General features: G+C 35.2%; 2 protein-coding genes across 2 annotated transcripts; both read right to left on the reverse strand.

Moving 5' to 3' along the window:
* Positions 1-17201: 17201 nt before the first annotated feature.
* On the reverse strand, positions 17202-18857 carry LOC111504414 (uncharacterized). Its single transcript, XM_023158961.2, is given in 3 exon segments — positions 17202-17443; positions 17446-17740; positions 18729-18857. Coding segments are annotated over 3 exon segments (486 nt in total). The 5' UTR covers positions 18741-18857; the 3' UTR covers positions 17202-17264.
* Positions 18858-25552: 6695 nt separating this feature from the next.
* LOC111504411 (uncharacterized) lies at positions 25553-56474 on the reverse strand. Its single transcript, XM_023158956.2, has 5 exons — positions 56342-56474; positions 55002-55729; positions 47509-47542; positions 38962-39474; positions 25553-26061 (listed from the first exon to the last, which is right to left on the reverse strand). Exons 1-5 carry the CDS (start codon positions 56351-56353, stop codon positions 25579-25581), a joined length of 1770 nt encoding a protein of 589 aa, XP_023014724.2. The 5' UTR covers positions 56354-56474; the 3' UTR covers positions 25553-25578.
* Positions 56475-72089: the final 15615 nt, after the last annotated feature.

The raw sequence follows: 72089 nt of genomic DNA on the forward strand, positions 1-72089 counted from the left end.
ATCTCCTTCAAACTCAGGGACGATCGAAAATATTTCCGACAATTTATATGGTTCAATTTCGGGAATAGGTTCAGGGATTGATTCAGGGGCATTTTCGTTGTCAGGCATATCGCTCAATTAATCGATTCACTGGACTATAATGAATCAATAATAGCAATACTCAATATCTCTGAGATAATCGAACAGTACGATTATTTTGATGATAATTGATCTGTGCAGTTATCAACAATTGGTTTTACATTAAGCCAATAATCAATCTGTATGATTATTGCAATGAAATAAAATTCAATACAATAAACGAGATGAATCTTTGTTGACTTACAGTATTTGTTTCATGGGTGATTCTTCTTGTTCTTGAAGTTTTCCACCAGGGGCTTCACTAGGTGTTCCTTCCGTGGTTTTCTTCAAGTGATGACTCCTCGGGTTCTCTTGGTTCTCGCTTTCTCGAAGGGCTCGGTCCTTTGTTTCCTTGAAGGGCTTGGTTCTTTGATTCCTTGAAGGATTGGAATCCACCGCTGCCAGTTAGAATTTTCTTGTTCTAGCAACGTTCAGGAATCCGCACGACTGCGCCAATTTGTTATATCTTGTTTTTCACAATTCACTTTTTTAAAAATTGGTTTATTTCTTTATAAACACTTTATTACAATTTGAATATAACGTGAAAAACTTGGAACATTAACTGAATGAGTAATTGATATGAATCGTATATGAACTGTACAAGAGAATGATTTCTTGGTTAATGAACATCTTTCTGACCTCGCAGGGTCTATTTATACGTTTGGTATGAAAAACAATATTTGAACAGTGTCAGCAATTGCTTTGTCTGGAGCACAAGCGTTCATCTTGCTGATACTGCACAATAAGCACTTTTAGCAGGAAGCTGTTATCGCTTTGTAATTTAATACGTGTGAGACGATAATTCGCATATAACATGGATGTGTAGATCATGCAAGGAAGCATGTGAAACATACTTTGTACAAATTTTTTGATGATTTCGAAAGTCAATACGGAATCCATCTTGATTTGAATTGATTATTAGTATAGTTCAAGTAAACGATATAGTGCAACCTACCTTCCAACAGCTCCCTTTCAATAATATAGTTAGGGATCTAACTAATTTCTTTATTCAATAATCATTTCTGATTATATAAGAACCACAATAACTATATGATAATTATGATAAATATACTATATATTCAATCGATCGCTTCAAAAACACTTCAACTGTCTTCGAAGGCTTCAGATAATTTATCTTCCATATTCTCTGTTTCACTATCACTGTCGTCATTTAAACCAATAATGGAATCTTTTTCACCATTATTATGGAAGTGTTCAATTTCCATATAGTCTTTTTCAACTAAAATTACTTTTTCAATCCTTTTCTGTCAGTCTCCTTCGGTAATATTAGGTACTTCTTCTTCAATTAGCTCTATCACCTTCTAATCAAATTTTGGAAAATTATTTTTACGCTTGATGCTTTGTTTCACTTTTTCCCAAATCAACTCGATGGGATTGAAAACACAAAAATAGGGGGGAAGTCTGAGTATGGTGTGTCCATACTTTTCAGCAATACTCTCCAGGGCATATACTTTTTCAAATGTTTTTTACTGTAAAACTTCAAGTAGTTGATTTTTGGCATAGTTATCTTCAAAATACAAATTGTTATCCGTTAAAAAACTTTGTATTTTATCTTTCCTCGAATTTTTATTCGATACTTTGATGAGCTGTCGCGAATGATAGGAAGCGTTGTCAAGAACTATTATACTATTCGCAACCAAATTTCGGATCATTGGGTTTTCTAACCATTCCTCGAAAATATTAGTTTCCATGTTCTTATGATAGTTAACATTGCAGTTCCCAAGTTTTTTTCGACATAATTCGATACTATTGTCTTTTACTTACTTTTCTCAAAGACTGAATATGTATCTACTGTTTGAAGATGCAAAAGAAAACTATTCGCTGTACTGCAAATTGGACAGCCTCAAACTATAAATGTACACTGAACATAAGAAAATGATACTTTGATTATAACACCAATGCCAACCGCCATGTTGAAACAATTGTCGATTTCAAAGCAAAGCTGTCAAGCGTTAAGGGGCAGCTGCTTTCACAGAGCTTCGACTGTCGCGCGCTACACTTCAATTGACCAATGAGAAACGTTTACTCCAATACTTCGCTTCCTCATTTCTCTGTTGCCAGGATTTGTCGCTTTGTTATTGAATAATTTCAAATACAAAAAGAAAAATAGGATGAGAATAAACCAATTAATCAATGCAATTGATTCATTCGAATTTTTTTGTCGTTTCCAATAGTTGGAGCAATTCATCAGCATCTTCGCGATGAGTTCAAAAACTGGTTAACACTATAAGGGTTATATACATTAGGTTATGATTTGATTAAAACCTTCAAATGTTTTTTTTAATAATATTGAATTATTTGAATACGTTATCATATGATAATTCAAAATTCCAGTAATACACCGTATTGAATATTTCGAAATATACCTTGGGGATGAATTCTAAAAATATACCATATGGTATTATATTCGATCAACAATAATCTTAGAATATTCACGGGAGAATAATCTATTTATAGACATTCTATGCATATTCTTTTGGGCATAATCCTGCCATATTCATTCAAGCATATTCTATGAATATTCTAAAGGCATGTATATATTCGAGGAATATTCTATGGATATATGGAATATATACGTTCGTTTTATGGTACAGAGGGAATATTCCATGAATATCTGGTGTTGTGTGGGTTATGATGATTCCGGTAGAAATCTCCGGGTGGGTACATGTTAAGTGAATACCCATGAACCAGTGCCAACAGAACGACAGCTACGCAATAATGAATAAGCTTCGACAAGTTCAGTTGAGTCCAGGGTTGATAAGTTGGGAAACCTTTCAGATATAGGTATTGGTAATGAAACAAAATCAGAAAATCGGCGTTTGTCAGTTAGGAATGATTGTATTTCCGAATTTGACTCGGAAATGAAAATTTGTCAGCCGGAAAATGTTGAACAGGATAAAACAGCCAGATGAAACCTTGAATGATTATTTCACTAAAATGGAACTCTTAAGGACATGCCAAATATCCAGGAGACATGTTGATGCTTTCAGTAGAAATCCTATAGGAGATGATAACGCTCTTAATGATGTTAGTGTCATGTTTGTCACCGTCAACGAAGACAACTGGGTACTTTCAGCACAGCTCCAGGATAGCAGAAGTAAAGACCTAATAGAATGCTTATTCAAACCCTCCAACGACTTCACAGCTAAAGAAATTCGTCAAAATTATTGTTCGAAGGAAAAACGTCTCTATCGTTTGAAGGCCCCAGGTAGGTAGTACCCAAAATAGCTCGAAGAAGAATTTTAATGTATTATCACGATGACGCTGGACATTTTGCCGTGGACAAAACCCTAGAAGCTATTAGTGCTCGTAATTGGTTTCCTTCGATGAGAAACTACGTGAGAAATCACATAAATTCTTGTTTGGGCTGTATATACAATAAAGTACCGGGCAAGAAACCAGGTAGGTTGAACTCTATCGCTCGAGAAGAAGTTTCAATGGACACCTCACATGTTGATCACCTCGGACCTTTTGTTACGAGTGTTATGAAAAATGCCATCTTGTAGTTGTAGTTGATGGTTTTACTAAATTCGTTCTTATGAAAGCAATACCTAACATAATGTCGGGACTGACCATGAGTTTCTTGGATCAAATATTCGAGATGTTTGGAGTACCGAAGAGATTAATATGTAATAGAAGCTTGGCCTTTACGGATTTCTGTCGCGACTCTATGATTAAACGGATATTGTGCGCTACGGCAACTCCGCGAGCGAACGGGCAAGTAGAAAGGGTAAACCGCTCCATTATTTCGTCTGTGATGGCATCCACGAAAGAAGACAATCGGTAGGACGGGGCTGTTAGCCAGGTGAAGTGTGAAATTAATTGTACGGTTAATTCCACTACAGGTAAGACGCCTTACGAGGTTTTCTTCAGATACCGTCCACGCGATATCAATGACGCATTACTTGCAGCAGATATATCTAACGAGAAACGTCGTGACCTAACGGATCTGAGGGGTGATGTATCTGAGCAAATTAGATCTCACCAACTCTCTCAGAAAAAAAGTTACGACAAAAAGCATGCAACGTTTACGGTTGGCCAACATGTTGTAGTTCAAGCGAATAAGACTTCTAATGACGGAAAGAGCAGAAAGCTCGAACCACGGTATAAAGGACTCTTTGTAATTACGAAAGTACTTGATAACGATCGGTACCTAATCTAATTTAAGTTTGTTGTTTCAGGTCCACAGGTCTAGGCGCTTCTTCACGAGGGCGTGAAGTATTTCAGGATGGCCGACTGTAGTCGACTATCGCGCCAGAAAAGTTTTCGCATCGTATGACTCGGAGAGACATGATCCATAGTGTTACTTATTGTATAAAAAAGTATGGGTTTTTCAGTCGTTATTATAGTTGGGGAATAGTTAGTCATATGCAGATCGTTCTTGCGAACAGGGATTGTTAGTTTTGCTCAATTAATTTGGTGAACATATTTTGATAGAAACTCGCTGTTTTGTTTTGAAAAGATAGTTTACCGTATAGTGTTCACAGTATACGGCGTTTTTTCCAATCCTAATATGCACGTTTTGGTATGTTCTTGAGCTCTCTCAGCGATTGGGTTTTCATCTCCCCAAATGCCGCAAAACACCGACCTTTCATGGATCTCTTCAATCTTGGGAATGGGAAAAATTCGTAGGGTGGCAAATCTGATGAATACGGTAGCTGAGGCATGATTAAGGTGTTGTTTTCGGCCAAAAAATAACGAACAACCAATGACATCTGATTAGGTGCACGTTTACTTCGTAGTGCTTCTTGCAAGAGGCACATAACTTCAAGATAATACTCCTTATTGGCCGTACGACCATGTGGCTGGAACTCCTGACGCACTACGCCAGGGTAATGGAAGAAATCAATGAGCAAAACCTTGGCATCAAATTGAACTTTAGGTGCCATTTTTGGTCTTGGCTCTCCTGGGCTCTTCCTATGGGACGATTTCATTTTGGTTGAGATTGGTTCGTCACCAGTTATGACGTTTCTGAGCGAATCTGGTTTGCCGTTGATGTCATTCAATAATTTCTAAGCGATGCTCATGCTATGTTTTTTGCTCAAAATTAAGCAGTTTTGTAACGAACCTGCTGCCACACAAAGTTTCCGAAAAAATTGCATGTTATGAGCCAACCAATAAGCCGACATTCTCAGTAATTTCTCTAATACTGAATCGACGATCCTTCCTAACAATTTTTTTTAATTTTTCAACATTTTTATCGGTTGTTGATGTGCTGGGGCGTCTAGAGCGAGCGTCGTCATTCACAACTTCTCGACCTTCTGTGAAATGTTACTTCGGACGTCCAACAGTAGTAAAGTGATGGAAATAGAATATCCTTCGGATCTTATCTGGATATTAGCAAAACATTATTCGAAAAGGGGCTTAAATCAACTAGCTCTGATATAATTCCTTGTGGACATGATGATATTGATGATGTCAGAATTGGAATTCAGTATGAAATATTCGTATGTTCATTATCCTAACGGGAGTCTCAGCTGGTGTTTGGATTTTAGGCATAAATACCTAGACTTATATATGAGAGCTTGAGTTCTTGAAAGGAATTTGGGTTTGTTTTTTCCGTCAACCAGCTGGGACCCCATACAAACAACAACTACCAATTGTGGTGATGTGGATCAACGTGTGCTTCTAACAATAAAATATATGAATAAATAATTTCCATAGCATTTTCTTTGGTCATTTCACTGTAAGATATACAAGTTTCTACTATTACTGGTTTGAAAATTCTGCATCAGATCTTCAAAGGTAGGTACTTTGAGTTTTGAGATTGTTGAAACAAAGTCTCAACTCCATTTGGATATGACCTGAAAAATAGTTGAATTTTGATTATTTCTGAATCTCTATTATTATATTTTTCCGTTCATAAGTCAATTAAGTCATCTCTTGATGATGCTAACTTGGTTAGCGAAACGTATTCCGAGAGACATCATTTTTGTTCGTGTGAGGGAAAATTGTTTTCGATAAATATGTTTTTGAACTTCACAATTTATTTCCTGTACTATTAAAAGTTATGCAGGTCATCACCAATTTTAAATATATTCATTGGTTTCTTTATATTCCACCTAGCATCATCTCTTGATGATGCTAACTTGGTTAGCGAAACGCATGCCGAGAGACATCATTATTGTTCGTGTGAGGGAAAACTGTTTTCAATAGATATGTTGTTAAACTTCACAATGTATTTCCTGTACTATCAAAAGTTCTGCAGGTCATCACTAATTTTAAATATATTGATTGGTTTCTTTATATTCCACCTAGCATCATCTCTTGATGATGCTAACTTGTTTAGCGAATCGCATGCCGGGAGACATCATTTCAGTTCGTTTGAGAAAAAAGTGTTTTCAATAGATATGTTGTTGAACTTCACAATTTATTTCCTGTACTATTAAAAGTTATGCAGGTCACTAATTTTAAATATATATTAATTGGTTTCTTTATATTCCACATTTGTATATAGACTAACCACTACATGGCGTTACAATACGTGATGCTTACAGTCTGCGTACCTACCTCGTTTCTCAATAGTTCGGCCTTTCAACAATAGATGTCATGACAGGTTCCACATTGGACAGTTTCATGATTGAATTTTCAACGAATACATGTTTCCGACAAACGCGAGGTTTTTTGTGTAGTGATTTATAATTTGTCTTCTATTCTATAGATTTTTTGAGTCTTTTCATGAAGGAACTTTAATCTATGAATAAAATGCCCTGAAAAAATCTGATTTTATAAACTCCTGGTACGGTAGCACATGATAGGTAAATGTGAAGTTTTTCAGTTTCATAATTTCTGGCAAATGAGGACTTTGGCATATTCAAATCTGAAATTATATTCGAATACCTACTCAACTTGAAAGTTTCTACTACTGCAAGACTGTTCGCTAAGTGGTTATTTCGAGTCAGCATCGATTTAGCATGAGTCTTCAATAGTACATTTTGATAAAATATTTTTCAATGCATATCAGCATTATCGATATACCAAGCCAATGCACAGTTTTGGGACACCCGCTATCTATCACATGATTCATTTACTAATATCTCCTCCTGTTCTTTTATTCCCAATTTTTTTTTGTTTTTGCGTACCAGAAAAATACTGAAACACAAGAAGAGAAGATATTCATTTTATATTGGAAAAGCGAATTATTAATAAGGATAAACTAGAAAATCTCATTTTGGCATTTAACTTTCTTAAAAATGTATGAAGAATGGACATTTTCGGGACCCTGATCGTCTATTCGCTTCTTCCATGAAGCACCAACTCTTCTCCGCCGACACGTAGGACGCTGTCATTGAAATTCAGCTCAAACCTTCTGGAATTCATTATGTCCATTCCAATGATTGCGTCGTCCTCGATGTCCGCCACCAATGCACGATGTATCAATTTAGTGCTGCCCAACACCAATTCAATTGGTAGTTCTCCAAGTACAGTGGCTGGCCCCCCTGTTGCGGTGCGTAAGCTTCCAGCTTGACGGTTCTATTTTTGCCAGTGTTTTGGCAAAGGTTACCCTAAGAATGGTTCTCGTCGCACCTGTATCTAGCAGTATCGTGCAAGGCTCGTTGTTGATGAGGCCGTCTACGAAAACACCTCTGTCTTGTCGTTGGAGAATGGCAACATGTGCGTTTTTTACGGGGGCTTGCTGGGTACAGGCCAACAATTGCCCCTTCTCATCGACCCCCTCTAGTTTTCCTGATTTGGTGTCGATTCTTTGAAAGCTGGACATTTGCTACGCACTTTGATTTCCTCTACTTCCGTGTTCATTTTCTTCCTGATTTTATCTATCTCTGTCTCGATGGTTCCCATCCTTTCTTCGAGTAGACTCGCCACACAACAAAGTTCTTTCTTCGAGCCTTCTGTATTTTCTAGGAGTTTGTCGTCCAAACTCTACGAATTTTGCAAAAGCTTCTCCTCCAGGCACTTCGAATTTTGTTGAAGTTCATCTTTTAAACCAGCCGAATTTTCGCGAAACTTGTTTTCCAGGCACTTCGAATTTTGTTGAAGTTCCTCCTTCAGCGATTTGGTGTTCTCATCGAGTTTGCTCATTATTGAACTCAAATCACCCCCAGAAACATCGAATAAATATGTTTCGGGATGTTCTCCTGATTCCGTCAATTATCCCACAGTCTCTTCTGGAGTACTGATTTCTTTCCAGAACAATCTAGCTTCCTCTCCTCCAATTCTTACTTCAACTCAGAAACTTTTAAGTCCACTAGGCGCACTTTCCTTGAACACATTTTGTCTCTTACTGTCTATTTTCCATAAAACTGAATATGTCCACTTATTTAATGGAGTCCGAAACACTTATTTATTTTACACAAGTCTATTTTTCGCGAGAAAAGTCTATCAGTTTATGTTTCTGTAGTCCGGTACTGTCCACTTCGCGAAACACAATGAATCACCAGTCTCTGCGCGAAAGTTTTATAGTCAATTTCATCGTAATACAAAGATTGTCCACAAAGCGCTCACAAATTTATTTTAAAAATCCACTTCTGATCACCAATTGTAACGAATTAAAGAATTAACTGTCTCAAACAAATTTATTTTTAACAATATTTCACTTTCACAACTAATTTATATACAACACTTAGTAACTAACGCTTAATTTATCTTCACAGTTTGTTAACCACTCGATTCGCTCTCTAGATACAGACTACCTCTCTAGGGAATGAATGAAAATTGGTGTGTTGGAGTCTGTGTTGTGTTGTTTTTGTGTTCCGCTTATTCATCTAGTTTTTCCGTTGATCCGTATGGTGGTCCGGGTCCATTGCATGGGTCGTGGTTATACTTTTTGGGTACAGTTTTTGGCCGGGGCTGCATGCGGGTGAAGGCTCAGGTCTTTCCAGGACGCTGCTATCCGCTGTCCGCTTATCTGATCCTCCGTGGGAGTTCCTCTAGGATATCCTGGATCGGCTCCGGTGGGTCTTCCATTGCTCCCAGGAGTCTGGCTTGGGGAAAGGGGAGCCTTTTCCTGGGTATCCTCCTGGATCCTCTACGGGGAATCCAAGGCGTAGTGAGCGTGTTGATGACATCGGTGTTGTTGCTGCTCATCGTTCTGGTCGCATATCGTCCTTGAAGTTCCTGAAATCTTTGGTTGATTGGTGTAGTATTGGTGAAGTTGTATAGGTTTAGGGATGGGTATCGATAGGGAAGGTTGTGTATATTTCGAAGGATTCTTCTCTCGGTTGTAAGGATTCGGTGTGATAGTTTCGGAGGAAGTGTACAGTATATCATCGCTTTATAGTCCAGGACTGGTCTTATGTAGGATTTATACGTATGTAGGAGAGTTTTACTGTCACATCTCCCGAGCTTGCCTCTCAGAGCCTTTAGAAGGTTAGCTCTCTTCCGGACTCTGTCCAGTGTCTCTCTCAGGTCAGTCTCCCAGTTGAGGGTCTTCGTGAAGGTGACCCCCAAGTAGGACACCGAGTCCTGGAGTATGAGGTTTCCCCCCAAAAGTTTGAGATCCAAGTTATCGGGGTTTGATTTAGGACGAGTAGAAGTGTTGGGATGTCGGAATAGGATAGTTTGGGTTTTGGTGGGGTTTATTTTGATACGCCATTTGTTGCACCATTGCTCGAAATGGTCGATCATGTTTTGAGCTTGAATTTGCAAGCGGCGGGTGTTGGGGGCGGAAGAGTAAAGGATGGTGTCGTCGGCGTATTGTAGGATTTTATGGGTAGTGGGTACGTCATGAGCGTAGATGAGGAATGAGGAGGGAGCGACGACTGAGCCTTGGAGGACTCCGGCTTTTGAAGTGAAAGGGGAGGAAAATGCTTCACCGACTTTAACGCGGATTTGTCGGTTAGATAAGTAGGAGGCTACTAGTCGGATGAAGTGATGAGGTAGAGGTGTTTGGATAAGCTTCCAGATCAGGCCCGCGTGCCAGACCTTGTCGAAGGCTTTTTGGATATCTAGGGAGATTGCAATGGTGCAAAAAGAGGCGTTGATGTTTTGGGATATGTGAGTGTGTAGTTCGACTAGAGCGTTTTGAGTGGAGTGTTCGGCTCTGAAACCATGCTGGTGGGGAGGAATAATTCTGTGGAGTATGAGGAAGTCGTTCAGACGGTTAGTCATTAGTCGTTCCAGCAGTTTGCCCAGGCAACTAAGCAGGCTGATAGGTCTATATGAATCGGGATTAGTGGGATCCTTATGGGGTTTAGGTATTAAGATAGTGTTAGCCTGTTTCCAGGCAGTGGGGAAGTAGGCGTGTACAAGACAAGCATCGAGGGTGTGTTTGAGGAAGGGAATAGCAGTGTTGGGAAGGTTTTTCAGGACTCGGCGGTTAACCGAGTCTGGACCAGGAGCAGTATTTCTACCGCTGTGGATAGTGTTGAGGATGTCTTCCTCGCTTAATGGGGATCTTAGGGGGCAGTTAGGATCGAGGGGGATTTGACCTGGGTGCCTACCCAGTCTCGCGGGCAACTGCTGGTGAACGAGGTTTAGGAATTGGTTATCGAAGTAATGGTCTTGAGGGAGACGGAAGGTGTTTTCGAAATTTTCACGGAAGGCTTCTGCTTTGTCGAAAGGGTTGGAGATGATGTTACCGTCAATCGATAGGTGACTGTCGGTTTTTCTTTTTTGTCCAGTGAGGACTTTGAATTTGTTCCAGAAGGCCGTTCCATCTCGGTAGTCGAGTTTTTTAGTCTCCTCCATCCACCTTTTCTGGGTGAATTGGTTGATGAGGAGACGAATGTGAGCGTTAAGACAGTTCCACTCGATTTTCAGGATTGGATCTCTGGTTCGGACGAAAGTTCTGTAGAGTTTGCCCTTGCTTTTGATGAGAGTTATGAGATAAGGAGGAAGTTGGGAATGGTCGATTCGTCTGGTAGTTGTAGGGGTGGATAAGTCGTCTGATTCAGAAATAATTTTTGAATTGAGTTAATTTGAGCATCAATTTGTCGGGGATGGTTAAGTGGAGGATTGTTAAGAGAAGAGAGTTTTTGATTAATGAGGGAGTGGAAGCGTTTGACGTCTGTGAATTTATGATTTTCATAAGAGATGGTTTCAGGACTTGAATGAATAGGGAAATTTAGGAACGTTTTGACGATGATGGGGAGATGATCCGATGTAATAATGTCACCGATATAGGCAAGATCATCGACCTCCTCTTACAGACTCTCAGAGCACAAGATGTGGTCGATGATGGATGCCCCACGGTGGCTCAAAAACGTCGGGTCAGGACAGGGAATTCTATAGATATTGTGTTCGAGTATAAGGTTGGCTAGAAGGTGGCCGTTGGCATTGGAGGTAGAATCTCCGAATTGTGTATGTCTGGAGTTGAAATCTCCTATTAGAAATGCTTTTGGGAGAGAGGATGTATATTCGAATAATTCTCTGGAAACGGATTGAGTTGGATGGTTGTGATAGGCTATGATGGTTATGTTGCCGGAAGGTTGTGTTTTTTGTAGGCTAGTCCTCGTTTAGTTAATATAGCGATGCCTCGTGAGTGTAAGTCTTTTGGTCGGTGTGTGGTGTTGAAACCGGTGAAATATGGGGGGTTTTTGGTGAGTGTGTCGGTGATACATAGAATTTGGATTTCTTGTATGTGGAGGAGAGTCTTAGTGTGTTGTCTTTTTCTGCTGAGGCCCTGGGCGTTTATTGTACTGAGGATTAAACGCCCATTATCCCGTATTATTGGAGACTCAGCCATCGAGTTCAGCCATCAAATTAGTGAACGTATAGTCCACTTTATTGCCACTAGCCGTGGCGAAGAGTGAATGTCCCAAAATGGTGTTACATAGCTCATTGGTGAGAGCTAGGATTTCGGTTCTCATGGTGGGCATGAGATTGAGAAGGAGCGTGGCGTGACAGCTTTGATTTGCTGAGAGATGGGAGAAATGGTTTTGGGGGTTTCGACGGTAATAGGGGCGACCTCTTTGGGGTTGTCTGGAGTTTTGACCCTTTTGGGGCATTTTAGAGAGAAGGCTGGATGGTCGCCTTCACAGTTGGGTCATTTAGGGTTTGAGGTTTTAGTGCATTTTGCTGCTGGATGTACCTCACCGCAGTGGGAACACTTGGTTTCATGAGTGGGACATTCCGCTGCTGAATGTCCCGTTTCACTGCAAATGTTGCAGTATTTTGGGATGGGGGGTAAAGGATTGATGTTTGAGGCCTCACACTCATGGGTTCGGCCATAGATATTGATACCATGAGTCAGGCATCTGGTGTATTGTTCTTTATTCGCGGTGATGACGCGAATAAGGGTGGTGGGTTTGGAGGTTTTTTTGGAGGTTATCCTCCAGATTTTTAAAACTTGTAATTTAGCTGTTTCTAGGAAGCCGCTAATTTCTTCAATTGAAAAATCAAGGTGGACACCCTTGATAACGAAAGATATGTGTGGCTCTTTGGGAGCTGACGGTTGCGGATTTTTTGTTTTGAGGTCAATGACTTTGACCTGTACGGTCACGCAGGAGTTTCTGAAGTTATTCAGAGGTTTTAGAATTGTTGTTTGTTTTTAGAAGTGCTGTACGGTTGTAATTGACCTTTAGTTCCGTGATTTGGCCACGGAATTCGTGGGTGTTCAGTAGATCAAACAGTGCCCTTTGACTGGCTAGGTCATCGGGGATTTCTCGGATGTTGAATAGATCATGATAAGATAGCTGAACTAGTGTGGATGTTGGAGGGGGGGTTATAGTGGGTTCGCGCTCGAGAGACGAGCCGGAAAAGGAAGGAGAGGGATTGGTGAAAGGGATTTGAGTACGTTTGAATTGGCGAGTTTGTCTCGCCATAGTTTTTTAGTAAATTGGTAATGATTTGTACAACCTTATGCATGGAGATCCTTTGATAGCAGCACCTCCAGGTACTGTCTCTGGGAGTTTAGCTGCACCTTCGCCTTTTGGATTAGGCTCTGGTGTCTCTATCGGAAGAGTTTGATTATAATAATCAGTGACTCCTCACGCCGGTAGACACTTATGAGGTAATCCTCTGGGTTTAGGTACTCACTTCCCTTCACTTCACTTCACTTCACTTCACTTCACTTCACTTCACTTTACTTCACTTACGCTTTCACTTTCACTAGTTAAGGTTTCAACCTTTGCAGGTCGAGCTCTAACACTGGGAATGACCTCTCTAGGGACGGGAGGCCGGCTTATATAGCGGCAACGATCACTGCATATCTCTTCTCGTCATTTCGGCACTCATCTAGAATTGTCGTTGCGGTTCATCGACCGCATTCTTTTCGCGATGAGTCATATGTTTGGTGTCTGAGATAACGGTCAGGGCCGGCCTCAGATTCATTACAGTATGTACAAAAAAAGTTTTTTTCAACCGGCTGTTCTCTAACGGTGACCCTCAGAAATTCACAGTTGGAAGCAAACACTATATGCCATTTATTTCTCTTGAAGATTGTTGTTTTCGATTCAACTAATCATATCAATGTCCTCCTACAAATTTCACATAAGGCTCATAACGGACTTTATAGAAAGTTATTGATAACATAATATGAGAAGAGTTATTTATGTCACTAAAGTTATACATTAATTTATTAGTTTGAAAATGTCCTTATAGGACGAAACTGCAGTAACGTTAGTTACAAATAAAAGTGTTGAAAAACATAGAAAGTTTCAATTCTCTTTTCCTTATTATTTATATAATTTGATCAATTTAATTGAATAACATGTATTGATCTAAAGGGTAAAACATGTTTCAGACAAGTAAATTGATGGATAGAGCGTGGTAGAAGGTCATCATGGAAAAATTAGATTTTAGACAAGTTCTATTGTGAAATCAAATTATAATAAAAATACGTATTTTAACATATTTTATTTTTCAGTGAAACCGCTCCTGAACTTCCACTAAGAGTTTTTCCTGGTGCATCCTGTAGTATTCTACTCGATTCACGAGACTCTGTCTCAAAACATCTATTGATAAATTCTAGCATCTTGGTTTCACATACTTGATGAAATCCAAATTAAACCAAGATCATTTGGAGATGATAATGTTCACATATCCATAACAATTCCAATCAACTTTGTTGTTATCATTTTCAGCACTTTTTTGGGATGATGAGAGCTGCAGGTGGAAAATTTATATTCTATGTTGAAATAGAAGAAAATGTCTCCGAAATTGAAGAGTACTTCTCAGATAATGATGAAGCTTCTGCTTATTTCTGTGGATATGTCGCAAAAAAAAATTAAAAGCACCACCAAATGTTGAGAATATGTGGATTCGATATTGGGGAAGAGAAATGAAATGTGCTGATTCATGAGTAGAACTGCTAGGTGTGATATACATACACCCATAGTCGCTATGAATAGATGTATATTGGTTGAATATCTATTAGAAAACAGCTGTGTTTCTCCACATTAAATTGTTCTTCATATATAAACCGCTTGTTCCAAATTTTATGCATCAAAGAGAAAACTTTTTTATTATTAATAAAAAAAAATCAGTTAAAAGTTGGTGCTTATCAAAAGGATCTCTTGAGAGGTAATCGAAAAGTTCGACAAAGAATTCACTGGGAACATTTCTTTGTAATCTAGAGGATGATTCAGATTTTGAATATCAGTAAAGTTCTCATTAAATTGTTTTATAATTTTTTTTCCTCACTGGTATGTCATCACTTCAGTATTCAAGATTATAAGAGATAATAATTTTTTCTGTATTTCCAAAAATAGAAAGACTTCTGAATGATTTTTGTGGATAGAATGATGTTTAATGCACAAACTAAGGACTCAACACAACTTTCCCCATCACCCATCATGGAGTTCCTTGCGAAGCACCAACTTATATGACAAATAACTTTTTTGTGACATTTAGAGTAAAATACTTTTCAATTTATTGCATACTTCTTGTGACACACTGCATGTATATATAACATAGTTACACATTCATTATCTCAAGTTTTATTGCTGACATTTTCTTTCTCTCATATCTGTTTCTTTTTGGGAAAAAAAAGAAGTTATCATTATTTCTCACCTTCATAATGATTTGACCTGTAGGTATGTATGTAAATTGTGTGAAAATTAAAGATTAGACATATTTAGCTGATTTTTCAAATGAGTAGGTAATTATTGTTTGTATATTGGTAATAACTAATTTTCAGTATAAATTCCAGTAATAGGTGGAAAATCAGAAATTTTTACTGTTTCTTGCATGCTCTTGATACACAATAAGAATATGATGGGAATAAAATAAAAAATGTAAGGAACCTTCATCTGATTCTTAAAGGAAATATAGTAGTTCCATGAGTTGTGATATAAATAAAATATTGCTATCAAACAAATAAGAAATTTCGTGTTCACAAAGATCATCATTAGCTTCGGTACAATAAAAATGAAATTTTTCTGGAAAAATAGAGTTTGAGACGTTTGTGGCTGGATAAAAAAAGTTTTTCTTTCCCAAAACCATACTGAAAAACATGTATTCAAGTATATAATCTTTATACTTACCACCTGTTTTGCGGAGTTCGTACCGATAAACAACCAGTGTCAAGTACATAATAACATCTGCATCTTGGGTTGAAATATCAAGGAATTACACGAAATTTCATCACAACTGTGTGGGTTGAAAATTCGACAACTAATTCACCAGAACGAGGAGGCCACTTGATAGGGCCATTTGCAGTGATCCATCTGTTTTCAAAACAGTCTCGCAACATTTTTTACGCCACTGAAATTATGCGCTGGCGCTCTATCCTGCTAAAAATAGGTCATTTGACGAGCCTCCAGTTCAAGATTATCGAAAAACTCTTCCAACACTTTTGTTAATTAATAAATGTAATAGGGTCCGATCAGAGAACCCTGATAGAAAAATAGACTGATAAAAATGTTAAAAAATGTACGGAGCTTCTTTTTGGTTACATATCACTGTATTTTACGTTTTTAAGGTTAATGATATGGTTGGTACGACTGATGCAGTCCATATTCCTGAAGTAATTCAAATGTTTTTCACCTTCATTCTTTAGATCGTAAATTGGTTTTTGGTGGTGTATTACGAATTTGAAATAGTAGGCGACGGCAAATACCAACCGCTTTTTTCTGAAATGTCACTAGTAAGTAACCTAAAAATAAGAAAAATGTTGATTATTGAAGTGAAAAGTGTTAAAGAAGGGGGAATAAGGTGTAAAGGTGACCTAGTGAATAAATGCTTGTGCTTTTAAATAGTTCATTTAGTGAAAAAGAAGGCTGAAAAGTTGCTCTTTTCTGAACTTTGAAGGGCCGTAACTTTTTAAATAAGGGAGAGCGCCGCTTTTTTCTTTCGGATTCGTAATCTACGCATCAAAATACGTAAGTACAATCAAAAAATTTTTCAAAATCGTCGGGTGTCCACATAACGAAAATTTACCAAGAAAGGTATTGATTAGGTGATTCACGATCGGGGAACGAATTGCTGTAGTGTTGGAGTACTCTCTCGCTATTTTTCTGGCAAACCAAGTAGGATTCTGACATATTACATTTTTCTTTATGGGAAAACGTCATTTCGAAAAATATTCGAAGAGTAGTTGACAATGATTTATGACAGTGTCATGACATATACCTGAGAATATTTGACAAATAGAATTTCAACAAATTTTCAAGGCAATTTGATTAATCAAAATAATTCTGTTTTATCGAATCAATGGCTTTAAGGTGGAAATTATCGTTTTGTAAATTAATATCAAATAGCTCAGTGGTGTCACGAGTTCAAATCCCAGCGCAATTTTTTCTTCTCTTTATATTCTCATTTATATATTCATACAATGAAGGTATTTATGATGAACCAACGAAAAAATGGTAAACTTTGTTATTTTACAGAAATAATCGATAGATCTGTTGAAAAAGTTGCCTTTATTCCTTCATCTGTTGGCAGTTAAAAAAAAATGTTTTTGTTTAGGGGTGCGTCTTTTCCACCTTCCAAATCCATCTCTGACAAACAATGAATATCCGCATCGTTTTGATATTAGTCAGGGATTCGCTTTGTCGTGTATAGCTGCTTGGACTTTTATAGTACTCCATTCCATAATGGCTGATTGGACCCAGTTTCAGTAGTATTTCATGTGGAAGAACTTTTTTAAGCTGTTTAATATTTTGTGTATTTTTTGATACGGAACTGTATCTAGGGAATTTCAAGACCGATTGAAATTATTCATGGAAGTTGAACAATATAGTGTATTTATACAAAATAAATTACATTTGAGGATAACTCAGCTCATTTCACCATTGGTAAGCGGCGCGGAGTCCAGAATACGAAGCATGAGCAACTACTGGCGCAGCAGAGTAAGAAGACACTACTGGAGCAATAGATTTGGCCAAGAGTGGAGAAGAGTAAGCTGACACGATTGGAGAAGAGTAAGCAGACACAACTGGGGAAGAGTAAGCTGACACAACTGGGAAGAGTAAGCTGAAACTACTGGTGAGGAATATGCAGATACAACTGGTGCTACAGATTTGCTGATGAGAGGAGCAGAGTAGGCTGAGACAACTGGAGCGTGTGCAGCGTAGCTTGAAACAACTGGTGATCCGTGGTTAGTGTAGGAGCTGACGACTGATTTTGATAGGGGCGCAGCATATGCTGATACTACTGGGGAAGAGTAGGCAGATACTACTGGTGCAGCAGAGTATGTGGCAAATGCGGGCGATCCAATTAATCCGGCGTTAGCGCAAGCCACAGCAGCGGCGAAGATGATGAACTGAAAAGAAAAAAAATAGTTCATCATAGTGTAAAAATGTCGAGACATCTGGTAATGAAACAGTCTGAAGATTCAATGAGGCAGAAATAGTTCATAGGATATTCGATCCAATCAGACATTTGATCAACAAAATCTTTTGCCTTGCCAAAATCCACTGGCAAACTCGTATCAATAATTCAAAAGTGTAAGTAGATTGTTGAAATAATTTATTTTTCAACTGAGATCCAAGAAAAATAAAAAAAGATGAGTTAGTGATCATTTTGAAATATTTATGGTGCATTATATTTTCTGTTAGATCTTAGCATTCCACAAATTAAATCGGAAATAGAGATTCGCATTATTCTTATCGAAGAGCTATACCAAAATAATATTTTTTTATTCAGTGTATACTATTGTTGACTGTATTGGTATTGATAATTTGAATTGAGCTGAAAAAACATAAATTTTTCTCACCTTACCCTTAGTTCAAGGAGATAAAATCATGGATATGCACACATTTCAACCGATTAAAATAGGTGCACTCGGTGAATAATCATCGAAGATTTCTGAATTCCATCACATCTGATAGGATTTTTGGTTAAAGTTATTCTCCCTCTTGAATTTTTTCAATCCATGGTATGTAGATACTCAACTCCAATAACACATTCAAAATATGTCATTAGACAAAACAACAGATAGAGACTAAACAAGAATCTTCATGAAATATTATCGGAATGACTTGATGACAAGTGATCTATTTCATCGTACTAATTTCATTTCAATAGTTTCAACTATACTGAATATAATGCAAACAATGTAGACTTTTATTCAAATAATTCACAATTTTCAATGGAACTGAGGAAATTCAGGATTTTTAGCAGATCAAATCTATCAGAGAAAGTTATTGAAATGATTTGAATTATAACTAGTCATATTAATCATAATAACGATATTTTTGTATGATATGATAATTTTAGGTATTGAAATGAAAGATTTTTGGGATACTCACTTTTGATGCCATTGTAGTTTATTGTATTCTGGTTAGTCAAAAACTAATATAATTCAGAACATTTCGACAGTTTTTATAGCCGGTGCTCGACACTTCAACTTGCGCTTTAATCTACTTTCAGTTTTCGTGAAGGTCTAGGTTAGCCTCCTTCATATTACGTCGATATGGCGATTTCTTGTACGTGCTTAATTATATTAATGAGAATATTATACGGAAAGCGTTTTGGAATCAACATAATCTTATATAAGAAGAGTTTTAGAAGTACTGCAATTGTTGAAGATTTTTGGAATACTGAAATTCATGAAGGTTTTTGAATAATCGAAATATTTGACATTAATTGGTATTTGTATGCAGTTGAAGAATCAAACTTTTCTATGTGAAATCATTATTTTTGACTGGATCTTGTTTGAGTTCGTCGGAATACCAATACATATTTCGTAAATGAAAATATTATGGCCAAAAAACTACAAAAAAGCAATGACGAGTGAGCAGGTGCATTATCGTGATGCAAAAGCCATGAATTGTTTTTCTACAATAACAGACTTTTTTTCGCATTGCTTCTCGTAAGCGGTAAATACCTTCAATTGGTCTTGACTCTCCTTGGCTCTTCATTGAACTATCAATGTCATAATCATATACCGATAGAATTCGCCACCAGTAATGACCCTTTTAAGCAAATCTGGAGCGCCTGAGCGATGCTTATATGATGGTTTTTTCGGTAAGAATTCAGTAATTTCGAAACGAAGTTTGCCACCACACGCTCTATGCTAAAAGTTTACAAAAAATTGCAAGGTATGAACCAACCGATATGCCGACATCCTCAGCAACTTCTCTAATAGTAATTCGACGAAACGAGTGTACCAACATAAAACAAAATAATGTAGGAATGTACGCATCTCTCGAAAAAATCATATTGATAAATGATCAAAATGTATTACAGGATATTCCCCAAAAACATATTTTCTAATGAGGCCCGATTCACACACAGTATTCCTACCCGAAAAAAAATTGTAAAAAAAACATGTAACAAAGTAACATTCGAAAGTCGCACACGAAGCGTCCGTTGCAAAACGGTCAGGATATGTTTGAAAATGCTTTTCATTCGTCGGTTTTTATACTTCAACTCTCAGTTATGATATAGGTTAGGTTAGGTCCAAAGTAAGTGGGTTTATTCGACCCTCCACCGCAACCTGCATGGGTTCTTTGTGGCTCACACCTATTCAGCAGGGCAGGCACAAAGTATATGCTCTGCTATTTCATCGTTAATGAGATAGTCGGATAGTCAAGGTACAAGATTGCCACCTTGATACCCGCGACAACCTACCCATATGAGGGTTTTTGCACGTCAGCTGCTCCTGACGATGCCTCAAATTCAACCATGCAGGTCTCTTTCGCCTCTGGTTTTGGTGAATTATCGCAAACGTTTGCTAACCTGCTCATGGGGGGTTTGTTTTTCCACCTGAGACAGATTCTGCGTACGCCGCTCAAGAATTTGGTGCAAGGCGGTTTTATAAGGTACCCCGCTCTTGAGGACACGACTCAATCGTCTTCTGGCTGCACCACCAAACTTTTTTTTTTAAATCAGCTATTGGATCAGGAGTTGGGGAGTTGAGAAGCTCTCGCTTCTGAACTAAATTCAGAGGGAGGTCAGTTGGAGTCGTAAACTCGACATCCATCTCCTCTGTAGACACTCTCCTGAACTAAATTTACAGGAAGGTCAGTTGGAGTCGTAAAGTCGACATCCATCTCCTCTATAGACTCAGCGGCAGAAATAATTTTCAAGTTTACTCTGTCCATAAAAGTCCCACGAGTAGCTAGGGAATGAAGGTCAATCACGGCAGAACCCCGCATTACCTTGACAAGGTGATGCTACGACGAGAGGGCGTCTGGTATCTCGAAGGTTCCGTAGAGACAGCTGATAGGCTCGGTGTCATTCATCCTCTCGGCACGGATACACACACCTTAGGATTAAGCCATCGTTGGGATGCCATTCAGTTAGGGAATAAAAGAACCACAAGTGATTCCCGTATCCAGCGGGGCTACGTGGAAACAGGCATGTTTGCTCAACCCCCATATCCCAAGTCATTGCACTCGCCAAAAACAGCATGCACAATGGGACAGGCAGTGAAAGATGAAGAAGGATAGCCAACCCGCTAGTTATAATATATGTCAACTGTCAATTTTGATGTGTTAATTGTCAGTTCTAGTGCGTGAATTGTTAGTTTAAAGTTTCTCAGAGAGGAACAAAGTGGACAAGAACATAACTTGGTAATCTTAAACGTCTGAAAGGAAATTTTGTTACTTGAGTAACGCTGAGAAAGACACCGTTTTCTATCTTATATATTCAAGACACCCTGTGGTATAAACACAGCTTCTGAATGACACTCTGAAAAATATATGCAAGTTTGGTTCTTTCTTCGAACAATGTTTCTCCATTCCTTCTCATATCACGATTCGTTTCACAATTATGAATCCCTGAATGAAGAATTGAGTTTTCTCTGCGTGTTTTTTATTCTTTACAAGCATTATGGAAAAATCGACGATTGAACTATGATATGAGTAACGAACTGTTGAAGATGAAAACAATATCGGGTGCTGCCTTCTCTAGTATGGACAAAAGCTTTCTATTCTCTGAGGCATTCCACCAATCAGCCTTTGAATATACTCCTGGGACGAGTTATGTTCGATGTAGTCTTTCAGAAATACTCAAAAAGATTCGTATCTGGAGAGATCTGTTCGATATGATTTGATCTGAAATGAATTTCCTCTTATATTTTGGAAAAACTATTAAAATCGAGCAAGAAATAAAAAAATTATTTGAGTCCAAAATTTGCTCTGGAAGGGTGTTTCCGTGATTTCGATCAATCAACAATATTCATTGACATTTAATTGGATTTCAAAAGTCATTGATTTTCATATTGTAGTTTTTCAACGAAGAAATACATCAAATATTCATTCTCCACCTCAGTTATCGATGTCCAGCCAGATTAGATCAATGGTAAATAAAGTGGCAAATTATTAAAAAAATAAAATAAAAATGAAGGGAATTTTCGTTCCTTGGTTAATGAAAAATAATCAATGAAATTTCATAGGATTTCAAAATTCATGGAATTCTTAATAATTGTAGTTCTTCAACGAAGGAATACATCAAATATTGATGTTTATTTTCCATCTCAGACTAGATTGACGGTGAATAAAGTGGTAAATTGAAAAATGAAACAAAAATGTTGATTCAAAAACAAAAACTCAGTACTCAATATGATGAACCTTTTAAATTATTGCATGAGTTATTCATTCATGGATATGTCAGATGTAAGATAACACCTACAGTTTTTTGTTCTCCGTGGAGTTGAATCGAGATTAAAATTGGTTATTGGAGATATTATGTTATTCAATATAAAGATGGAGTCAATTTCCGAAAAAATAAATAACGTATATGAAATATCCACATCCTTGATGCAGGTGACATATTATCTTGAAAGGAGTTCACATAGTCCTCACAACAGAGTTTGTAGAACCTTACCAAATATTTCTATTAGTGCTCATAATAAGAAACTGAATGGAACTTTCGCAGGTCAAATTTAGTAGAATTATCAAACCTACAGAGCATTTCTGTTGGGTGAAAAATGGAAAGTTTTTTATGATTTTCAAATAAAATTAATGTTCATTATTATCTTTCGTATATCTGATCCTACAGTATTCTTTCTTTAACTTTAGCTCCGCTCAATCTTGCAAATTAACTTTTGAACTACAGAAAACTTTTCTTAGTTCTGCCAATGCATTCAACAAAGTTTTTCATGAGGCCGAATTTGAAGTACGACGGTAAAATGACTCATCTAGGAACATTGAAAATTAAATTTCTCACTCGCGATGCTATCTTGATAAAATGTTGAAGTCTAGCTCTACTGTTTCAGTCACTTGTAACACAGCTGTCTTGGGGAACCAAAACGTGAGAAAAATGACAATGAATCTTTTGACACTCAGCAATAGCGAGTTGAAGAAGACACTGGAACTAATATTCTGTTGACTGTAGTAGGCACTGAAGCTATAGTTATTTCATAGTTATTCAGAAACGAATACCCTCACTAATTTTGGGTGGACCTAATTTTGGTGAAAAATTTTTGCAAGAACTGAAAGTCAAATATTTCGTTTCTTCAAAATTTCTCGTCAAAAAATTACTATCAAACCATTTCTTGATATTTTTGAAATCTGGACGTACGAGAAACGTAAATGTTCTTCGGATATAATATAGTCTGGGTCACTAGATTCTTTTTTTGAAATTTCTGTCCAAGGGCACCGAAAATTATGATTCAGGGCTCATTCGATTTGAAATGACCTCTAGCAACTTTGTGGAAAATTTCAAGAGGGCCTTGAAAAAATTGCAAAAGTCATAAACCATTCAGTAAAAAAAGGAGGGGTTTGGTTTTTTGCATATATCTCGGAAAATATTGAAGATATATGAAATTTGGAAAAAGATCCATGAAGAAAAGGAAATTAAAAAAAAAAAATACTGTTTCTCGAAACTTTATCACCAATATTTATAATTTCAATTTAGAGGCAAAAATAGCGCTAAAAGTGAGGATGCGCGTCCCACCTGGGCTGACCTATACGGAATTTTGAAAAATTCCAACCCATTAAATATCATTATGAAGAGAAAAATCCACATACCTTCTAGACATTTGAATAAATGTAGATACACTGTGGTTAATTAACTAATTTTTACAAGTTTTTAATTTACATAAAAACCCTGATAATTTCTAAACTAAAAACCTCAAATTTTGTTCACTTTTAGGAACTTTTCTTGAAAGCCTTCAAAAAAGATTCCTGTTGGATAAATTGAAAAAATTCAGATTTTCCACTTTGTTATTACGAATCAAAGACGTTAAAAGTGAAAGAATCAATTAAAGCAATGAAAAAAAAAAAATAAAATTTATTCGTATTCTTATTTGAATTTGAAGTTACATAAAACGTATTTTTCATAATTTTCAGCTCTATTCGTTTAAAAAATTGTCATAAACAAATGTATTGTTTATGAGATATTCAAAATTCATTTGGGGGGATTTTCATCAGTTGTGAATATTATGATTTTCAAAAACAAAATCGTTTCTTAAAAAAATGTTATTGCTTGAAAACGCATTTGTTGATTAACAATTTTTTTCTGTTACTGAATATAAATATTGGAAAACATTTTTTTTAATCACAATTTCTATTTCTCTTTGATATTTTGAAAAAAAATTTTTTGAATTTTTATTTTTTTTATTTATTCAATAAACAATTTGTTTCAAACAAATAAATTTTCACGATACATTTTTATTATTACTACCAAAAGAAAAAAAGACAATCATATGTAATTTTTAGGTACAATTGTTTCTCTCTTTTTTTACAAATTTTTAATATTTGTGTTTTCTACACAAAAAGTGACACACGGTTGTTTCAGTTTAAGTAGTATGTGATAAAAATATTGTTAAAGTTAATTTGTTCAAAACAAATTGTTTATTGAGTGAATAAAGAAAATATATACAAAAAAAGTTCTTGTTTTCAGAATATCAAAGAGAAATAGAAATGATGATTTTAAAAATCGTTTTTTTATACTCATATTTTGTAGCAAAAAAATTGTTAATCAATAAATGCATTTTTGAGCAATACAAAATTTTTGTGAGGAATATATTTTTAAATATCATAATATTCACTTATGAAAATCTCCCCAAAAAAATTTTAAATATCTCATAAACAATACATTCCTTTAAAACATTTTTTAAACAAATTGAGCTGAAAATGATGAGAAATCATTGTTATGTAATTTCAAATAATATGAATATGAATAAATTTGAATATTAAAAAAATAGTTTTATTGCTTTAATTGAATTTTTCACTTTTTAACGTCTTTGATTATTATTATTACCAAGTGGAAAATTAATTTTTTTATTTTTCCAAGACGAATCGTTCTTGAAAGCTTTCAAGAAAAGCTTCAGAAAGAAAACAAAATTTGGGGTTTTCACTTTGAAAATTATCAGGGTTTTTATGTTAATTTAAAACTTAGTTTATTTAAAAATTTAATTTATTAATTAGTTAATTAACTAAAGTATATCTAATAAAATGATCACGAAATTCTTTTCCCATGGATTTTTGTCTAGGAGGTATGTGAATGTTTTATCCTAATGATGATATTCAGTGGGTTTAAACGATTTTTATTGTTCAAAGGTCCGGTTTGGTCAGCGCGTGCGGGACGCGGATCGCCCGCTTTTAAAGCTATTTGAAATCATAAATATTGGTAATAGAGTTTCGGAAGGTGAAACATTTTTCAGGAACTTCTCTCCAATTTAAGGATCTTTTATAAATTTTCAGATATCTTTGATATTTTCTGAGATATTTGCAAAAATCCATCCCCCTCCTTTTTTTACTAAATTGTTTATAACTTTTGCAATTTTTACGAGCCCCTCCTGAAATTTTTCAAAAAGTTGCTAGAAGTCATTCCAAATTGAATGAGCCCTAAATCATAATTTTCGGTCATCACATTAGGCAGGTGAGTCGCCGCTTTCCGTTGGGCATTGGTCAGATCCCACTGGGTAGGCGTTTTGGAAAGTTGTTTTCAATTTTTATTCAAAATATGTATTTTCTTGGAGTCTATGTCTTTCCTCAGCATAGATTTATCGGACTGATATTATTTCTAATGGAAATTCATGAAAATTATTTGTGAAAATTGAATTTAGACTCTAGAAAATCTAGGTTCATATTTTATATAAATATATTCAAAGGATTGAACTTCTATATTTTGAAAAATACCACGAATGAATTGAAGTTGATTATTATAATAGTTTATTTACATGAAATAAATACTTCACAGTTATTTTCACCATTGGTAAGCAGCATGGAGTCCAGAGTACGATGTATGAGCTACCACTGGAGCAGCGGAGTAAGCAGACACTACTGGTGCGATACTTTTAGTTAGAAGTGGGGAAGAGTAAGCTGATACAACTGGGGAAGAGTAAGCTGAGCTGAAGCCAAGTGGAGCAAAAGATTTGGCTACAACGGGGGCGGAGTAGGCTGAAACGACTGGTGAAGAGTATGCAGACAAAACTGGTGCTACGGATTTGCTGATGAGAGGTGCAGAGTAGGCTGAGACAACAGGAGCGTGTGCAGCGTAGCTTGATACAACTGGTGATCCGTGGTTGGTGTAGGAGCTGACGACTGATTTTGACAGGGGTGCAGCATAGGCTGATAGAACCGGAGAGGAGTAGGCAGATACTACTGGTGCAGCAGAGTATGTGGTAATTGCAGGTGATCCAATTAATCCGGCGTTAGCGCAAGCCAAAGCAGCGGCAAAGATGATGAACTGAAAATTTCACAACAATTGTAAACTTCGTTTATTATGACTTTTCATAAAAGTCAACAATAAAATTAATGAAACTATACTCAATTGATGATTATTCCATATTTTAGATTCAAGTAGTTTTGGGTTAGAAGGGAACAATTTAAAAAATGATTTCTTCTATTACTTCAACTCAGCTAAAAACATGATTTTCAAAAAATAACTTCAATATTAACGAATCCACTTTATGTATTAACTGCCCGCGTAAATATAACCTACTCACTTTCAACTTCTGAACGGGACAAAAAATCAAGATTGGAAATCATTTTCATCAATTGAATATATCTGACCGATACTTGATGAAAATCCATATTAAAATTAACTATTATAGTGAAAATCATGCAATAAACGGTATAAATGAGTTTTTTCATTACATTTATTACTTTTTGATAAGAAAAGTCCATAGTGTTGAATCACTAAGGAGGGTTTTGTGATACCTCTATACACCATTTTCTTATTTATGGAAATTTGTTGGGTCGTTTTTGATTAATTAGCATTTTCATAATCGTTTCAAGAATCTACAAACAGATGATAAATATCAAAGTTTCGAAAACAGTGTAACTGACCCCCATACATTTTAGCGAATCTAATAATTGTTTACGATTCTCTTTCTGGCAAACTCATTTACTTCTTGCATTATGAAATGTTCCTGGAGTAAGTTAATTTCAAGCTATTATTTTTCTATCTACGAATTCTAAAATGAACTATGGCTATTAATTGTACAGTACAAATGCTACGTATTCTTTTTAGATATCTAGTGGCGATATATCATGTAATCTAATAGGCCCTTCTGAGCACGTCTTATATTTGAAAAAATTTTATTAACTTTTTGTTCGATATTACATTTCAGCCTTTTTATTACGAAAAGTTGGTTTGAAACCGGTCGGTATGCAAACTTGGTCTATTAGAAAAGACGACTATGTCACCTGATATAATGGCGCTAGATATTTTGAGGCGGTACATGACAATATGCAACCATAGTTCATTTCAGATTTTGTTGATAAAAAAAAACAACGAAATTACCTCACTAATATTTCATTATGCACGGAATACATTTGTTAACAGTTTTGTCCAGAAAGTGAATGATTAACACTTTGAATATTTACCTACTGAAATGAATTGAAGTGAATTTTGAATACATTTTTAAAATTCTCATATTATCGCTTTTTTGCAGATTCTGCCAATTATTCAGGAATGTCTGAACCAATTTCCAAAAATAAAACAGTGTTGGATGTGTATTTCAATTTCAAATCTAATTAGATATCATGAGACTCTAATTTCCATTAGAATAAACAATATGGTTGCGTCCCCTCGGCCACAAGTGATACAAGGGTATTGTTTTCCTTTTCAAAAAGTAGTAAAAATGATGACTTTTCACGTAAATTTCATGTGAAATTGATAGATTGTCCCGTTTAGAAGTTAAGACGGACGGGGGACTATTTATATCCGCATATAATTGAATACTTTTAGTGTAGGTATTCCTCTATATCAGTTTTGAAATTTATTTTTCTCGAAATAGATATTATTGATCTGACAATTTTCAACAATAATTATTATCAATAAAAAGCCAATTTTGATATTGATGATGATTGATGACAATATTTACAACAATTATATTTACATCATTATACATATTTTCAAATGAAAAAGCATTATCATTTCGAAGAACTTGGTGTAATAATAATGATTAAATATCAAATTCTGTGTCAACAGATTTTTGTCATACTCACTTTTGATGCCATTGTCGTTGCTTCTACTTTAGTTGGTCAGAAACTGATACAATTCAAGATGTTTCTGCAGTTTTTATAGCGGTTGATCGATACTTCCACTTGGCGGCGGTTTTGATCCACTTTCTGTTTTTATGAAGGTCTAGGTTGGCCTCTTTCATTTCGTTATTATTGCGACAAGGGATATGTTCAAATGTGTTATAACAATGTATTACAAAAACTTCATCCTGCGAAAACAGATTACATTTGTGTACAATCTGTTGGGGTTTCGAATAAACAAAAAATTATTAATTCTGTCCATTTGAAATCAGTTGAGCCGAAAAAAAAAATCGCGATTTGAAAAAACATAATAATATCTGATAACACAAGTCTGCGATGAAAAACATGTAGGATATTTAACTAGTGATTTTAACAGTATTTTGTGTGCAGATTACGGAAAAAATAGTAAAAAAATTCTATTACCTACAGATAAGTCATAAGTTTCACCTGAAATTTTCTTATTAGAAGGGTTTTTAGGTTTGGTATGGGTTCGATGTTTCTGTACTATATAGCCTATATAAGCGGTAAATTAAATCTGTATTATGGAGCTTTTATGATGAACAAGTTACTACACAATGTGAGTGTGTATCTAAGATAAAATACGGTTTTAATCTATTCATTTCAATAACAAAACGATTCAGTACGAGATCTGGGCCTCCCAAAGGACTCAGCAGAAGTTTTAGGGTTTAGACTTAAAGAAAGACATATGTTAGCCTCCGTTGTTTCATTTTCATGGTACCGATTTGGGGAAAGGGAATTTGTCCCTTATTTTACACAAGAGGGTGACCAAGTTTTCTACAACAATGTACCCGGCGTCATGAAAATGTTCAACATAACGTATGAACTAGAGAAATGGAGACTTTTCATCGATTCATCAAAAAGAAGTTTGAAAGCTGTACTTCTTCACAATGGAAATCAATATGCTTCTATGCCCGTTGGCCACTCAGTCCATTTGAAGGAATGCTACGAAAATCTTGAATTTGTTCTTGATTAGCTCAGCTACTCTGATCATAAGTAGACCATTTGTGGAGACTTGAAAGTTATTTCCATGTTACTAGGTCAACAAAGTGGTTACACTAAGTTTCCATGTTTTCTATGTGAATGGGATAGCAGTGATAGAAAACAACATGTCAAGCAGGTGTGGCCAATAAGAAAGGGTCTTATTCCTGGAGTTAAAAATGTTGAAAAACAAAGTTTACTTCTCACTAAAAATTTTACTTTCACTACTCCATATCAAATTGGGGCTGATGAAACAGTTTGTGAAAGCATTAGGCAAAGAAGGCATTCGAAAAAATGTTTATTTCGAGGGGGATTTATTCAAAAAGTAAATTCCGAGGGCAGAGTGCGATACGGTATCTGTTCAAAAAATAAGGTGAATGTTGGAATTCTGGGGGCTATGTACAGGCGTACACGTGTACATAGCCCCCACGCGTGTACGCGTACCATTATTTTTATATATTACACGCGTTGTTATCTCTAAACTGAATATCTCCGATAATCATTCTATCTTTCTATGCATCGATTACGTCACACACGTCTCTTTCCCACTCACTAACGTAACTATGTCTCCTATCCCGTATCTGATCTACTAATATACCGTGGCATGAGCATTGGTCACGAATTATTGAATGACGTCAACGATGATCCAGTTTTGCTTGAAAGGGTTATAACAGGGGAGAAATCATGGGTATATGGTTATAATCTCTAAATCAGTCTAATCGTTCCAACGGAAGAGCCCAGGAGAGCCAAGACCAAAAAAGTACGCCAATTTTGATCAAATGTCAAGGTTTTGCTCATTGTTTTCTTCGATTATCATGGTGAAGTGCATCATGAGTTCTTGACACATGGTCGTACGGTCAATAAGTATTATTTTGTGAATATACGAGAAGCAATGCGAAGAAAACGTGCGGTATTGTGGAAAAACAATCCATGGCTTTTGTATCACGATAATGCACCTGTTGACTCGTTATTGCTTGTTCGATATTTTTTGGCCGAACCCAACACTGTAATAATGCATCAGCCACTGTATTCACCTGATTTTCCATCCTGCGACTTTTGCTCCCCTTGCAACTTTTCCCTGTTCCCAAAATTAAGAATCGCTGAGAGAACTTAGGTGCATATCCGAACTGCTTCGAAGATTAGAAGAAACGCTGACAAAAGTGTATTATATCTGGGGGGAATTACTTTGAAAGAGATAAAATAGTAACTCTTCGTAAATGTTAAGATTATTCATTCGCCATTCAGAAATTCCTAGAAAATTCCAGAACTTCGAGAGGATTCAAAATATTCCAGAGTATACAAGAATATTTTGGAATTTGGTGGGATGTTTAGAAGTAATCTGGAACGTTTGAGTACGTTCTAGAACATCCCAAATATTTAGGAAACGATCAAGGGAGTTTTATATACTGTGAATTATGTGTTATATTGAAGATCATTTTCGAAGTTATCCATGAAAATTTCAGCTGGCAAAGGACTCATCAGGTTTCTCATCATTAGCCCTTCATTGCATTAATGAAAATTTTCAATAAATTGGAAATATTTCTGACAGACAAATATTACGTAGACTCAGGAATAACATGGATACTGTCTAAGAGATGCCCAATGAGCTAAATTGTTTTCATTTGATCATTAACAGTGTGTATTTTAATTGATTGAATGAGCATTTCTGAGATTAATACGGATGAAACCGTTCGGATCTTATCGAAAAATTAGTTTTGTGTAAGTAAATGAGATAATAGATTTGGCGTGGTTGTTGGTTCACGATCACGCTCTGAGTTTAACACTTCTTTTCATCCCAAGCTCTACTGAGTTTAGCATCTTTCTGGTACAGAGTTGTAGCATCATTCATCAGAACATCGTAGGTTTCTGAATTGAGAAAATTTCGAGAGTTTTACCAACGTATCATTTTTGCTAATCACAGTAACAGTTCCACCTTCATCTGCTCTCGTGAATATTACGCCATTATCTTCAGATACCTGTTCAATTCTTTCTGCAATTATCACTTACTTATTGAAATTATTACGGTCAACAAGTCCAGACTTGAATATATTTGCAGCCACATCTCATTTGAATTTGAAGTAACTCTCAGAGACAGCTCTATTGTTCCAAAACCTCAATATTCTATGTTTACAAAACTGATTTTTGGTTTGAAATTATGATTCAGGCCATTTTGTTGATCCTGTAGTGGAACAGGATATTCTATATTTAACATATTTCTATCCTACAATCAATTAAAATCATTGAAAAGTTTTATTAATTCAACGAAGGACTAGTTAGAAGATATCCGTTGAATCCTTCACTAGTTGAAATTGTTCATGTTCAACCGTGAAAATCAAATTTACAATAATCAGTTGATTAACAGTTTTTTATACTAGTACAGAGTGGGCCAAATTGAACCCTTTCAAAGGAAAACTCCTGTTTTCAAACTAGATAGGTGAAAACTGATGGCTGTGTATGGGATTCAAATTTTATGACAAACTCAAATGAGAAAAACGCATATCGATATCAATCATCGTTTCTGTGTTACATCATGTTTTTCGAAAAGTTGCTGCAACGTGTTTCCATCAACCATTTTTGTTCCTATGAAAACATTTCCAGAACACTTTTTTACATAGATCTCAATGGTGTGAAAAACTTATTTTCTCAAAGAGATATCAATAGTGACTGATGAAAAACTATTTTCTTCAAGAGACCCCTGTATATTTCTGTATATTTCAATAGAGTTCAAAATTGCCTTTCCAAAAATGTAGCATATTCAATGTTTTGCTATAGTCATCTTTGAAATACACAGCTTTAAGTTTTTTCATGAAGACTTTGAAACGCATACTTTGATTGAGTAGGCTTTGGACGACGCGACGCGACGATAAAACAGAAAGAAATTGTTCAGTAGTAGTTGAGGAAGCTTTTCACAGCAGTAATTAAAAGGCATAGTTTCAATAAAACTGATAACCATTTATACTATATTTACTACTGATAAATGAAACTTCAACAATACTAATAATAATGTTAAAGAACCGACAATGAAATGTATTCCTTCAGAGAAGGTGTTCGAAATGTCTACCAGCTCCTCCTACACACAGGCGACAGCTCTTCTGAACGTCGTTTGCCGAGTTAATTAGTTCAATAGGTGTGAGGGAAGTAAAAAATTTGCATCACTGCTGCTTCCAATTAGTATCTAGAATTGGAAGGCGAAATCCACAATTCCACCACTAACACTAGCCGATGGTTCAAAAGCAAATCTACTAGCTGAACAATTTGCTTCCTACTCTACAGTCGATTTTCTGGGAAAGACATCACCTACTTTTCCCACACTAGAATCCACAATGCCAAAAATTACTTTTCGACAGCATCTAGTCAGGCGAATTTTGGAACAGCTCAATATCAACAAGGCGTTTGGCCCTGATGAAGTGGCCGTTATCGTACCTAAAAAGTGCGCAAATGAACTCGCACAAGTATTTTGCAGACTTTTGAACCTGTCTCATGAGAGAGGAGTTTTTCCTTCCTGTTGGAAAATTGCTCGCGTTCAGTCTATTCCCAAAAATGGCAAGAAAAATCTTTCAAATGAGTATAGACCAGTCGCTTTGCTATCAGTGATATTAAAAATCATGGAGAAAGTCGCAAACCACAATATCCTTGAATATTTGAAAGGCTTCAACATCTTGAGCAATCATCAATATGGCTTGTGGAAACAAAAATCAACAGGCGATTTTCTATCGTATGTCACCCATATTTAGAATAACGCAATTCAGAAACAAAAAGAATAAAGAGCTGTTACGCTTGATATTGCCAAGGCCTTTGACCGTGTGTGGCGTGAGGATTTGCTGGCCAAACTTCGATGCTATGGCTTGTCGGATCATTTTTGTGTATAATCTCTTCAGCTTCCTGAAAGAACGTTCTCTGCAAGTGGCCGATGTATACCTTTCAAATACTTTCTCCATCAACGCTGGTATTCCCCAGAAATCTATAATGTCTCCAACCCCCTTTTCATTGTATATGAACGACTTATTGGAAAAAAGAAGAATCCAATATATTGCTTTGCTGGGGACAGCACACTTGTCTCGTCATTCGATTTGAATTCCATGACATCGGCTACGGAAGCATATCTTCATCGGCAGCAAAAGGTTGCATATCTTAATGAGGACATAGAAGTGATTTTGAATTGGGATGAAAGTAACCAGGTTCAGTTCATTGCCACAAAAACCCAGGCATCGGTTTTCTCCAAGAAGATGAATGCCTTCGAACCGGAAATAATAATGTCAGGTCAGACAATTCCAATTTCTGCTTCGATAAGTTCGTTGGTGGTTTAAAAGGATACCAATAAATCTTGACACAATCATGTTGCTGAAATTGTAGAGGTTTCTTCTCAAAAACTTGTAACACTGTTCCGAAGCAGAAAACTGTACACACCTCAGCAACTTTTGATGCTTCATGAAGCTCGGATCAGACCTTCTTTGGAGTGTTGTTCTCATGTATGGAGCTCTGCCCCCAAACATACCCTGAAGTGACTGGATTTCATTCAAAAAAGAGCCATCCGCCTAATTGGAGACGCGAACACCCCGTGCAACCTTCATAGCTTGGAACATCGAAGAAAGGTTGGAGATTTGTGTTTCTTCTATAGATACTTTCAGGAAAAGTGTTCAATGACTTGGCACATTCGATTCCACCAAGAGTGGTACATATCAGAAATACGCTACGGACTGTGGCTGCTCATCGTTTTGAGGTTCAACTCTGTACACCTTGAACTTCACTGTTTAAGAATTCTTTTATCCTGAGAACTACGTTTATGTGGAATAAACTTCCTGAGAATGTTTTATCATATGGGTTCAATCTCCAGCGATTCAAATGTATTGTGAATCGTTACTTTCGCACAGGCACCGCTCTGAGGGCGCCTTAAGGATTTTCCTGTAGCTTTTGTTACGTCCTTGAAAAAAAATCCATTCGATTTCGGCAAGATTTGGCAACATCATCTTGTCAAACAAGTTTGACATATCCAGTTTGCTGCCAGAGTTGTATACTATACTTTTCAGACGACCTACATGAAAAATATAGGTATGCCGGATTTCAATTTCGCATGACTGTTACACCTACTTACAAATCTCTTTGACTGGAAACCAATGCAATTGCCTGAAGAAGCATATAAGGAATATGTATCACACAAAAAGAACCAATTTTATTGAACACTTTACAAAAATATTTGGGTATATTTTGATCTGTATTTATTAAATATTAGAAAAATAATTATTGATGATAATATTTGAACAATCATGCGGTACTAACGGAATATTATTATTTTCTATCAGACTCTGAATGGCTTTATTATTAATTTCTGTCACATTATTATCAGTTTCCATAACTGTAGTAGAGGTTGATGGTCTTGCAGTAGGAATTGATTGTGATTTCGAGCTAGTCCCGAATAGTTTTGTTGAGAAGGTTGTTCAATAGATTGGGTTATTTGATTGGATATTTCCATTTTTTCATTGATTCATCAATTTTCTGATTGATTCGGCCGTTACTCAATTAATTTCATAAACTACAACTTACGATTTGGTCTCCACAAACTTTGTTTTGGAGTTTGTGTAGTTCAAATCGTAAGATGTAGTTTATGAAATTTATGATTCATCAATATAACCCTCTGCGACTGTGCTACTTTTCCAGCCGCCATGCCTTTTCAGAGTCAATAAATTACTGCCACTATCCACTAATATAGTAGCTGAAGAACGCATAAATGAATGGCCAGTGTAGTTTTCTGAATGTGGTAATTTCAAGAATGTACCGATTTCTTTGGCCATCACACCAAACTTGTTGATTCTCACAAATTGGGAGGTACATTTGCCTTTCTGGAAAAATCTGTTATTTTTAGCGACCAGACGTAGATCAGCATACTTTTTATATATTTCATAAAATGATGTCCCTTTTAATGGAAAAGTTTGTGGTACTCCAATTCTGGTGTTTGGAACCTTTACAATTGATGCAGTTTTTGCATCATTCAGATCTTTCATTTCAAAATTGGCCGTCTCAGGGCTCCGTTTATAGCGAATGCTAAAGCAACTTAGAATAAAATGCACATTTGTTATTCCTTTGGTGAATGAATATTACTGGAGTTTCATATTAACACCAAACCGTTATTTTGACACCTCAGTTGAATCTTCCTCTTGAAGATGATCACTTATTGATCGAAACACGTGGTGGTGTTAAAATAATGGTTTGGTGTTGGGATAAAACTCCAGTATTATTCTGAATATTACTGGAGTTTTATTCCAACACCAAACCGTTGCTTGACACCTCAATTCAATCTACCTATTAAAGATGATCACTTATTGATCTAAACACGTGATGGTGTTAAAATAATGGTTTAGTGTTGGGATAAAACTCCAGTAATATTCATTACTACACCAAAGGTTCCGAACAATACATCACAAGTATTCCTCTAGTAGTGAGCACTGTATAAAAAAAATGATAATTTGGACAATTTGTATGATATTTCTACTATGAAATGAGTTTGTAAGTGACATAATTATCACTCTTCAATTATGAAACATTAAAAAAAAGTACTTCATCAGTATTCGAATATACACCATACATTCTGTTTTGTGACCAGTAACGAATGTTTGTCAATGCATTGGCGCGCTAAGCTATTCAATGACATTGAGATTGTTTGTCAAAAACAAATTTCTTGATACACAATTCGAGTAGTGAATTAGTAAAATTTCAATATTCTCTATAAAAAATCTTCATTCTGAGTAAATCAACTGTAAATGCAAATGAAGACATACCTTAAATACCACATATTTTTCATCCAGATCAGTCTCCATGAATTGTTTGATTTGCTGGGGATTTGAAATATTCAATTTTTTTGGTTTATATCCGTCTGAGCGTCTTTTGAGTATTTATACAGAGAGTTGCTTCGAAGCGGGACAATGCAGATCATTATTTTTTTGAAAGGACCTCCTGTAATTTTTTTCCCGTTGAACTGAGCGAAACGTTTTACATAAGGAGATGCTTCATTTTTTCAAAAATTTTGTTGTCAAGTTATTGCTGAAAGAAAGAAAATTTTTGAAAAAACAAAGAACCGTAACTGTCATCATAAAAATTTTATGAATAGAATTTAAGCATAAATATTTAAGACAGGCAATACCGAGAGTAAAATGATGAACTGAAAATTACATTTTTCGAACATGAGATTTTATACAGGGGCATTAACTGGACAAACTTCAAATATCATAAACTCGATATTTCAAAAGGAACACACAGTATGTTATTCTACTATTTTGAAGAACTACTTCATTTCATAATTTTTGTTAGTATGACTCAACCCTTAAAATTGACGGATTTTGTGAAATCTGCAATTTTATCTTATTTTGATTAAAACTGCGTGTTTATCACTTCAATATTTACAAAATTCCAGAAGTAACAGTTTTCCGTACAAAACACTCAATTATATCTACAGTGCTAACTGGTTGTTTGAAAACAGGTACATGGTGCGCAAATAAAATGCGTCATGAACATGTCAGTAACACAAATGTTGGTTCTCCTATGCGCCATGCGCAATAAAACTGTTATCAAAATGGGCTATGAATTCTACATTCATTTATCGACGTGTTTCAGCACAAAAATTACTATCATACAATTTTGGAACTATGGCTTTATAATAAGATAATAGATTAGATAATGCCGTATCTACACGACGGAGCACCTGTTCACCACACTATTCAAACACTGCTTGGAAGTAACTTGGCTTGGATTCTTTTAATTTTTAATTCTCATTTCTTGTTGATAATTTTTAATTTTCAGCTCGTGGTAATAGTTCCATTTTCGATTGTTGCTTGTATTTTATTTCAATGTAACTTCAGTTTATTTTGCTCAATATGATTGTTAATTTTCAGGTAATATTTTTAATTTTCTTATAGATTTTTTCAGCTATTTGAAATCGATTTATATCACTTCAGACAATGAAATTCTGAACTAATGAAATTCAGGCACTGCACTTCCCAGAAGATGGATCGGTAGAGCAGGCCTTTTCAAATGGTTACCGCGCTCACCAGATTTGACAAAAATGGATTTTTTTTAATGGGGCTACGTTGAAGATCAATTTTATGGAACACCCCTATCTACAAAGGAGCATATGCTGAATAGAATTGACGATATATTACAAAATATTTCATTCAGCATACTGTGTAGAAATCCTGTGAGTGATATCTGATTTTGATTTCAAAACGAATGTCTGGAATACAAACTGTGTAGAGAAAATTGTTTTTGTACAATTCGTTGTTCATATAAAAGTATTCGTTTCAAAATAATTATTCTTTTGTGTAATTCAACGTTTATATGAAAGTAGCTCTTTCAGGAGGCCTTTTTCTTCCAGTTTATATCTGAAAGTTACTTCTTTGTATGATCTACACATTCATGTATGAAGATACTTCTTTTGAAATTAATTAGTTTCTTCCTTTCTTCGAAAGATTCCCCCATTTTTTATATCAAGATGGAGTAGTAGAAAGCCAAAAACTTTCTTCCCAAAAAATTAGTCACTTCTTAAAATATACCCCTTTCAATTGAAAAATTTCAGTTAGCATCTTGAGGCGAGTTGAAAAATTTGAAAACCCAATACATAATTGTTTGGAAGTAGCCGGTGGTCACTTTGAGCAGTTGTTACGAATTTCTAATATTTTTTTTGTGTTCACGTTTCAATCATTCACTCTCATGAATTGAAAAAAAAATTTCTTCCACCATCTGTCGTCTCCTTATAAACGGGCAGCCCTCAGAAGTCGGATTTTGAACGAGCCAAGGTTCAACGTGGTCTTACGTTTCACGTGCGATTCTTAGCGATTTCTCTCTTGAAAATGATCCTGTAGTCGCTAGGCTATGAATAATAAAATGATTGAAAAGCGATGCTTTCAACCACTCGGCTACCTGGTCCTACATAGTCCAATAAAAACATGTTTTTTAGACTTTTCCCAACCGGTATTCAGTTTTAAGTTTGACAAAGTGAACTATATGACTTTTATCTGGAACACTCTATCATATTCCCTATATAAAAATTAGTCTTTCGCATCTTGGCGACGACTGCTTCTCATGAAGCCAGGTGGTATTGCTACATACGGGGGACCGCATGATATATTACATTATTTTAATTTCCTTAGAGATCTTTAATTTTTTGAAAATTCTTGTGAAAATCGGTTGAGTAGTTTTTGAGTTCATCTATTGAAATCAAACAAAGTAGTAAAAATATCCTGGATCTTTGCTATTTCTAGGGATTATGACTTTTGTTGAACATTATATTGTTCCATTGTTCCCATTCCCAATCATCTCTCACTCCAGATTTGGTAAAAAAGCTTTTGATTAACAAATGGCTTTCGAAATGATTTTTTTGTTTGTTCTCCTTCTGGACATATATTGAAATATATACTCAATAAAGTGGATTGGCAAGTTTGAAACATTTGTTGGAATCAACATCGCATTTCCAAAATTTCCATCCCCATTTATCTAATATATAAAAATGGATGTTTGTTGGTTGGTTGGTTGGTAAGTGATAAACTTCTACATCGCTCAATCGATCGTGATGAAACTTAACATGTATAAGTAATTTTTCATAGAGAAGGTTTTTAGGCTATCAGTTGTTCTGTAACTCGCCACTAGATGGCGCTCTAGAAATTTTTTTTTGAAAGCACTGTTCTATAACGCTGCGCACGTCTAAGTTCGTTGATTCTGTCAAAACATTGGAACAGCAGTGATACAGCAACATAGTACTAGTATTCTATAAAAATTTGAAATATCTGTTATTATTATATGACACTGAGTTGACAATGTGTCCCCAAATTTCATTATTATTGAAAAAAAGACACCTTATTTCGTTAACTCCATCAAGATAATATTTATGTATATTCATATTTGTATTCTCAAAATATCCGAATTTCTCACACAATAATACTATAAATTGTCCGGTTTGCTTCGATTTGTTTGCTTCGATTTGTTTCCAGAACAACTTATGTCGCCAGTTTCAGTATCGGAGGTATCAAGTAAATAATGATAACAGAAAGTGATTCATTTATACTGTATTTCCATTCAAATAAATAGATGTTTATTTACAATTCGTAATTTTTCACCATTGGTAAGCAGTGTTGAGTCCAGAGTACGAAGCATGAGCTACTATCGGAGCAGCAGAGTAAGCAGACACTAGTGGACTGGATACTACTGGAGCGATAGATTTGGCCAAGAGTGGAGAAGAGTAAGCTGACACAACTGGAGAAGAGTAAGCTGACACAACTGGGGAAGAGTAAGCAGATACAACTGGAGCCAAAGACTTAGCCACAACTGGGGCGGAGTAAGTTGAAACAACTGGTGATGAGTATGAAGATAAAACTGGAGCTACAGATTTGGTGATGAGAGGTGCCGAGTAGGCGGAGACAACTGGAGCATGTGCAGCGTAGCTTGATACAACTGGTGATCCGTGGTTGGTGTAAGAGCTGACGACTGATTTTGACAGGGGTGCAGCATAGGCTGATACCACTGGGGAAGAGTAGGCTGACACTACTGGTGCAGCAGAGTATGTGGCGATTGCTGGTGATCCAATAAATCCGGCGTTGGCGTAAGCCAAAGCAGCGGCGAAGATGATGAACTGAAAATATAATCAGATTTGTTATTTTCTTACCATACCTTCTATATCTGATTCATCTACTTTATATTCCAAATTATAATGGAGGTTGCGGTGAGAGAGATGTAACGTAAAAAAATAAAAAAATGTACTTGGAATGAGGTGATCATTTATATATCCATAAGAAAAAAATATTTTCAGCGGAAAGAACCCTTCAACTAACTTACTTTATACACTTTTTTTCAGTAATATCAATTCTCATTCATCGAGACAAAGTTGCAATATACGATATGACGAGTCGCATCTACCTTCCATAAATCTTCGAAGTGATGGAGTGAAGTTATCAAAAAATGATCTATATGAAAGATTAAGAAACCTTCTGCCTGAGTTTTCCATGAAATTACATAAAGCTTGTCATATTCTGATTTCATCCTGTGTATGTACGACGTGGTTGGTTACTCATAACTAATGTGTAGTGCCAAAAATATTATAATTGATTTGAAAGTTCTTGGGATTCAAATATCTTCTGCAGGCTCCACATTGATACCAACAATATTGTTTTTGAACGCAAAAAAATTCCAAGAATTTGGTGAATAGTTTCCAAAAGGCCAAAGTTGAAATTGTTCGATAATTTCTAGATTTCCCTCAACCTACGAATGAAAATTCGATGTGTCAAAAACTGTACACAATCATCATTTTTCATTCATTCATCATTTTTTCGACATTTACACCAAATTCATGGTTATTTAAAATGGGCAATATATATTAGTGTTTCGTTAACTTTTCAGTATGTGATAATTGAAAGATTTAGAAAGAAAGTTTAGGTATTTCATTTATTTTCATTTCATTTTATGGAAATATCTTATTGAAGTTGATAGTATGAAATAACTTTTGAATGTATGTTCTAGGATTCGTCCTCAGATAATAGCTTATAAGCATAAATATATAATTTGGTGTTGAAAACAATAATACAATATGGAAAGTTATTTTCCAATACTAATATTGAACAATTGCTCAGGCAGCAAGTTTTTATCTGAAATTCGAAAAGCACTCCACTCTTTGATATTCACATCATTATCGAACGAGACCATCAAAGAATTTGTAGTATCAATAATGAATTATATCAAATGCTATGTCAACAGATTTTTGTCTTACTCACTTTTGATGCCATTGTAGTTGATTTTGCTTTAGTTGGTCAGAAAGTGATACAATTTAGGATGTTTCTGCAGTTTATATAGCGGCTGATCAATACTTCCACTTGGCAGTGGTTTTTAATTCACTTTCAGTTTTTATGAAGGTCTAGGTTGGCCCGCCTCATTAAGTTGATGTTGCTACTACGAATATGTTCAAATGTATTATAGAAACTCAAACTGCGTAACAAATGATATTTATATTCGCATATAAACTATTCAAGATCTGAATATGTTGATGCTGAATGGTGATTTTCGTCGATTTAAAATCAATTGTGCTGACAAAAAGTTTCAAATTTCCATCACATTGAAAATGATGTACGAAAAATTAAAATATTCTAGTCGACTTGACTTTGCTCATTTGATGTGATTCTAATGAAGTGTTAATTATTTCTTATCCAGTTTATATGTGCATCTACCAAAGTGAGAGTCTGGATTGATATTAACAATATTTGAAGTACAATTAAAATAACTCCATAAATGAAATAAGTCAGCGTTAGGCGGAAATTGAAAAATGTTTTCCAGACTGCAAATGTTGAAAAACTTTGGAGCTGGTACTTTCATTATTGGAGCATAAAGAAGTGTCTCCATTTCAAATTACAAATATATGATTTCAAAATGAAACATAATTTTAAATTACTACATGGAAAAACTCGACAGCCATTTCAACGATTACACAGCCCACAAAAAAAAATTGTCTTGCTGCCGAAAAAAAAACAACTGATTTTGGTTAATTCATCTGTGCTGATTTCAAGAATACAAACCTTTTCTTTGTATCAGCTCTAGTTTTCGAGATACATACTCATCAAATACTTAAATATTCTTACATTTCTGTATATCCCACCACTATAATTGCAATATGTTTATTAACAAACTTAACAAATTCTAAGACAAATGCATACTAATGACTTCTAATTAAAGTGTACTTATTGGAAATGCTCATAACATGAAATTAGCGCTAATTGCTTCTTACCTATTGTCCGATAAGTAAATAGTATTTTCTCGGAAACGGCCTTAACGAATTCCTATAAAGTCGACTGCATTCCATTGTAAAATTTTGTGTGATCTTGAGTTTCGTTGCAAGAGTTTGTTTTTTGACAATTGAAATCCATGGCTTCTACAAGCAGGCGTTGTTGTGTGAATAACCCGACCGTTTTTTGCTACATATGTGGCGAGTACATTGTAAAGGAAAGTAGAAAACCAGTTTGTGATTTTATAAAATGGGCATATCAAGCCTATTTTGGTGTTCATTTAGGATATCAAGATAAATCCTGGGCTCCACATGCAGTGTGCAAAACTTGTCTTGAAAACTTTCGACAGTGGACGAAAGGACAACAAAAATGTTTGAAGTTTGGTGTTCCAATGTTATGGAGGGAACCAAAAAATTATTTTGACGATTGCTATTTCTGTCTTGTGAATATAAAGGGCATTAATCGTAAATATCGACATACGTGGACAAATCCTAACCTGGATTTAGCAATAAGACTAATTCCAAATCAGTTTGAGCAGATACCCATTCCAATATTTAGCAGCCTATCTACGTTATCAGAGGATGATATCGAAAAGTTATCTGACGAACTACAGACTAATAGATTTGAGGAAGACGACAGTGATTTTGAAGGGGATTCAACACGTCCTGAACGCTTTTCTCAGGAAGAGCTAAGCGATCTTATTAGAGATTTGAACCTTCCAAAGGATTCTTCGGAATTGTTTGCCTCCAAACTAAAGGAAAAGAACCTTTTTCACCCAGACACCAAAATTACACACAACCATAATAGAGAAAAAGATCTTTTGCCTTTTTTTTCTCAGCAAGATGATATGGTTTTTTGTATGTATGTATATATATATATATGTTTATTAGGAAAATGGGTGTATCGGAGTATAGGTACACCAGATCACTGGCGTCTTTTTATCGACAGTTCCAAACGAAGTTCAAAGTGTGTCCTTCTACATAATGACGACAATTATGAACGTGTATTAATTGGGCATTCTACAAAACTGAAAGAAGAATTTGAAACAATATCGCTGGTGCTAAAAAACATCAAGTATGACCAACATCAGTGGGCGATCTGTGTTGACTTTAAGATGGTGAACTTTCTCCTGACCAGAATCGTCCTTGTTTTGAATACTTGTCCAGCAAATTCCCTGCTTTTAGTAAAGAAAAATTGAAAGCCGGAATATTTGATGGGCCTTAGATACGACAACTTATAAAAGATTCGTATTTTACAGAATCGATGACTGAAATTGAGTGTAATGCATGGTGCTCTTTTGTGAAAGTTGTGAAAAATTTTCTTGGAAACAATAAATTGGAAAATTATTGGGATTTAGTGGAAGAAATGCTCAACAATTTCAACAAACACGTTTGTCATACGAGTATCAAAATTCATTACCTCCACAGCCACTTAGACCGTTTCCCAGAAAATCTTGGTGACCTTAGTGAGAAACAAGGGGAACGCTTCCACCAAGATATCAAAACGATGGAAGAGAGGTATCAAGGGAGATGGGACACTCACATGATGGCGGATTACTGCTGGAGTCTTCAAACGGACCGTTCTCTTGAAGCCTTTGCAAGAAAATCATATAAAAGGAAGATTTTAGGTGACGTATTTTTGGATTCAGCAGGCCTAAATTACCTAGAAACAGTAAAAAAAAATCCGGCAGCAAACTGTGTGTTTACCAGTGTTATAGGACATCGGCATCTTTGAAAACTGTAACTTCCGTATTACCTAAATCTTCCTTGAGAGGGTGAATTATTAGATTTTTGTTGGTTTCAGCGAAAGATTGATTGAATTTAACAGTGTATATGGAAACATTAGACGGTAGCTTCTCTGAGATTGACATCAGAAAGCAAAATTAACAATTTTGAACCTCTCTAAATGCTTATTTCAAATTCTTCTAAAAGTTTTTTGCTTTTGCCTAATTTCCTCAGTCAAAATTCAATATTGTAGGTACTTATGTTTGATTTATATTTTTGCTGAGAGCTTGTCGCGTGAATTACTAACAGAATAAATACAAACACTTGTTTGAATCTGGGTTCCCATTTCTTCGAATTTATACAAAAACTGTGTGAAACTTTCGGAAGGAGAAAAAAAATCAAGTTTGAAATAAACTCTTCATAAGGATGTGTGAACTACACGGTAAAAAAGTTACTTCAAAACGACTAATTTCATTGAATTATATGAACATTACTGAAAAAAAAAAGGTTTTGGCGTTCTACTACTCCATCTTTATAGAAAAAATGTGGGAATATTCTGGAGAAAGAAAGAAAGCAATTGATTCGAAACTTTTTTTTTTGAAAAGATGAGTAGGTCATGCAGAGAAGTAACTTTCAGACACAAACTGGGGGGAGAAGCCCTATAGAAACAACTACTTCCTTATAAACATTGGATTACACGAAAAAAAAACTTTAAACATTGTCACCCTCAAAAAGAGTTTTTTTTTTTCATTTTTGTGTCTGAAATTCACTTCTTTGCATGACCTACACATCTTTGTGAAGAATTTATTTTTAAATCAATTGCTTCCTTTCTTTCTCTGGATTTTTTTTAAGGTTTCTGCATAAAGATGGGAAAATCATGAAAAAAACGCTTCTCTGAATTGAATTGTAGATGAATCGTGTTAACTTTATGTTAACACTTTCTATATACTTGAAATTTGAGAAATTTCATACTTATTCTTGGATTCAAAACTTTACTACTAAGAATAGCTTTTTCTGTTTGAACATCCATTATTACCTGCATGAGAAGTATACTTTCCTATAATCAAGAATAGCTATTGACTCTGAGGTTTGAATATACTTCGTAGAAGAAAAAAACTATTTTTTCAAATATTCGAATATATTCATATCAGGTATAGTTTTCAGTTTATCTTTCTTCTTGATATTTGCAGTTATTTTGCGAATATCTTCGAATTTTTTGTCCATTTCTGGCAGATTTTGGCCTTCGAAATGTTAAGATAATAATTGTATTATTTCTAAGCCATTTTCTTGATAGGTAAAATTGTTGAGTACGACAAGGTAACGATAAATACAACATTTTTCTTTCTGAAAAATACTTTGATTTTACGCAGTAACTTATCAGGGTAAACTTGAAATTTTGCCGTTTCTACACTTGTATAAAGTTCTCCATTATAATTCTCATATTTTTCAGATTGAAGAGGGTGTATTTTTCTTGTAGAAACAGATTATATTTTGTCCTATTACAGTATTTTCCTTCAATCTTTCTTCTTTCCTCTTATTTTTTGAACGAATGTAATTAAGAAATTGAAATTTGGAACGGAGTGTTAGTTTCATAAATGCTACATTTTAATATTGATTATTATTATGAATTAAATATTCTGTTATTTTGTGTTGAGTGAAAATAATAAAAATATACTTTTAAAATAAAATAATGCAATCCCATATGACACTAAAATGTAACAATCATGTAATAGATACTCGATTCTACTTTCAAATTTCCTGATTTGATTCGGTCAAAAAATTGTGATAGAGGAAGAATTCATTGAAAAAGCAGTATTTGTAATCTTCTATTTATACCTACATGAATCAATTTTTTATTTTCTGTATTACATCTTTCAGTTACATTTTAGATGAATTGTTAAATACATTTATTGCTTCTGGGATAGGGTATATAAAATAAAAAAGCAACGAATACTGTTTTTCCTGTTCATTATATAAATGAACAAACAAACAATAATAATATATTTGTATTTACCATAATAAAACAAATTAATGTATTGATAAATTTGATTATTTGCCATATGGATGTTTTCTGAGTCTGAAACTTGCATGTTTTTATCACCATAAGGTTTCAGTATGTTTTTTATTCTTGTACTGCTTCAAATTCCAAATTCCTGTGTATTCCCTACACAGGGTAATATTTTTGTATCATATCTTTGGCCAAGTTTTTGATATTGTTTGAATCAGTTTTACAATCAATATAGTCACACTGTTCAAATTATAATAAGCAAATACAACAGATCAGACGACGCGCTGACGCATTGAACCAATCAGAGGTAAAAAAATTAAAAACAGCACCCGCTTTACGTTTCGAAAAATAGCACCACAAAGTTTATATAGCTCTGAATATTTTTGAAAAATGTGAATGTTTGGAAAGTTTTATTTCAATAGGAAAACTCAATAAAATATTATTTACCTATAAGTTAAAAGTTACTGTTCTGAAGTAATCATATATAACTCCTTTCATTTCTTTCACACCTCCTATGATGAATCATTATAATGGTTTACATAGTATTCTTTGGTATTTTATAGTGAAAAACATAACTACATACATACTTTAATGATTATTTACATTTTGGCTGAGACAAATCGAAGCAATAAATAGACGGTATAACGGCGACGCATGCATTTCAGGACAATAACACGTGGATAAACAGGAGTATTCTAATACGGCCTAAATATACTTCACTTACCCATACATCTTGATAAAAGGGATTCCAAACTCCAATTGCTTAACAATTGCTCCATAATTATTCGATATTTCCCCGAAATACCTACGAACCTGTTCAATCTCTAAAATCTAATGAAAATAAAAAATTTATAAGAATGTAGGAAGCAGGTTCGGATCGTCTTCGACATCGCGTCACTGCTTAGGTGATATGCAAGTTTAATAATGTTAGTTTAAAACAGCTTATTCTTAAAATAAGTAAAAGAATATTGCATCAAGTATAATCTATTTGCTATAAAGGAACAAATAAAATATGAATGAATGTTATGCAAAGATTAATGCAAATCATGCGTATATTTAAATCAAAATAAAAACTAATTTAAAGAAATGTTTTCATATAATTCTCGGGTCGAAACTAGGTCTTGAATTTTTTGAAAAGAAATAACATTGAGTCAAATAAATTTTTTTCTTGTATTTAACCTGTTTATTTCACTTGAATCAAATTTTGAAATAATTGAAGTCAGTATAACTGGAATAGAAATTCAACCATAGGTGAGTTTTGAGGAAAGTATAACATGTTATCAAATTATAAGTATTACACTTAAGCCAAACCTATTTTTTTAAGATGAGAGTCAATCTCAGATGAGGAAGTGTATTTTTTCGTGTAGAAAGTCAAACCTTTCTATCCAAAAATTATTCTCTCCTGACAATATACCTTTTTTAATTCATATGAAAATTACTCTTTTCAATTCTGTTCGTATTCCAAATATTTTTGATTTAATTGAAGCAGATATCATTGACAGAAACGCAACACAATTAGAAAAAGATATGATATAAAATTTTTCTAAAATGGAACATTATCTTGGAAGTTTCGGAGTCCGGCATCTCATAACCTCATCAGCTTTCTTAACATATCATGACATAATGAAGCACTTATTTCATTCATAACATTATGACTTTCTGTTTCCAAAAGAGACGAATCTACTCATATCATACTATCTCAGTACATACGCTCATTTATTCAATCCTAGCAATAGGAATATTTTTATAAATTGAATGGGGTATATTTTCTACAGGAAATTAGTTTTTAAAAGAAGCTTTTTGGCTTTCTACTCTCCACATTTTCTGTATGAAGATTAAGAAATAGAAACTCATAAACTTTTTTCCCAAATACCTACACATTTTGGCAAGTTTAATAAAATCAACCAGGAACGTAAAATAATCTATTTTCGACCTATTGTGTCATTTCTACTACTTCATATACCATGAAATGTTTGAATAATTGAATAGATCTGGCCCGATACTTGATGAAAATCCATATCGAAAAACTAATCAATACAGTTTATTGTATGATTTTCACTATAAAAGGGTTTTACAAAAACCGTGACACGTGTTTCGCTATACAATAGCTTCCTCAAGCATGAACTGAGAGTTACTTCTGGATTACAACCATTTTGTACTCTAACCTGGTACCTACGTCTACCTAAATAATGAATCCACCTGAAAAGATCAGGTATGAATTGATTAACAATGTCAATGTATTTTTTTTCACAAATGAACAGATTCAATAATGGTGAATTATTCAATTCAGTTTGATCGTTCATAAGATGTTGAGAGTTTTTTAAATTGTTTTATTTCCATACTCTCCAAAAGTTTCAAACCTTTCTTCTGGAAATGGAGGGGTTTGTATTCATGGTTGAACTCATGTTCCTCTGAGATTAAATGACTGGCATATGTGGAATTTATTTTTCCGTTCTGAAAACTATGTTTGTGTTCCTTCATGCGGGCTTTGAAAGTTCTTCCAGTTTGACCTACATAAAACATCGGACATGACTCACATGATAATTTATACACTCCTGATTTTTCTGAAACTGAACTTGTATCTTTGTTATTTTTAATGTGCATGCCTAAGTTGTTGTTGGTTTTGGAAGCAGTATTTACACCTTTGGTTCTATAAATTTCATCTTCTTCTCTTCGAATTGGGTAAACTTCTTTCAAAGCTTGACTGTATAACTATTTTGATAATAAAGAATGTATCAGACCGCTATCGTAATCATTGTTGACGGCTATTTACTTTATTATATTCAGTTCTTTATTGAAATTCATCTCTGACAAGGGAACATTTATCAGTCTGTGGATCATACTGTTGAAAGCTGCTACCTTATGATGATATGGGTGAGTGGACGGATTATGAATGATAATATCTGTATGTGCCGGTTTACGATAAATTGAAAAATCATGTTTGTTGTTAACTTTTGTTATTGTCAAGTCCAAAATATTTATATACTCGTCCTGTTCCATCTCCACTGAATTGGAAGTAATTCTGTGACAAACACACCGTAAGTAATTCTAATATTTCATTTTTCACTACCGGATTGATAGAGTTTTCGTCCAATAGATATTTCACTAGAGTAATCGTTTCATTCGAAGGAATACTGGGAAACAGATTCTTTACATCGAATGAAATCAATTTGACATTATCCGGGAGTGTAAAATCTTGAATCTCATTGATCAAATAGTATGCATTCAATTATAAATAAGTAACTTTCCTGGAAATCGATACAATTTCCACTACACTTCAGGCGAACTGTTTTCAAAATGATGGTTCTCATGCAGCGAACACTTTTGTTGTTTGTCTCGATATGTTAGTGGAAATACAACCTGAGGCCACTAAGGATAAATTGATTATACGTGATTAAAAGTTCACTTTGAAACTCAAACACATTCTACTTGAAATCAGTGGAGATTAGATTCATTTCCAAAGTGTATATTCAAGAAAGTTATATCCAATCAAAGTTAATCAAATCACTTCATTCTAGGATCAGTGATTGAATTCAAACTTGATGTATTCAATGAATGATGTATCCACGTAGATGACTTGGTATGCTTGTCTGAAATAAGGCTATAATCCAAATCTAATCAGAGGGAGCAACAATTAATTACTCCAATAATTTCATATTGGTTCAATATTCGATAGCCATGATGAATGCCCATTTGTTTGATCTGACTAATTTCAAGAATGATAGTAGAGAATAGGTTGTATTATACTCTGAAAATTTGGTTTGAATATACCTGAATAATAATATTTTTTCTTTGATAGATTCAAATCAAGTTTCGGTTGATAAAAAAAATGTAAATGCTCAGAAATCATTGAAATAATTACCAAATGTATTTTGTACACATCAAGGTTCAAAATATGATCAAAAACCTTTACTATTCGATATGAAACATTGGCAACTATATTCAAACATTGAAAATACATGACATATTTTGCATTTTCTTCAATTTAGTTTATATATACCAAGGAAGTGATAAAAACTGGAGAAAAATTACATTTACTTCATGTACGGAAAAGTCTGGCGTTAGTCTCATTGCATTTACCGCTTTTTCTGTTAGTACTACTAACCTTCTAAAGGCAGCTGTTGAAATTTCCTGGTATTCTACTTATGAGTTTTTGAGTTATTGTGCTAAGAGTGACACTATTTCTGTTATTTTCAAAAAATGGATCAAAAACAATTTCGTGTTTTGATTTTACACTGCTTCTTGATAAGAAAAAATACCGTCGAAGCGAAGCAATGGCTAGAAAAGTATTATAAGGACTTTGCTCCATCAGAAACAACAATCAAACGTTGTGTTGGTTTGCTGACATCACTGCGTTTTCCATCACCGATGATGCAGAAAGCAGTGGACGTTCAAATGAGGCAGTAACAACAGAAAACATGGAAAATATTCACAAAATTTTGAATTATGGAAAAGTGTAGTTGCGTGAGTTAGCTGACATTATAAAGATATCAAACGAATGTGTTGGCTTTAAATTGCATTAGCATTTGATCATGAGAAACCTCTGTTCGAAGCGTGTGCCACACTAGCTCACTCTTGACCACACAAGAACGTCTTGATGATTCTGAGTAGTGTTTGGCCATGTTTAAACATAACAATCCAAAATTTTTGCGTCTATGTGTGACAAAGTATGAAACATGGATCCATCACCTCTCTCCAGAATCAAAATGATCGTTATTTGAGTGGAGGGCAATTGTTGAGTCTCTTCCAAAGCACCCGAAAGCACAACAATCTTCTGGAAAGGTTATGGCCTTGGTATTTTGGGATGTGCGTTGTGTAATATTCATCGACTATCTTGAGAAGAGAAATACCATCAATAGCGAATATTATATAGCGTGATTGGAGCGTTTGGAGGCCGAAATTGCAAAAAACAACCGCATATGGCGAAGTCACAAGTCAATTGAAACAATGAAGAGGTTATTGCTGAAACTGTAGCTTATTTTGGCGCAAAAGATAAACCGACCTATAAAAGTGGTAGTGAAATGTTATAGCGGCACTGGAATGACTGTGTGGCTCTTGATGGAGGTTACATTAATGAATAAAGCCAGCTTCGAACAAAAAAACACGTTTATAATTAGCTCGCTTTTATTATCTTCACCTGTATGTATGTATGTATGTACAATACATACATACAAGAAATAAAGACAACCTGCTGATTCCACAATATAAATTAGCAAGTACTAGTCGCAATTATCTAAGAATGAGACTGTTTAATGAATCAACTATTGAATTGGAAGATACACACCTGAAAATATTAAAAAAGAAACTAAAGAGTAATCTGTTGAGGAAAGCCTACTACGAAGTAAATGATTTCGAATTGTCCTAAGTTAATTTGAATTAAAATTCCTGTTATTTATTCATTTTCACAAATGACAATTTAATTCTGTAATTGAAACAACGATAAAAATAAAATAAAAACAACAATGAAAATTGATTGGCGCTCCGGGGCGACTTCATTGATTCCAGTGGCGCATTTGCTTTTTCAGCTGCAGGAAAACCCGGAAAAACCTGCAGCACCACATCATCTGAAGATCTTGTTCTTACAATGTCCTCTCTCTTATAAAACAAAATGTAGGGTGTCTCCAGAGGCTCCAATAAATTCAATGCATCGCCAGAACACTTCGTGACACGACTATCATCAAACTTAAACCAGTCCGTTTCGTCTTTGACCAAGGCGTAATAATGACCAAATTCAACGCCAGAACCATAGTGAACAATGACTGCATGAATATTATAATAGTGGTCTGGTAGGCTGAAATGTTCATCTATTTCGAACCTTCCAAAGAGTTTCTTGCTTCCGTTAGAAGTTTGAAAATCGTCAGTGTTATTATTAGATTGACTGGTGCCTCAGCTATACTTGTTTCCTTATAACAGTCAGTTAGTTTGGCGCATGTTTGACAATACCGTCGATCATCACCTGTTGAAAATTCCATTTTCAGATGATTTAACAATAAGCTTTGCACGGACTGGTTATTAGTCATATTAGGAAAAGCTAGATGAAGTTCTAGAAATTCACATAAGTTTTCGGTACTTCTTGAACATATACCACAAAGAAAACAATTGAGGATTTTTCCAGCAAAAGATTTACAAACACAAGACGAGATGGGCTGTATGGAATCATTCAGTCCAGAGCGGTCAGCAGTATTGATTTTGCTATTGTTTTGCTCACGAAGAGTATTCAACAAGAACCCCAAGAATTCGGAACAATCCTCTTGTTGTCCTAACGAGTATCTAGTGGACTTCAAAGACTCCAGGAAATCGGTTGGAGGGAAAGATGATACCTTCTTACGAAACTGCAGCTGCATGAACAGGTGTTTGAGTTTGATGAATAAGTAGGAAACATTCCCGTTCTCGTTCATCATTAAAACTTTGTTGTTGAAATTCTTCGTCATGAATAACACTTGTAAAATGCTATTCATGTAGCAAGTATTTCCTTAATTATCTAACCCAATTTTCTTCTCTAGATTTTCAGGACAACTATCTACTGATTTGTAAGGAAGAACATGTTTAACAGAATCTCCATAAGAACCATTTCTCAAGCTGCGATCGATCCTTCCAAGTGAAGAAGGGTTTCGTAGAGGGATCGATTCGGCTCTTCCTTCATGAAGCTCTTCCACTGAAAGGGAACCAGTTCTACGAGAACTGCAACTCGTATTTGGGGGGCAACAATGACCTGAGCCCACTGACCGCACTGAAAAAGAAGGAGGTGGATCAATCACTTGTGAATTAACCTTGATAGGAGACTGATGAATATCCACATATCTCGGCTTGTTTCGAAGAGGTTTCAGTTCCGTACTGACATTAGGGCAATGCATGATCTCATCAAAATTATGTGAAAGAGGAATAGTTCCAAGCACTGAAGCAGCATTGCCACGTTGAATAGCAATACTAATTCTTTTTATTAAAAAAGAGGTAGAACGGTGATCTTTCGTTACTTGGCCCATTCTCCTTTTAAGTTCATGAACGAATAACAGAGACTCCGGGCCGTAAACACCAAAATTTTCAACCGCTACTGGATAGAATAGATAGTTGTTTCCAAGATTTTGGTATTTTTTTCTTTTCAATTTCTCGCCAGACAATTCTGCAGTTCCAGCAGACTTGGAATTTTCGGCTAGATGGGAAGCCGCGACCGTGTCAACGCAAGTGTTATTTATTCATTCTTTTGGTTAAATTTGTTTCAAATTATAACATAATACTCCTAACTCTTATTTATAAATATGACTTACAGATTTGGTAATAATCTATATGGACCTCAATATGTTTATGTTTCACTTTAAAATTTTGTTTCATATGTCATGTGTTAGTAATTATGTTGGAATTTCACGTTGTAAATAATTTATAATTTACAATTTCATATATGTTATATATGTGTATTTTATGTGACTTGTCCAGACACCATGGTGTACTTGTGATCAATAACTAAATATTATTATTATTATTATTATTGCTTGATCTATTCGCGAGCAAATGGCGCTGTACGTAAACTCCTTGATATAATTCGAACTCACTTTACATGTATTTCTTCATTTGTTAGGAATCACACTTTGGAAAGTAAGACCTCAATAATCCTTAGCTCGCACAGGTTTCGACTTCTGAGGGTTGTCGTCCGCAGGGGTGCGACAGCTGGTTAACAGAAAAACAGATTTTTAAACAGATTTGTAACCCTCCTTTGCACGCCTGCTGTCTTGGGCTTGTTAGCTGATTTTCAGACTCCCTCTCTGGAATCGGAAAATATCATTGGTCATTTTTCTAAACAATATTGATCCCAAAGTTTGGATAAAAAAAATATATTTTGATAATACCAAAAAACAAGCTTTTATAGCATACGAAAGTAAAAAATTAAAAATGAATATAGTTTAAAAAACTAAAAAACACGATTTTAAAGAACACCGAACTAGAGAGTTGAAAATAATTTCATTTCAAATAAGCTTGTAATAATAACGAACGAAAAATACTAGTATTATTTTGGGAAAAGTGTAGAGGCTTTGTGCCATATTTTTTGTATATCAAGCGTCCGTCGCTTCTTTCACAATAATACTAGTATTTTTCGTTCGTTATTGTTTTAAGTTTATTGACGAAAAAATAAATTTTAACTTTTCAGTTCGATGTTCCTTGAAAGCGTGTTTTTTTATTTTTTTCAACTATATTTATTTTTCTTAGTCATGGGCCTATTTAGCCCATCTGTATTCCATAATTTCCCAAGTGTTTGGAAACTCCAGATCAGTTCATACCTTTAATGATCTTAGATACTATACAGGGTGTAACTGAATAAGTGTACAACATTTGAGGAGGTGATTCCTCATCGAAAAAAAGATAGGATCTTTTATATGAAGGAACTTCATTGAAGCATCCCTTCCAAGATACAGCCCCTTAAAGCGGTACATAAAAAAAAGACACTTAGCCAGAAATTTATTTGGTTTACCCCATAGCCTGTTTCATTCTAAACAAAAAATGCCTCTCAAATATTCCTGGAGTCTCTCTGATTACCCTGCACGCATCGTTGATGCGGTTTCTTAAGTCCTCTACATAGCGAACAGGAGTACGATAAACCAAATGCTGTAAATGGTCCCAAATAGAGAAATCTAGAGGATTGAGATCCGGGGATCGAGAAAGCCAGTTGTGTGGTCCTCCTCGACCTATCCACTGATTTGCATATGTTTCAGTTAAATGCTGAAGTGCTACTTGACTAAAATGGGCGGGAGCCCCATCATGCATGAAAAACATATCCCTTCTGACGCCCAAAGGAACTTCCTCCAGCAGTACTGGATGCATTTTTCTCAAAAATTGAACGTATGCCTCACCATTTAATCGAGGAGGTAGAAAATGAGGCCCAAATAAATCATCCCCAACAACTCCGAGCCACACGTTAAGAGAAAACTGTTCTTGATGGTTAGTTTCGACAATAGCGTGAGGGTTTTCATCAGCCCATATGTGGTAATTATGAAAATTAATAATCTTGTCCAAAAAAAACTACATTGGTCTGTGAATTCTATGGTCTTCAGAAAGTCACAATTTCTTCTAATCATTTCCAGCATCCAATTGCAAAATTCAAGACGGTTCGGAAAGTCTCGGGGTAACAGTGCCTGTACTCGTTGCAAATGGTGAGGGTATGAGAGTTGTTCCTTTAAAATTCGAAATACCGTCATATGATTAACATTTAGCTGGAAAGGAATCTTTCTACTACTGATAGTAGGTTGTTCTTCAATCAAATTAAGTACTGCTTCCTCAAGCTGTGGTGTTCGTACTTCTCGATGGCGACTACAATCCTGCGTTCTTTTGTCGAACCATGGAGTAAACCAAATAAATTTCTGGCTGAGTATCTTTCCGGTAGTACAAAACGTCAGGTCAATTTCAATATTGTAACTTTTTTAGTGCTTGTGAAAAAAATTGTTATGCAAATTTTATGTACCCCCTTTAAGGGGCTGTATCTTAACAAGGGATGCTCCAATGAAATTTCTTTATATGAAAGATCCCATCTTTTTTCCGATGAGGAGTCACCTCCTTAAATGTTTTTCACTTATTCAGTTACACCTTGTATAAGAGAAACATTGAGTTAACTTAATACATTTTATTCTCAGGAAATAAATAATATTCATAAAACAATTTTCGAAGTTTTCACCATTGGTAGGCTGCATTGAGACCAGAGTAGGAAGCATGAGCTACTACTGGAGCGGCGGAGTAAGCTGAAACTACTGAAGGGTGAGCAGCGTAGGCAGATACTACTGGAGCCACAGATTTGGACAGCACAGGAGAGGAGTAGGCTGACACGAATGGAGAAGAGTAAGCAGATACAAATGGAGACGGGTGCGCAGAGTAGCTCGACACTAATGGTGCAATAGCCTTAGATACAACAGGAGCCGCGTATGATGATACAACTGGTGATCCATGGCTGGTGTAAGTACTAACTACTGATTTTGATACAGGGGCAGCATATGCTGACAAGACTGGAGATGAATAGGCTGATACCACTGGTGCTACAGACTTAGTGATGACAGGTGCTGAGTATGCAGATACAACTGGAGCATGGGCAGCATATGTTGAGAGAACTGGGGATCCGTGGCTGGTGTATGTGCTCACTACTGATTTTGATAGAGGAGCAGCGTATGCCGATAAGGCTTGAGATGAGTAGGCTGATACCACAGGTGCTGAGTATGTAGATACAACTGGAGCATGGGCAGCATATGTTGAGAGAACTGGGGATCCATGGCTGGTGTATGTGCTCACTACTGATTTAGATAGTGGAGCAGCGTATGCTGATAAGACTGGTGCGGTAGCATAACTGGCTGCCGCCGGGGAAGCAACGAATCCAGCGTTAGCATATGCCAAAGCAGCGACAAAGATAATGAACTGAAAAAGTAAACAAAGGATGGAAAATACTCTATCTGTAAAGCCTAAATTTAAGTTAGTTGATTGGCAGTTTTTTCTGACATACATCATATAAATTTTCTTCAAGAACATATCTTCGGCAGTGAACTTTAGAGTGTAGATGGTTTTTCTGGGATATAAATAGTTGGCCTGAATTTTTTTATAAAATTTGAATTATCAGTGTTTGTAGCTATTCAATTCCGTACTTGTATGATGTAATAGATTTATTGAAGCGTATGGAATGAAAGCATACTGAATGAATGCAAAAATAATAATGAATATGACATTTTTTAACGAACGAAGCCATCAAAATGGAGAACAGATAATTTTTTCAAGTTTCGAAAGTATGGTCAGAATTTTTGTGAATTTTTTATATATGAAATATTTAAACGTATTGGATTCATAACATATGTTATTCAATAACTGAGTTTGAATGTGAATGAATCCAATAGAATATTTCTTGATCAGAATGGATACATTAGTTTTATGACGACGTTCTCAAAAATATTTTTTTTTGACACCAGTTTATAGAACTGATAGTCATGAAGACAAATGATTCACGAACTAATTTGTTGAAATGTACTCGGTACTCACTTTTGATGCCATTGTAGTAGATCGTACTTTAGTTGGTCAGAAACTGATACAAATCAAGACATTTCGGTTGTTTTTATATTGCTGTGTCGATTCTTCCACCAACCACGAATTCTGTTACACTTTCGGTTTCTTTGAAGGTCTAGGTTGCGTTCTTCACATCACGTCGGTAATCCAACAAATCTTGTGCATGTCTGATTACATCAGTGACATTGTAATGCGGAAATAGACCTACTTTATGATGAAAAAACAATCGTTCATTTGTGTATTTACGTATAGTTAGATTAACTTCAACAATAACCTGATGTGTATTACATTAGTGAATTCATGAGAATGAAGTAGTTTTATAATGATTTTCTAATAAAAACTCCTTTTAAATTCTCAATATGAATTTATAGCTAATCAATGTATAGATACAAAAGTAATAATCGTTACACGCGAACAATTGTGCTCTGCAATAGTATATCATGAACTTTTATAAAAGAGGATATACTCGTAATTGCACGAGTGTTACAATATCTCATTATGAAATAATTTCATCTGCTATTTTATTGCCGAGTAGAATAATTTCAATCGAAAGAAGGAATGTTTTTCAAGAGAGATACGTTTTTGATAAGCTTTTTGGCTTTCGTCTGGGTACTTCTCCATCTTGATACAGAAAAATATGGGAAACTTTTTAGGAAATAGAATCACTGGAATAGAATCTGGAACAGTAAAGTACCTACTCCAAATATCCATGAGGGAATTTAAACAGATATCATTATTAGGAACGCTATACAACGTAATATAGGGAGAGAATCAATTCAAAAACTTTTCTCAATTGAAAAAACAATCGAAATTCTGGTGAACTTCAAAGTTCTGCTTTTGTCAGAGTTCGTTTAAACCTGGATGGGCTCTTTATCAGTTTCTATATGAAAGAAACTCCTGTGAATACTATACAAATTTTTGTAAATATTTTTCATGGAACTGAATTACTTTCTCCTTTCTTCTGAAGTTTCCTTTTTTTGAAAAGAATGGAGAAGTCTATTTTCTATAGTACCTCACGGATTTCATGACTATAGTTTTTGAAAAATTCTCAGAAAGCAACGGTTACGATTATATTTATGAGCATGCCATCTATGTGGTTGACAGAAAATTGAAACTTCATTCATTGAACATAAACAAGAGTCTCAATCATTGTTTACTACAATGACAAGCTTCAATGTTGATAGCCGATTTCTATCTATCTGCAGCATTCTCTGCAAACAGGCCGCTAAATAATATCAAATATGATCTAATGCCAAATAGCGCTTTTCCGATCTCCTGTGAATCATATCAACATTACACAATCAATTCATAAATTAGTTACAGAGGTGTTCAGTTATTTCTTTCATTACTTAGTAATATGATGGAATCGGTTATGAAATCTGTAATTATTCTGAGCTCCTATCCATGCTCCTATTCATGCTATGTTTTTCAGTTCTTTTTTCAGATGGCACCGTTATGGAAGTTGTTCCGTAAGTATTTTCATGACAAGGATAGTCCTGATATCATTGGTCTGCTCATTTTGTTGGGGTATCAAATTGATACTTGTTTGATACTTGTTGAGATCATCTTGAAAAATCGGTTGTTTTCTTATTTCGAAAGTCACTTCTATTTTAGCAAATCCCAATACGGTTTTCGTAAAAATAGCTACACTACTCAAGCTTATCAAGTCGTGACGAACATAGTCGAAGGTCTTGATCAGGGTAAACATACTTGTCTGAAACTATGTGACTTGATCGAAACTATCGAATGTGTTTCCCACTCTATCCTCATTGAAAAATTGAGTTATTATGTCATAAGAAGCACTGCTCTTGATCTGGTAGGGCTTTATCTTTATCTGCATCGATGTCAACAATATCAAGTCAGATTTGAAGACAATTTGTCATGGCGTTTCTCAGGGTTCTGTTCTCGGCCCGTAATTATTCATCATTTATATAAATGACTTATGTAGCTTCATTTTACCAACAAAATATGTTTCCTTTGCCGACGACACAACCCTCATATGCTCAGACAAATCACATACCAGTTTACCTCAAATGATGGACAGAAATAAAACTTAGCCAAAAGTTGGTTGGCAGCAAATAAACTGAAACTGAACGATAAAAAATCCCAGAATATTGTGATATCCTCAAACATCAGTGTTACTCTACGAGACAGTGTTAAGTTTCTAGGTATTCATATTGATACTAGACTCCTTTGGTCCAGCCATATTGAAGCAACTACACGTAAGCTGTTTAGTGTTTTATTTGTTCTTAGACAGTTGACAAATGTAGGTTTGATGACACTGAAGATAGCATATCATTCACTACTTCACGCAGTTATTTCATATTGAGTCTTAATTTGGGGGCATTCCACGAACTCAAATCACAATTCAGATGTCGGAAAAAAGCCATGAGAATTATGGCAAATGCAGGATATAGGAAACACTGTCGTCCTCTTTTTATTCGATTTGAAATCATGCTTTTTCCTATACAGTTAACACTGAACTGTACAACAACTTTTTTCTCAAAATGTTATTTGCCACTCCTAAACCATCGTACATTTTGTGCCTATTCAGTTCACAACCTTCCGTATCGATATGTTTCCTTTTATCTGAAAATTTAAAGTAATTTCCATGTTTCGGATGTTGCCTTTCGTGAGAACCTCTCGTTCCCTTTGAGATTATATTAAAACCAAATATTACATGATGGAAATGAATATCAAGTTCACATGACTATTTAAGCACCTGTGTCATCAAGAAAAAATAATTACTCATTTGTGTCCTCAATGCAACTGTAATTTTCATCAGATTTTTCAGCAACTGGTTTCATCTCAGAAGATATTCGATCAAAAACCAGTACAAATGTATCATTAAACGAATGCAAGTCGCTTACATTCATCACTTAGGATGACTGAATTTTTCATAAACATTTTTTACAGTTCATTTGACAGACTTCAATCAAATTCTTCATTTGTTAAAGAACTGTTTTATTAAAACACTATACTTCAGTAATAAACTGAATTTCTGACGCAAATTATTGTATTTTCCTCCTTATCATCAGATTATTCTGATTTTCATCAAGAACATATCGTCGGCAGCGAACTTTTTAGTCTATATGGTTTTTCGGGGATAAAAATGATTGGCCTAAATTTCTTTATAAGACTCGAATTATCAGTGTTGTTTCAATTCCGTACTTGTATAATGTAAATGATTCATTGAAGCGTTTGGAATGAAAATAGACTGGAATTAGATTCTTAGATTTTTACACACTTCAATCAAGAGGAAGATTAAACTAAAATTAATTTTACATGTTTCCTTATCAATTAGTCTTGAAATAATTTTACAGTATTGCCTGAACTAGCTGTCAGATAAATCTGATAATAAATTATTATATATAGCTATATAGTATAATTACCTAATATAGATGTCATTAGATATAATTACAGATATTAATTATCTGGAGGCAATTATTGAGGTAGACTTTAATGCTGAATTCACATAATGGGGCATGAATTTCACCGATGCAAGAGGAGACAAAATGACAGAATGGGTAGCGGATACGGACCTGGTTATCATAAACCAAGGAGATAAACCTATCTTTGCCTATAGCAGTTATGGTTCTATATTAGATCTCACAATCTCCACAGAAAAAATTCGACCGTTCATAACATCATGGAATGTGCTGGATGAAGAGTCTCTCAGTGACCATAGTACATACTGTTTGAAGTCGTGAAAGGGTTATGCCAAGAACCAGAAAAGGAATTTGCAAGAAACCTGTTTACTGGTGGAATCACGAAATTGCTAGCCTTCGAAAAGACTGCCTCAAGAAGTGAAGAGAATACTCGAGAAACTCTAGAACAACCTCAATAGCGGCAAGGGAGATTCTGTGGGAATCCTACAAAGAAAGTAAATGGTGTCTCAGGAATAGAATTAAGAAAGCAAAATAGGATTGCTGGATAACATCACGTGACTACATTGATAAAGATATCTGGGGCGACGGATATAAAATTGCAATGAGGGGAATAGTGGGGTTTCCTTCCCAAATAACTCTCACAATGAATACAATGGAGAAGGTGACCAATCACCTCTTTCCAACTCATGAGGGGGTAACATTCATTTGCGACAACAGTGGTAGACTTCCACAATTCACAGTCGAAGAGGCAAAAGCTGCCGGCTGAAAATTAAGAAGTAATAAATCTCCTGGACCAGGAGGAATAACATCAGAAGTAATGGAGATGTTAATCGTTGAAAAACCCGAGTACGTGATTAGAGTCTACAATAATCTAGCAGATCATGCAAATTTTCCCGTAAAATGAAAAAAAGCTAGGCTCACTCTGATAAGGAAAGGTGACAAACCAATTGAAAATCCTTCTTCCTATAGAACAATTTGCCTACTGGATGTAGTAGGCAAGTTCTATGAACATTTGCTGCTCTAGCGCATCAACGGAGTACTGGAACGAACCGGGGGACTATCAGAGAATCAATATTTTTTCCGAAAGCAACAGAAAACCACGGACGTAGTTGATTCTGAACAAACTGAGGGACAAAGGGATATCGGAGAGCCTAGTAGGTATTAGCTTCTCATACTTGTCGGAAAGGGAGGTAATACTGAAGAGTGAAGGAAGTGTCAAATCTATTAAAATAAGTAGTGGTGTACCCTAGGGATCGGTGCTGGGCCCCACTCTATGGAACATTCTATATGACGACTTTCTGAAATCGGAAATGCCTGACGGAATAAAACTTATCGGTTTTGCGGATGATGCTGCTGCGATAGTCACAGCAAAAACAGTGAATTTCATCAGTTCGGACTTTCATAGTCTAAAATAATATAAATTGGTTTGAAATCCCTGAGAAGATTAACCGAAAATAACAATTTTATTAAAACAAAAAACTGAAAGGAAATAACATACAAGCTACAACCAGAAAATAAAAAATTGAAATACTAATGAAAGCTGAAAATTAAAAAATATTATTAACAAAAATGAAAAATCAAAATTAAAAATTCCAAACCAAGTTACGTCATGATGTTTCGATTGTTAGTATCCACAATCGTCTTCGGATGATATCACCCGGCTGCGCTTGGAATTGGCTCCCGAGAAGACAGAAGCTGTCCTTCTCTCCAAGAGAAGGAAACTGAAACCAATACGTTTTGATATCCAAGGAACAACGATTGGACTTAGCAAAGCTGTGAAATATCTGGGTATATGGCTAGACACACAGCTCACCTTCGCTTAACATATAAACCAAATTGTAGTCAAAGCCGACAGAACCGTGGCTGCACTAGCAAAGTTAATGCCGAATATAGGTGGCCCCAGGGCATCGATATGATCAATCATATCCAGCGTGTTGCACTCCCAGATGCTGTACGGTTCACCTTGCTGGTACACTAATAAAAAGCTACTTCTAAAACTCGCCCGAATACAGAGAAAACTGGCGATAAGGATATGCAGCGCATACCGAACAATATCCGCAGAGGCGGCTGGCGTCATAGCGGCAATTTCTCCAATAGAACTGCAAGCTAGCGAGAGAAAAGACCGATATGCAGGCATACCGAAATCGAATGCAAGAGGTAACCTAATGCACAGCTGGCAACAAAAATGGGAAGGAGGAACTCATGAAAGATGGACATACTCCTTAATACCTGATTCACAGGTCTGGATCAATAGACCTTTCGGTGAAGTGGATTATTTTCTTTCCCAGGCACTTTCGGGACATGGTTGTTTCCGCAAATACCTCTATGTTCGCAGGAGAGCTCAATCGTCAAATTGCCCATATTGTCAAGCAGAGGACAGATGCAAGAACTGCATTTTTACGAAAAAACAGGAAGAATTTTCTGCGCAGAGAACATGATGCAAAGTCTTCAGGGTGAAGAAAAACCATGGAATTATGCCTAAACAAAGTACGATCTATCATCGAAACCAGAGAAGTGGAGGATAGGTGATAAAAAAATGTATATATGCATATGTCAAGAGAAGACACATAGATGGTTTTATAAAGCATTGATAGTGAGACAGCAGCCCAAGTACCGGAGTAATGCGAAAGCGGTTCCAGAATTTGGAGCTCAGTGAGGAGAGGTTTCAGGTGGTAAAAATCCACCACTACGGAACAACCGTATTCTTTTTGAAGATTTCCTCTCCTCTGACAAAAAAATATATTATTTGTTTACTTATGTCTACACTCTCATAGGAATCTAGTTGCCTGTTGTTGTTACCTTGTGTAACTAATCTCAACGAACTAAAGTTTATATAATGATTTTGTTGCAAAACATGAGGGGCGACTGCTGATTTTTCTGATCTTTCATATTTCAAATGAGCTAAGTGTTCCTTATATCTTATTTTGATAGATCTTTTATTCTGTCTATGATATTTTGCATCGTAGTCCTCACATATAATTTCGTAAATTCCAAACGTTTTCGAATTCTAGACTTTGTCATTTTGGATTTTCTAGAAGGCTCTGTAGTGTATAACTTGTTTTTTTAATACCACCTTCATACCTAGTTCCTTGAAAATATTTTCTTCATAGTTCTTCTTATATTGATGGAATGGAACTGAAATATATTTGTATAGGTTTACGATTTTTCTAAAGGTCGAGATTTCGTTCATTATTACCCTAAACTTTTTCTTTCTTATAATATCATCTATATCATCTACAATACCCTCCAGAAACTGTTACGGAATGCAATTTCCTATACTGTCCGTTTTTATTTCGAGAACCTTTCGTGTCGAAAACCGATGTATTAGAAAATTCAGCCCAGCACGTTTGTGTTGTCCACAGTGGTGTGAACTGCTAGAAAAATACCTGTGAGTGCTTGTTTCATTTCTGAATATATCCTATTCTACCTTTTCCCATTTTCTAACTCAAACGTGGATTTTATTCATGGAAATCTATCATTGGAAATCAATCAGTTGTTGTGGAATTGGCCGCGATGGTAGTGCGTCCGACTCACGATCGGAAGGTCGTGTGTTCGATTCCCGCTTCAACCAGATATTTTTCTCGAGAGAATTTATCTGGTTGAAGCTGGAATGATTCTGCAACCGTGTTAGGAATCACACGTTGAAAGGTAAGACCTCGTTAGTCCTTAGCTCGCACAAGTTTCTCAACTTATGAGAGTTGACGTTCGTATGGGGGCGACAGCTGATTAACGGTAAAGCAGATTTTAAACAGATTTTTTTAAACAGATTTAAAAAGGAAACAAAGTCTTCAATATTCGATTTTTTGTTATCCAATATCGCAAAAACATCATCCACATACCTCATCTATATTCTAGGGAAATACTCTGATTTTTTTTGGTTTTCTCTTTTGGTTTGCTCATGAACAGGTTTACCAGGTAGGGGGGCACAAACGGTTATCTATAGCCGTTCCTTCCTGTTTCTCATAAAAGCAACCTTCTACATGAAAACGGTTTTATTTCATATACGAACTAGTGAGAGAAACCAATGCATCAATTTCTTTATTATTGAAATGATTTTTCTCTAGTAATTCTCTTAGGTATTGTAAGGCCTGTGGAATTGGAACGCTAGGAAATAAAGAGCTAACATCAGAGGAAACCAAAATCTCACCTTCTTGCAGAATGATTTTTTTTGTATGTTGTATGAACTCTAAGAAGTTTTTGATACTGAAACCTGGTTCCGCAATAGGCAAGCTTTCAAATCTTCTAGTGAGCCACTTTGCTATTTGGTAGGTAGAAAATTCAATAGCTGACACGATGGGGATCATTGATTTTTCCGGTTTGTAAATTTTTGAAAGGCAATAAAGTTTTGACACGGTTGGGTTGGAAACTTGTAAGTTCCGTTTCAATTGAGGAGTGAGTATGTTGTCGCATTTCTTGGGGACGTTTTTTACTTAGGCAATCATCTTTGGTAACATGTTTCTGGATACTTTCGCATACGGTACGTTAGTGAAATTTGTCTAGGAACCCCTTACCAAAGATGTGCCAGAGAATCTGCTACTTTTCTAGATTTTTACTCGATGAGCAAGTCCAAACTGAAAGCATTTCCAAATTTATTTATAGTTAGACCCCTATTCTAAATCTGATAATAGTTCAACATGTGCCCCTGGAATCATTCTTTTAAGAATAAATTCCTTCATTGAAGAATTGACCGAGGAATATACTTCTTGTTGGTCCCAATGCTTTTATATTTTTCTAGCCGATGATAAACATTTCACAGTTCCACAACCGGAAAACAGTCAGTTTGATAGTAATACCAGTGATAGTGAAAGAAACTTCACTTGTGAATCAATTCCCTTTCGACTTCATAGTTTATACTTACACTTCCCACTGTACAAAAATTAATGCCAGATATAACCATTTGACAACAAATTAAGACCAATATTGGGACAGCTTAACATTACCAAAGCTTCTGCTCCTGAAAACGTACCTGCCTTCGAAATTGAAAATAACGCTATTGAACTTGCATCAGATATCTGTAGACACTTGACGTACAAAACAGAGGGGATTTTCTTTACAATAATAATAATAGTTATCAGCACTGAACGACGTGATAACACTGAGTTGTAACTGAGCCAACACAAGGATAAGGCGCCTAACCGTCGCTTTTCTCAGGTAGAGTCGGCTGACATCGGAAAATGAAAGGTTAATCATGGCCTGACAAGATGGTGTCTTCAATACCTCAATCTACCGCAGTTACGTTATGGGTGCAGAACCTATCACAGAAATACATGTGATTGCTTATACAGACGACACCAACTTCCTCATTGAAGAGATCAATGCAATAGCACTTGCAGAGAAAACAGAGAATGTCTATGAACAGGTAGTAACATGGGCAAAAAAAATCACTGAACATCACGAAAACATCATTAATGAAATTCTCGCTGAATTCTGCTCATGACAGTTTTAGCATTTATGAGAACAAGGAGTTGTATGTTGAATCTTGCTTAACAACAAAGATGCTTGGTCTTACACTTGATTACAAGCTCACCTGCATCCCTCACATTGAAACTCTTTGCGACAAACTCCGCAGAAATTGCTATGCGCTAAGATTTGAAGTCAAACCATTGCAGTAAACAAGTTTTGTTGAATCTGTACTATGGATCAATACACTGTCATATACGATATGGAATACTGAACAGGGGCACTGGATCGTCTGTATTGAGGGTTTTTATACTACAGAAATATGCCATTAGAAATATTGCTCGTATAGGATGGAGGCAATCGTGTAGAAACATTTTCAAAGAACTTAAAATACTCACCGTTGCGGGTATTTATATTTATGAATTATGCATATACATGTACAAGAATGGTCATAATTTCATATCTAATCAGCATAAATACCCTACCCGCTCTAAAAACTTATTAATACCCCATATGCATCGAACCACCATATATCAAAAAAGCCACCTTTTTCTTGGACCAAAATTTTTCAATAAGCTTGATGATTCGGTAAAGAATGCGCCAAATATCAATATTTCTAAATCAACACTGAAAGCTGCTCTCATAGAAAAAAATTGCTACACTCTTGAGTAATTTTGGGTTAGGTGTTTTTTTTGTCTTCTTTAACATTCTTGTCACTATTTGACATTACCATTATTTTGAACTTTTCAATTATAACCATGACCATCAATTTTATTGTTGTAGTATTTCCCTACTTTTATGTATATACATATATTTGTCATCTTTTTATCTCAATTCTTTTAAAATATTCACATAAATACTTGAGTTTGAACATATGTATTTAAAAAGCACAGATTCTTATAACGTTTTCCTTGTTATTGTACTGATTGAATTATTCACTGTTATGTACTTTTTAACAAGCGAAATAAATGAATTATTATTATTATTATTATTATCGCGATAGTCTGAGCAGTATGTCCAGCATATGCGGTTTCAGCCTATATCCATTGATATAACGCAGCCCTATGAGTGATTTATTACCACCTACGATACTTTCATGGTATTGATTTATATTGATTTCATCGTAGGGAACGAGAAGTGCTGAATTTACTGGAACTATTTGTTCCCCTCCCTCAGTCTCATACAAGTTGATAGGTCTTATGTAGAACTTCTTGACCACCAGAGCAAGATGGTATTTGTCGTGGAGTTTTCAGCTCCTGGTGAAACGGATATCGTCCGAGAATAGGAAGAAAAACGGATTAAATATCGATATTTTCTCTTCGAACTCTGCGGATTCTTTCCAGACCACTTTGTCAGGATGGTCGTTCTGATATTTGAAGTCCTTGGTTAAATAACGCTTCCTCCATTTCTGAATCTCATGATCATGCCGGCTTGATGCTAAGGTAGAAATCTTAGCCGGACAAATGCAGAAGGCTGTCGTTTGTGGCTCACAGCGCTTGTTCAGAGCTCATGGTTCTCGAACCCAATGCTCACTTAGCCCACAATCTGGGTAGTGTCTTTTAGTTAATAATGCTGAGTGTATTGGAGCTACGGGGGATAGGGCCTGATCAGCGCAACCTTGTGTAAAAAATAATGATAATGATAAGAGTAATTTCATTCAGTTGTGAAGTTATCAAATTACACGACAAGATATGAATATATTTGTCTGAGTTTCACAAAATTTTTACAATTTTTTATTTTTAATGGCAACTCACAATGATTCTGCAAACCTTTATAGAATAACTGATTCCTTTCAAAATTTGTGTTATATCTCGTCAATTGGATTTCAATTGAATTTATTGTAATATATGGATGGCTGTTATTTGGAAATTGTATTCTTATTTTTGAGATATTTAGGAAGCATATCATTTATGAATTTAATTTAAAAATATGAAAGTATTCAGATATATTCTCTGCTATACAAACATTGATTTTCTGAAGAACCCCTCAATAATCTCTGTTCTTTTTCCAAAATATGTTAGAGTTACCGATTTCTTGATTTCTGGTTGTTTGACCTGAGGGTATATTGATCTGTTAGTGAATTTACGGCTTTGTTTTCTGACTAACCTCTGCATAGTTTCGAGTGTGAACTGAATGTTGCTATTGAGATTATTCATGAATGTCATAAATTGGTTCAGCTGTCGGGTAGTATCTCAGAGACAGGCGAAAATATTGTCCACATATCTGTATCAAAAGTAAATACGTTTTTTACCCAGGTCGGAATTCACTATAGTGGTCTTCAAGCTGTTCATAAATATATCTGCTGAAAGTGGACTAAGGGGTAAGCCCATTGGTAAACCTGAATCCTGTTTATAAAATTTGTTGTTGAACTGTAGGTAGCTCTGATTTAGGCACACATCGAAAGCTGTTGAAATTTCAAAGGAAGTGATATGGTCTACTTTTGCTTAAACGGTATGTTGGAGGACATACTCTTTATATCGAATGAAACTAAAATTGGATTATGTGGCGTGGCTTGGTTCCTTATGTTTTCTATCAAAGTCAGTGAATTTTTAATGCTGTGAGGTGGGATGAAATTGGTAATATTTTTGAACAAATTGTTGAGACGTATTCCTAGTTCTCTTACCGGACTATTTATATACCAAACTACCGGTCTCATAGGGTTATCCTCTTTATGTGTTTTTATCAGGGGCAAGAAGGGTTCATGGACAAAACATATTCACTTCTGGTACAGATATGTAGACGATATTCTCGCCTGTTTCAGAGGTACCACACGACAGCTGAACCAATTTATGACATGATTTGAAATCCCTGAAACAAGTAAAAAAGAATAATTAAAAAGAATAGTTGAAAATAACAATTATATTAAGCAACAATAAACCTGAAATGGAATGATAGTGAAATAACCTACAAGTAAAAAATATAATAATTGAATAAATAAAAATTGAAGGAATGCAAAAAGAAAATAATAAAATAAAAAAATAAAAAAGTGTAGAGATTCCAAGTCACGTTAGTTCACGACGTTTCGATTGTTGGTATCTACAATCGTTTTCTGGTGATGACTGGTGATGACCCAGTCATCACCAGAAGACGATTGTAGATACCAACAATCGAAACGTCGTGAACTAACGTGACTTGGAATCTCTACACTTTTTTATTTTTTTATTTTATTATTTTCTTTTTGCATTCCTTCAATTTTTATTTATTCAATTATTATATTTTTTACTTGTAGGTTATTTCACTATCATTTCATTTCAGGTTTATTGTTGCTTAATATAATTGTTATTTTCAACTATTCTTTTTAATTATTCTTTTTTACTTGTTTCAGGGATTTCAAATCATTTTATATAATAGACAATGGAAGTCCGAACTAGTGAAATTCATCACGAAACATTGTCAATCACCTTCAAACAATTTATGACATTTATGAATAATCTCAATAGCAACATTCAGTTCACACTCTAAAACAGAAATAGAGAAACAGATAAATTTCCAAGACCTGAACATTACACCCAATGAGAATAAATTTGTGTCCAATGTTTTCAGAAAACCTAGGTATACAGACATTACCATCCCAAGCGACTCTTTCCATTCAGACAGTCATAAATTAGCAGCCTACAATTCAATGCTGCACAGAGCATTCTCACCGTCTTTGTCATCTAACATTCTAGCTAGGTAAATTGATATAATTACACAGCTAGGGCATGACAATGGTTTCAACGCAGAAACTATCCAGAAGTTAGAAGATAAAGCCGTAAATTCACTTACAGATTAATATTCCCTCAGGTCAAACAACCAGAAATCAAGAAATGGATAACTAACATATTTTGGAAAAAGAACAGAGATAATTGCGGTTTTCTTCAGAAAAAGCAATGCAGAAGTGTCATTCAGGCCACATGCCAGGTTATCTGATTTTCTTTTCAATGCCAAAGATAAGGTGGACAAGTTGGAGAGATCTGGAGTTTATAAGGTTAAGTGTCCGGAGTGTAATAGTGTTTATGTGAAACAATGTGGTCGAAATTTCCAAAAACGGTATGCAGAAAATGAAAGGTCCTTCAGACTAGGAAAAAATGATTCGACGTTTTCAAACTATTTCTTGGCATGCAACCCGAATCTAAACAATATGGAAATTTTTGCACTATGCAAGGAAGGGATACAATTAAACTACAGGGTGCAAACTGTTACATGATCAAGGCTATTTAGTTTTTTCCCGGGTTTTCAAATTAACATATCCGCATAGTAACTAGTAAACACAATTCAGGAACTCAATTAAGTCAAGTACCTCTATTATTATCTACAGTAGTGCTATATAAAGGCTAATGTAATCAACCGTTGTTAGTTTAATGTAAAAGTTTGAAAATGTCCTTATAGGACGAAACTGCAGTAACGTTAGTTACAAATAAAAGTGGTAAAAACATAGAAAGTTTCAATTCTCTTGTCTTCATTATGACTTCCTCCCACGTAGTAACGGCTACATCTGTCAATTCATTCATATAGAAAGAGATTCGGGTTTTTTGGAGAATGGCTTGTTACCTTTCCAAGTTCGAAAAATTTAGCAACTACCACCAGGAAATTAAATCGCATAAGTTGGTTTTTAAAAATTTTACCAAACCTTGATCAAAACTCTGTCGTCGTCATGGTCAATGCCTCTCACCATAGCACACAATTGGGGGCGTGTCTATACTTGACTATATGCCTGAAGGAGCTATTGTATAGCGAAACATATGTGTTACGTTCTTGTGAAACTATTTGGTAAAAATCTCACAATGAAGTTTTTTTTGTATACGTTATGAATGTTTATCAAGTAACGGTCGATTCCATCACATATACAGTGTGACCCATTTAAGATGGAAGCACCCTTATAAAACTTACTTTTTTAACCGATTGGAATGATTTTTGTTTGTTAGGTAGATATTCAAAAAGTCTATTAGGACACCAAATATCATGAATAAATCTCAATTTCCAGGGCCAACTAATCTTATTTTTCAAGGTCAAAAATCTAAAAAAATTACTAGCGATTTTTTTAGGAAAACTCCGACTACACCACTGGATTTGTGACATTTTCAAATGGGTAACATGTAAATTACGTTGAAATGCGTCAATCAATAAAAAAGTTATAAAGGAATGAAATTTAAAAATAATGCCGTTTAATCAACCCACCAATTCATGTTCAGGAATTTTATGAAAATTCTGTATACTCCACTGGATTCAGGATGTCTTGAAATATAACTGATCACAGTTTCATCGGAATCTGTTCGGTAATAAAAAAGTTATAAAGGAATAAAATTTGAAAAATATGTTGTTCAATGGAATTTTAGCAACGTTCTTACTACACCACTGGATTAGGGGCAATATTCAACAAAATATTATTTATTCAAATAAAATTCATGAAACGATTATGGGAGAATCAATTTCCTTTCATAATGTATGTCGAACCATATCAATCAATCAGTTAATCACAACAAACTTTAGTGTCAATAATTTCAAATGAATCTACGAAAAATTAACTGTGAGTACATTTTTCTAATTGCTACAAACTAGCGGAAAACAATCTTTTATTCACAATCAATGTAAAAATAGAAACCAAGAAGATACCGAATTGAAAAATAAATGAGTGCAATTCATATTCTGGTGGCCTCCACCAAACTTCCATCCAATTCAATGCATTTATCATATCGCTTACGAATATTTTTTAAAGTATTCCTCAATTATTGTGGAGTAATTGCATCGCAAGCTTGCTGAATTCTGGTGCACAGTTCCACTCGATTCCTTGGTCGTGATTTGTAAACCTTTTGTGTAACATAACCCCAAAGGAAAAAATCGAGTGAAGTAAGGTCAGGCGATCTTGGTGGCCATCCAATTAATGTACTCCCCTTCCTATCCAACGATTAGGGTAATTTTGATTCAGCCAACTCTTCACAATTCCCGCATTATGTATGGAACAACCATCTAACTGAAAATATAAATTTCTTGTTTCTGCAAGGGGAAGTTCATCTATTGCGTCCGAAAATTCATTCCTTAAAAATTGTAGGAAAATTGCGCCATTCATGTTGCCGTCGAAAAAGAATGGTCCAATTATCCTTTCATTCAGTATTCCACACCAAACGTTCACTTTTTCTGAATACTGCCTTTTACAGTTTATCACCCAGTTAGGATTTTCAGTGGCCCAATAGCGAATATTTTGTGATGAAACCACTCCATTTGTTGTGAAACTAGCTTCATCACTAAATAAAATTTTCTTTAAAAATTGCCTGTCATTAAGATACTCGCCCTGGGCCCATAAGCAGAATTCCAATCGTTTTTCTTGATCACCTAGTTCCAGAGTATGTAAAAACTTTGGTTCAAATGGCCTCAATTTATTTTTCTTCAGACATCGCCTAACATTCTCCCTAGGTAAGTTTAAATCTAAGCTGGCATCCCTCAAACTACTATTTGGATTATTTCTGAAGTAATCTAATATAGTCTGGTTATTTTCGTTCCTTCTTCGTATATTGTTCTTTAAAATATATGTGGTTACTGCTCCAGTCCGATTGAAAACTTGGTTTATTTTATGTACCGTGCTGTTACTTATGGCTGGACGATTTGGGTGTCTTTCATTGAATATTCTAGTTACTTCTCTTTCACTCCGGTAATCATCACCGGAAAGACGTATAATTTCGATTTTTTCTTGAATTGACAATTGAGCCATTATCTGTTTTTATTTTGAAACACAAATTATTCAGTTCACTAATGGTGCGTAACAAAATGACAATTTAACAAAATGACAATTCATGCGCAAATAAATAGATGAAAAACTGTAAGTCACAGCTAACTTGTTTATTTCATTAATGCATTCTGAATAACAGGCAGTTAAAATTGCAAATCTCATTTTTTGCTATTCAACAAAAGGAAGAAATCACAGCTGATGTTACCTACTGGAATGATAATAATTATTATCC

The sequence above is a fragment of the Leptinotarsa decemlineata genome, unplaced genomic scaffold (assembly GCF_025532065.1).
Source record: "Leptinotarsa decemlineata unplaced genomic scaffold, Ldec_3_MD MMD2_tig00000026_RagTag_RagTag, whole genome shotgun sequence".
Classification (NCBI taxonomy): Eukaryota; Metazoa; Arthropoda; class Insecta; order Coleoptera; family Chrysomelidae; genus Leptinotarsa; species Leptinotarsa decemlineata.

Coding starts and splice junctions, on each gene's coding strand:
- LOC111504411 (XM_023158956.2), bottom strand. Junction 47,543..55,001: donor CTCAATGCAGCCTACCAATG/GTGAAAACTTCG, acceptor TGATCTTTTCAG/GTGGATTCATTATTTAGGTA. Junction 39,475..47,508: donor TAGGTAGACGTAGGTACCAG/GTTAGAGTACAA, acceptor TTATATTTTCAG/TTCATCATCTTCGCCGCTGC.